The sequence below is a fragment of the Brassica napus genome, chromosome A7 (assembly GCF_020379485.1).
Source record: "Brassica napus cultivar Da-Ae chromosome A7, Da-Ae, whole genome shotgun sequence".
Taxonomy (NCBI): Eukaryota; Viridiplantae; Streptophyta; class Magnoliopsida; order Brassicales; family Brassicaceae; genus Brassica; species Brassica napus.
Genome location: NC_063440.1, coordinates 3,632,672 through 3,704,760, shown reverse-complemented (window position 1 = coordinate 3,704,760; position 72,089 = coordinate 3,632,672). Strand labels below are relative to the sequence as shown.

General features: G+C 34.5%; 6 protein-coding genes and 1 long non-coding RNA gene across 7 annotated transcripts; 3 read left to right on the top strand and 4 right to left on the bottom strand.

The window, feature by feature from the left end:
• Nucleotides 1–14,837: 14,837 nt before the first annotated feature.
• LOC106406941 (peptidyl-prolyl cis-trans isomerase CYP40) lies at nucleotides 14,838–17,324 on the bottom strand. The gene is made up of 9 exons (XM_013847695.3): nucleotides 16,985–17,324; nucleotides 16,377–16,877; nucleotides 16,185–16,272; nucleotides 16,026–16,078; nucleotides 15,658–15,762; nucleotides 15,478–15,553; nucleotides 15,313–15,350; nucleotides 15,153–15,228; nucleotides 14,838–15,052 (listed from the first exon to the last, which is right to left on the bottom strand). The coding sequence occupies exons 1-8, from the start codon at nucleotides 17,153–17,155 to the stop codon at nucleotides 15,175–15,177; spliced, it is 1,086 nt and encodes a 361-aa protein (XP_013703149.1). The 5' UTR covers nucleotides 17,156–17,324; the 3' UTR covers nucleotides 14,838–15,052; nucleotides 15,153–15,174.
• Nucleotides 17,325–22,601: 5,277 nt separating this feature from the next.
• LOC106407049 (extensin-2) lies at nucleotides 22,602–23,612 on the bottom strand (the record flags this gene model as incomplete). The annotated part of the gene is given in 1 exon segment (XM_013847827.3): nucleotides 22,602–23,612. A coding segment is annotated over 1 exon segment (810 nt), but the record flags the coding sequence as incomplete, so codon positions are not given.
• Nucleotides 23,613–23,955: 343 nt separating this feature from the next.
• On the top strand, nucleotides 23,956–25,011 carry LOC125576684. The gene is made up of 2 exons (XR_007315120.1): nucleotides 23,956–24,452; nucleotides 24,556–25,011. It is a non-coding gene; the product is annotated as an uncharacterized LOC125576684 (long non-coding RNA).
• Nucleotides 25,012–28,745: 3,734 nt separating this feature from the next.
• Nucleotides 28,746–30,743, top strand: LOC111201269 (proline-rich extensin-like protein EPR1). Its single transcript, XM_022692935.2, has 2 exons — nucleotides 28,746–29,527; nucleotides 29,623–30,743. The coding sequence occupies exons 1-2, from the start codon at nucleotides 29,449–29,451 to the stop codon at nucleotides 30,246–30,248; spliced, it is 705 nt and encodes a 234-aa protein (XP_022548656.2). The 5' UTR covers nucleotides 28,746–29,448; the 3' UTR covers nucleotides 30,249–30,743.
• A 7,108-nt stretch (nucleotides 30,744–37,851) lies between these two features.
• Nucleotides 37,852–40,075, bottom strand: LOC106410790 (probable galacturonosyltransferase 10). Its single transcript, XM_013851396.3, has 2 exons — nucleotides 39,655–40,075; nucleotides 37,852–39,558 (listed from the first exon to the last, which is right to left on the bottom strand). The coding sequence occupies exons 1-2, from the start codon at nucleotides 39,808–39,810 to the stop codon at nucleotides 38,098–38,100; spliced, it is 1,617 nt and encodes a 538-aa protein (XP_013706850.1). The 5' UTR covers nucleotides 39,811–40,075; the 3' UTR covers nucleotides 37,852–38,097.
• A 3,948-nt stretch (nucleotides 40,076–44,023) lies between these two features.
• Nucleotides 44,024–46,720, bottom strand: LOC106411539 (pentatricopeptide repeat-containing protein At2g15820, chloroplastic). The gene is made up of 2 exons (XM_013852324.3): nucleotides 46,051–46,720; nucleotides 44,024–45,951 (listed from the first exon to the last, which is right to left on the bottom strand). The coding sequence occupies exons 1-2, from the start codon at nucleotides 46,618–46,620 to the stop codon at nucleotides 44,164–44,166; spliced, it is 2,358 nt and encodes a 785-aa protein (XP_013707778.2). The 5' UTR covers nucleotides 46,621–46,720; the 3' UTR covers nucleotides 44,024–44,163.
• A 12,096-nt stretch (nucleotides 46,721–58,816) lies between these two features.
• Nucleotides 58,817–66,518, top strand: LOC106410135. Its single transcript, XM_048737250.1, has one exon. The coding sequence runs from the start codon at nucleotides 62,702–62,704 to the stop codon at nucleotides 62,894–62,896; it is 195 nt and encodes a 64-aa protein (XP_048593207.1). The 5' UTR covers nucleotides 58,817–62,701; the 3' UTR covers nucleotides 62,897–66,518.
• The last annotated feature ends 5,571 nt before the right edge of the window (nucleotides 66,519–72,089 follow it).

Below are 72,089 nucleotides of genomic sequence, written 5' to 3'. Positions count from 1 at the left end.
TACGATCTCCGAGGATTTTCGGGTGGTAATTCCGTCGTGACCGTTTTTGACCCCAACACCGTGTTCCATTTGCTCCAGTTGCAATTTCAATGCGTAATTGCTCACCTGTATTTTGTAACTTTCTATTATCATTCCACTCTTTAACCATAGGAGACCATCAAAACTAGGGAACATTCACCAATCTGACAGACTCTTTCCTAAGTACTTACTTCCACCTTAGTTTGAAAGTAATTCACATTTTAGTCAATTTCTTGCTGTAAATTAGGATGTCACCAAAGTAAACAACTACAACGTGTCTTATAATAGATCTTAAGACATGGTTGTTAATGGTGCCTGAGCTTTGGACCACAAGGGTTATGCTCTTGCATGTAACATACTCAACAAAGATTTCCATCACCATCTAAAAATGTACATGTAATTCTAGTTCGCACACACAAATCATACAGAAATTCCCACAGATCCTAATGAATCTTATCCAACAAAAAAATCTCTAATTAAGGGCAGAAAATAAGCAATAGATAGTTCTAAATATTGAAGAAACAACACACCTTCGGAGAAGAGTTGAAAAGAGTTTTGCATAACTATTTGGATTTGCATCTATAAGATAAAAAGAGATGATTTACAACGAGGGGATATTCTTCTTTATAGTGGCTTAGCCTTAGAGTATCCTTATCAACAGTCAATAAATATAGAAATATTAGTTAAATAATGTTTAGAATTATTATTGAAAAACTTTTGAATTATTTGATAAAGATGTTCTAAACTTCTAATCCTCTATACGTCTTTGCTTTTAAACCTTGTTACTTGCTTACTTAAGTAATCAGCCAACCAAAAATGACCTCTCTCCTTCGTTTTTGAAACTAGGCCATCAACACTACAATCACCGTTAACATTATTGTCTTCGACTTTGCCTTTAAAGTCAGGATTCATCTTTTGCGAAAGCTCACATTCTTCATGATTTTCCTTTACAATACATCATCTTCAACATTACTTGAGCCATAAGGCTCCATATTCAGATCAAAATTTTGTTTCGATTCCAACTATACCCGCAAACGACACAAAAGTATATGGACGAATTCTTCTTCATATATCCAATAAAACTGCTATCTTGTCGATCATTGGCAAGTTATTGATCATAGAACTTGGAAAATAACTCAAATTAGCACTAAAAGTTTTCTGGTCAATTCTGAAATCCTCCAAAACCATCATCTTCAATTACTCTAACGTAGTATTTAATTCCAAGGTGAGTAATTTGCCTCATTTTTCCTTATCAACAATGAACACCGACTCGTTATTCACATCATGTGTCCAAGCACCACATGTTACATAGATATGAACCATTTGATTTGATGAAAAAAAGAGATATGGAAAAAGGAAAAGGAAGAAGATTGTTGAATCAAAAAATTGAATTGGTGATTTAATGTAAATCAACATCAAGAACAAGATAAGTTTGAATAAAATTATTTAAGATTGATCTCTAGACTTTTTTCAGATTTAAGAACATAGAATATACGAAAAATAATAATACATATTCTAGAAAAGATAGAACATAGTGAAAATGTTGAAATTTAAACTCTATTATGTTTAAAATATTCATACATGTAAGAACTTGATGTTTTATCTATGATATATTCTGTAAAACACAAAACACAAATTAACGTTTTCTAGATTTTTCTACAATGAAGTAAGAAACTTATACAATATATTGTATTTATAAGCAACTTCAGTTAGAAGTAAGTAGGGGTGTCAATTCGGGCTGGCCCGGCCCAGCCCAAACCCGCCAAGTCCGTAAATATTTTAGCCCGGCCCAGAAATATTTTTGGCCCAGAATTCAAAGTCCGGCCCGGCCCTTATAGGGCTATAGGGCTTTTTGGGATTTTCGAAAAAATTTGTCATTGTCGCTTCCATCAATTTAATACATGTGAATTTTCATTAGAAAAAATAGCTTCATTTTTTTGTTTTAAAATATAAAATGAGTTTAAACTTTTTTGTTTTATCAAAAATATTTTAATTTTTCGTATGCTTTAAAAACATATTATAAACAAACCAAATTTCATAAAATTTAAACAATCAAATATAAATTAAAACTGAACATATAAGAAAACAAATTTATGATAAACATGGCCAAACATTTCATACTTTGTATATTGAAAAAAATATGTACATGAAAGAAGAAGGTACATTTGCAAAATTTAAAATGTGACACTTGTAATGATCAAACAATAAAATCATTAGCAACTTTTATATTAATTTATTAATGTTTGGATAAAAATATCAAAATAATATATCAATACTAATAATCGTTCGGATTGCGATAACAATAATATTTAAACTAAAGTATAAAATTCCAGGTTTTTGGACCGGCCCTAGCCCAAACGGGAATAGACCCAAAATACACAAAGCCCAAATGAGCTTAGCCTGAAAGACCCAATTTTTTTGGGCTTATAAAACTAAGCCCAAGTCCGGTAATTTTTAAGACTCGGTGGGTTCGGGCTGCGGGCTTCGGCCCTAATTGACATGTCTAGAATTAAGACATACATATTATATATTTGGATAAATCATATAGAACTTATAAGATATTTGAAGTTAGAACATTTGTTTTATCCTTGTAAGAAAAGTTAATATACATTCTAACAAATTTAGGTCAATATATCCACATTGTTTTTTGATTTATATATTAAAAGATGTAAACTATATATATATATATATAAATGTATATCATTTTAAATAATTATTTTAGTTATTACGAGATAAATTTTGTTCAAAATTGACAAATTAATACAAATGTATAAATGCACATATACATTTTTATCATTATTTTGCCAATTTCCTTTTAAATATTTGAAATAAATGATAATAAATCGTTAGGCTGTAACCAGGCGCTTCATAGAAGACTAACAGTTAAATGTATTATTCGAGACCCAAGCGTTATAAAATTATTGATTTATTATTTATATATTTTATATTTACATTATATATTTTAATTCTTCGAGTATAATAATAAAATTATTTTGATGAATTATAAAAATATATATATACAAAAAATTAAACTAGACAAATTTGTACATTAACTAATTAAACAAATTTTGACAGATTTAAAATGGTTTAGACCAACTTAAATTAATCTAACTCGATTTAAACTGATTTGAAATGCATAAATTGAATTTTAATAAAATCGTTTAGGCTATTGCCAATTTACCACAAAGTCAAACTCCTAGGCGCCGACTAGACCGATTTTTAGAATATTGTCTAGAACCATCTAGTAACCAAGAACTACATGGATAGCCAAAAATATGAAATACAATTTTGATCTAAAATATCTGTAATAAATAAATTAATAACCAAATATCTATAAATACAACTTATAAATGTATTGAAAATATGCAAAAGTATCTAAACTGAATCATATAAAATTAGAACTATTCAGATATTTTTATCAAGAAAAAACTGAATTATTTACTACTTTAATCCAAAATATCTCGACTACAATGTTTACCCAAATTACTTGATTTTTTATTCAAAATTGCGGAAAAGCAAACAAAACTAGAACCACATTGAACCCAATTTTAAGATATTACTAGATTTTTACCCGCATTAAAACGCCGATGATGTTTATTTTTATACTAATTTAATAACTGATAAATTAAATTATTGTATAATTTAAAATATTAACTTATATGTTTGGTTGTTTAGGGTTTGTGTTATTAATGTGATGATCGATCTTATCTGATTGTATCCGTGACAACAATCCAATAGGTTAATAATTGACATATAATGAAACAATTTTTTGTCTATAGATAAATGCTCATATAGCCATATATTACTTGATACAATGCAAATTTGTATTTTAAAGGTAACTAACATATATAATATATTCTATTAATTTAAGTTATAATCTTTTATAAATATGCTTCTACATAATATTTGGTACAAAATTTGTATTTTAAAAATTTAGATGAAAATCAATTGCTAAATACTTAATATTTGAAATCACTTATTAACCACCATATGTTAAACAAATTGTGGGCCAACTAATCAATTTTCTGCCTGGCCATATTTTTAAATTTGGAACAGGTCAACATAAATCACTTCATATGCTTTTTCTCTGGCGGCACCAAGGGTGACTCAAATGGCGGCTTGAACAAATCTTCTTTGAGATTTGTTCATCATCTGATCTGTTACTCTTTGGTAATAGATCACTTGATCCTTCCCTTTTCCGTTCTCTACATCTGGTGGGAGGCAATCCAAGAGGTTAGGGTCCCAAGTAGCTCATCGGTGGCTGGTTCGTGACGATCTGATAGTGGAGTGTTCGTAAGATCTGATATTGGAAGAGCGGTTTGGGCTTCTGCGATCGACACGTTCTTTGGCGTGTGGATCACCAGACTAGACGAAACCCTCATCGCACGTTGGATCTCGATCGCTCTTCTCTGGAGTATTTCACACGGCATAAAAGCTGATCTGTTCATCACCCTCTCTCAGATCTCACGATCTCTCTTAATCTCCACGTTCATTGACGTGTGGTTACTGATCGATCGACTACATTCCTGGCCTCTCCGTTCGATTCCTTTGATTCCGGTTGTCTCCGCTCTACCGTCCGTTACTCCGCTTGGCTCTGGTTAACGAGTGGTATCTACGTCAGTTTGGGGCTTCTTGTTTGGTTTTGATCTTACGTCAAGGCCTGAACCTCTCTGACACGGATTGCGTTGGTTCTACAGATCGAGCCCTCATATGGGGTCATCGTACCGTTCAAAATCAAGCCATATGGCTGATATTAAGGGTAAAGGAATCCTCTATGAGGATGATGATGAACCGATTAAGTTAACTGATCATGATGTTTCTCAAAACATTAATGAATTCAAGCTGTCTCTGATCGGAAAGATCCTTAACCCGAAAAAACAAAGTGTGGAGAAACTTCTCCAAAAAATGCCGGTTCAATGGGGCATGGAGGACCGCATCACGGCAAATGACTTGGGAAATGGAAAGTTTCTACTCAACTTTACCACCGAAGATGAGTTAAACTTTGTTCTTCGACAGGGTCCGTTTCACTTCAACTTCTGCATGTTTGTGCTGGTTCGATGGGAACCTGTCGTCCATGATGACTATCCTTGGATAATACCATTCTGGACTCGGCTGATTGGTGTTCCCTTACATCTATGGACCGAGAACAACCTGAGAGAAATTGGTTTTCGTCTGGGGCACGTTCATCAGGACTCAATAGAGCTGATTGAGGGCAGAATCCTTCTAGACATTGACTCTCGACGGCCACTAAAGTTTGCAAGGAATGCTGAATCTCACGAAGGAGATGAGGTTACGATTGAAATTAAGTACGAGATGTTGTTCAAACATTGTTCTACTTGTGGCATGCTTACCCACGAGAAGGAGTATTGTCCTTTGCTTCAGCGTCAAGGCGTCTTTGCGCTGGTTCAGATGCAGGAGAACCGCCCACAACTGTACTCGAAAGGGTTGGTTAAGAAGGAGCCCAAAGCATTGCATTCGAACGCGCCGGTTGTACCATACCATAAGCCGTCTGGCTACGTTACTGAGAGGAATGATAATGGAAGGAATGATAATGGAGGGAAGGAAAATGGAAGGTGGACCTATGACTTGGCTCATCCTCGTGAGGCTTATAAGGGCCGTGTGGACAGAGTGATAAGGCGGCGGGATGATCCGGCTTGGAAGAAGAGATATGCGGGAGCGCGAGTAGAGGCAAAACCGTACGATAGGTACAATGGAGCAAGCTGGCGCGAGAAGAAGTCCCAATCTCAATCTCGCCATGATGAGAATGCGGTACGTGATCGACTAGTGCATACTTTGATGGATCGTGATGATGGTTCCTATGACCATCAAATGCGGTGTGTTTCTCCACTGCCGAAGGAAAGTGCAAAGCGGTTGCAGGCTGATCGCGAAGCATCTCCACCGCTGTCTAAGCCGCGTCCGAGTCCAGATCAAAGAAGCTTGAGTGTGGCTGCTGTTACGAGGAGAATAGCTAGCGCTATTGTTACGCCTTCCAGGGGTGATAGCTTAGATGAGAACGTCACAAAACGTTTAAAAGGGACTCCTTGGTCTCTAGAGTTTGAAACCCTGACAGAGCAGGATCCAAAGCCTACTACGGAAGATGATCAGGTGATTGAAGCGCTCAATGATATGGATATTACGGAGCAGCTAGTTGGTGGTTTGATGGATTGTGAGATGGAGAATGATGATTTGATGGGGTTGGAGCTTGCAGAAATGGAGGATAAAAACGATCAGGATAGGGCCGATTACGTTGCTGATCAAAAATCACAGAAGCTGGCTGGGAGATCGTCGAGACATACCAAACATGGTTACAAGTCGAGTGCTTCTTTGGGCATTCAGAAAAAGAAATTTGAGATTTTTCGTCGAGGATCTCCACAGAAGAGATCATCTTTCTCTCTTGCAGCTCGTGTGTCTGGTGGAACTAGAGGTTCAAGACGCCATCACCATAGCTCGAGGAAACAGAAAACCGGCTCATCAAAGAGTGATGGTTCGATGGGTTCCAAAAACCCATCCCACCTTGATCAATGAGGACGCTCAGTTGGAACTGTATAGGGATTGGAAACGACCTCACAGTTCGACGCCTTACGGAGATGTGTCAAAAGCATCGCCCAGGACTTGTGTTTCTTTCTGAGAAGAAGAACAGAAGGCTGATGTTGCGAAATATTCAGGCCGACTTAGGATTTGATCATTTGTTTACTGTTGAGCCACTTGGACTCAGCAGAGGTTTAGCTTTATATTTTATGGATGAATTTCAAGTTAATGTTTTATTTTCAAATAATCGTATGATTGACATTGAGGCAGTCATTGATGGAATAAAAGTCTATATGACGTTTGTTTATGGGGATCATGTTTTAGAAAGAAGGGACCAAGTTTGGGAACGTCTTACGCGTTTCTCAACAACAACAAATGGACTTTGGTTCATGATAGAAGATTTTAATGAAATAATATGTCACAATGAGAAAGAAGGAGGAAGACAACGCCCTGATAGTTCTTTTCTTCCTTTCAAGCAGATGCTTAATGACTGTGGTATGCTGGAATTTCCTTTCACGGGTGATATGCTTTCTTGGGTGGAGAAGAGAGCAGGAGGATCAACTATTCGATGTCGTTTAGACAGAGCAGTAAGAAATGCGGACTGGCATGAGAAGTTTCCCCACTCGACTGTAAAATACATGAGGCTATGGGGATTGGACCATCGTCCGATTCTTGCAGACATACTCATAAAACCAACAAGAAGATCCAAAAAGTTTAAATTTGATAAAAGATGGTTGGATAACGAAGAGCTACAGCAAGTTATCCTTGAGGGATGGAAGTCTCCTGATCTTCCTCCCAATGCGACTATTATAGAACATATTTCCAGCTGCAGGAGAGCCTTGAGTGAATGGCGAAAGCAACATAATGTCAATTCGAAAAAATTAGTGGAAGAGCTGAAAGAAAAGGTTGAAGGATTGTATGCAGATGATAATGCCACAACTGAGGAAATTGCAGCAACCTTAAAGGAACTCTCAGATGCTCTTAAAGCAGAAGAGATGTTCTGGAAGCAGAAGAGTAGGGTGTTTTGGTTAAGAGAAGGAGATAGAAATACGAAATTTTTCCATGCCTTGACAAAGCAAAGAAGAGCACGAAACCAGATCACACAGCTCTTAGATGAGAATGGAAATATTGTTGAGGATGAAGAAGGACTAGTAGCCATTACCACTAGTTATTTTAGGCAGATTTTTGAATCATCAAATCCGGAGGAGATTGAGGAGGCGTTAACTCAGGTCCCAACGACGATCACTGGTGATATGAATGCTAACCTCACTGCCCCTGTCTCTGAATGGGAGGTCAAATTAGCTCTTTTTGTTATGCACCCAGAGAAGGCCCCAGGACCAGATGGGATGACTGCGCTTTTTTACCAGAAATTCTGGGATATAGTAAAAGAGGATTTAACTCTTATGGTTAATAAGTTCCTGTTTGAGGGGGTGGTGGCTAATGGACTGAATGATACAAATATATGTCTCATCCCGAAGATAACAAGGCCTAATGCAATGGCACAGTTTCGACCCATTAGCCTGTGCAACGTTAGCTACAAGATAATCTCTAAAGTCTTATGCTAGAGGTTAAAAAATGTACTACCAGGGTTGATATCGGAAACCCAGTCAGCCTTTGTTGCTGGGAGACAGATTTCAGATAATGTTATGATCGCTCAGGAGATGTTCCATGCTTTACGAACGAAGCCAAGTGGACGGAATAAAAGGATGGCCATTAAAACGGACATGAGCAAAGCATATGATAGGATGGAGTGGTCTTTTATTGAAGCTGTCCTGCGCAAGATGGGTTTATCAGAAACTTGGATCGGCTGGGTCATGCGATGCATTACATCGGTGAAATATAAGGTTCTCATGAATGGTGAGCCAAGAGGAAATATTATTCCAGGTAGAGGATTACGTCAAGGAGATCCTCTGTATCCTTTCATTTTTATTCTATGCACGGAAGCGCTCGCTAGCCTTCTTAATCATGCAGAGATACAAGGGAAGATAGCAGGGATCCGTGTTACACGCACGTGTCCGTCGGTATCTCACCTTCTCTTTGCTGATGATAGCCTTTTCTTCTGTAAGGCGGAGCCCCGTTAATGTGAAGAAGTAATGAAAGTAGTCAGGAGATATGGTAAAGCATCTGGTCAATGTATTAACTTTGACAAATCGTCCTTACTCTTTGGTAAGCGGATTAATGCAACAACTAGACAAGAGATTAAAGATGCACTTGGGATACAGAATGAAGGAGGAATGGGAACATACTTAGGCATACCCAAAGACATAAGCGGATCTAAATGCAAACTTTTTGCATTCCTGAAAGATAAGCTGATGCACAGAGTGATTGGATGGACATATAGATGGCTCTCAAAAGGTGGAAAGGAAGTGCTGATTAAATCCATTCTGCTCGCTCTTCCGACATATGTCATGTCGACGTTCCTGCTCCCTTTGGAGATTTGCGAAAATTTAGCCAGTGCCATCGCTCAGTTCTGGTGGAGCTCGAATCCACCAAAAAGAGGGATACACTGGGCAAAATGGGGAAAAGTCTGTCTACCAAGAGAGGAGGGTGAAATTGGCTTCCGAATGATCCATGAGTTTAATCTAGCTCTTCTGGCTAAACAACTATGGAGACTTGTCCAGTTCCCTGATTCTCTGGTCGCTCGAATTTTACGGGGAAGATATTATAGAATGAGCTCTCCATTGAGAGTAAACGCTGTTAGCAGCCCATCCTATGTGTGGACTAGCATTTCTGCTGCAAGGAAGTTGCTATTATTGGGCATTAGACAGAAGATACATTCAGGTTATGATGCCAAGGTATGGGAGGATCCATGGATTCCATCGAACCCCGCAAGGCCAGCTGTCCCCATAGCGCCAGTGATGCATCCTAATATGAGAGTAAGCGATCTTATTGATCAGGGATCGAAAGATTGGGATGTGGGGCTATGGGAAAGCTATGTTCATCCTGAGGATATACCTCTCATAAGGAGTTTGGCCATAAGCTCAACTCACCGTCGTGATACGTTCTGCTGGAACTTTACAAGGAATGGCCAATACACGGTCAAATCGGGATATTGGATGGCTCAGAATTTATTAAAGTCAACGGAGGAAGAGGAAGTTCTGGAGCCAAGTATCACAAAGCTCCAAGCTTTTGCGTGGAAACTGAAGGCTCCTACGAAGATATGTCATCTTATATGGCAGTTGTTAACTGGTCATGTGGCAGTTACGAGGAACTTAATTAGACGTAATATGAGGTGTGACAATTATTGTCCAAGATGTGGAGAAGTGGAAGAGACCGTCACACATGCAATCTTTGAATGTCCACCAGCTCTTCAAGTGTGGTCTTTATCAGCAACTCCGACATGCCCATATATTTTCCCGGTTTCGACCGTCTACACGAATATGGATTATCTTTTCTGGAGAAAAAATGGTACCATTGGGCCAGAGCAAGATAGGGATCCTTATCCCTGGATAATATGGTACATTTGGAAGGCCAGGAATGAAAAACTCTTCAGGGGAATAGATAGAGATCCTTTGGACCTAGTTAGACATGCAGAGAGTGAATGCCAAGCCTGGTTTGATGCTAATGAAATGGTACAAGCAGTGGCACAAGATAATATAAATGAGGAACTCCAATTCGTAAGCTTGGGAAATATCTGCTTGTTAGATGGATCTTGGACGTCTTCTGCCGTCTTTAGTGGAAGCGGATGGGTATGGATGGATAGTTCTGGGAACACTCAGCTTATGGGGACAAGAAACTTCCCACGACGCGAATCAGCCTTACACTCGGAAGTAGAAGCACTGCGGTGGGCGATGGAGAATATGCTGCAACATTCTACATGCCAGAGCTTTGGGACAGACTGTAAGGAGTTAATTGCAATGGTAAAGGATCCTCAGGCGTGGCCAAGCTTTTCGACGGAATTGGAGAGGATAGAGACGCTACAAATATGCTTCCCGGAATTCAACATCATTCACGTTCCACAGGCGCATAATCAGATTGCAGATTTCTTGGCTAAGACTGCTAGATCTTTTCATAGGGAGTTACATTTTGTTGGTTGTTCTATTCCGGTTTGGTTACCCAGGCCACTTCAAGTTTGAGTAATAGAATGACCTTTTGACGAAAAAAAAAAAAAATTCGGAACAGGTCTAAAATATAACAGTTTACTCCGTGAGAAGAAAATTGTGTTTTCGTGTACATATTTCATTCTTTTTTGAACGATTTTATTACTGTGTAACTACGTGACTTTATGACATTGTCGGTTTCAATCTCTGACTTAGAAGAATTGTGTCTGCTCTCTAGTTCCCATGGCATCCTTCACTACTCATCATCTAGAAGTTGAGTTTATAGGGTTTCTCCACATTTTTTGTTGCTTTTGTGTAATTACACTCTTAGCTATCCTATATTTATTTTTGGCTTGACTGCTGTGGCATATGTTATCTCTTGTAATAAAAATTTACTCTATTGTTAGAAAGTAACCTATTTATAAAAAACTTTAGTTGATTAAAAAGAAAATGAATACAATTACAAATGTGGTATAGCTTATACTGAATTTTAATTAGATAATTCCTTAGTAATTCCAACATGAGAAAAATATGTCTAATTTAAATAGAGACGGTCTAAGATTAAAAAAAATTGCTTAGAATTAAGAATGGTTGTGGTTGAATCAGTGTTTTGAAAACCGGACCGATCGGACAGTGACTCGGCCTTTTAATCGGTTCCGGGTTGCACTAAAACCCGGATTTCAGTTAAACCGGCAGACCTAGTTAAAACCCGGTGAAACTCGTTAATACCGGTGACCTTGGTTCAATATTAAATTCCGTTTTCCAAATTCAAGTAAAAAATATAAAATATGCAAATTTTAAAAGATTTTGTAAGAAATCATATTATTTTAAAATATATATATCTAAGTAAATTATTTTCCATTATATTTTATATTATTTTTAAAGTTTTCATTTTATTCTCATATCATTTTTAGATTCTAACAATGATATAAAATTTTATAAAAATAATTTTATAGTTATATATATAGCTACTTAATCTAAAATTAAGTTAAAATTTAAAACCCGGTTGAACCAGTTGGATCGATGCAACCATTGACCTAACTACAATGCCGAGTCAACGTTCGGTCCAGTTTTCAAAACATTGGGTTAAATTATGATGGCATCTCTGGGTTTAGTTAAATAAAGGTTGTTAAACAGGTTAGTGGATGAAAATAGTATCATTGATGGGTTTATAATGACACAATATGCAATATAAGAATTTAACCGTTTGTGGGCCAGAACTAATTCTATAGATTCTGTTTCTGTTGTTGTGTAATGAATTCACCATCTTTCGACATCTTTGAGGGTAACATATTTAAGAGGAGCTATGCGATATTGAGAATGGTGATATCCTACGTGATATGAAACTTGCGTGGGTTGATGTATATTTATAATGTTTAAATTTAGCTGAATACTAGATTTTGACCAACGCTTTGAAAGTAGGAGAGTATATTTCTTACAAATTTATTGATATAACTGTTTGTTAACTAATCTATTTCGCTATAAACATTTTTTGGTTTTCGTTCGACTCTAATTTGCTTTTATTGGTTTTCGTTTTCAGTTTGGTTGCGGTTTTGGTTTAGAAATATATGAACAATTTTGGTTATATATGAAGTTGAGTTTTGGTTAAAATGATTGAATATTTTGACATTTTGTGTGGTATGGATATATAAATTTCAAATTTTTCGGTTATGGTTACATTTCTGTTTTAAATCATTTCAAATAATTGAGGTAAAATAAAAAATCCTCATATTGAATCACCGATATAATAAAATGGGAGAAATATATAGAAAATTATTTTATTTACATATCTATTTATTTAAGTTATAAATAATATAGCAAAGAATAACAAATAATTTTAATAACATAAAGTTACTCTATTCAGAAAATATTGTTATACTTTTTATTAAAAATATAATTTGTAATGTTTCTATTATTAAAAAATTACAATGTCGATATTTTATATTTTCAAATGAAAATATTTTAATTTGCGGAAAAGAATTTAAATGAGACGCTCTATTACTCGATTTTAAAATCACATGCAAAAATGATTAAGTTGGGTCGCAAAAACCAATTCAACCAGAAAGCAAAGCAAAACAAAACAAACATATATTTTATTTTATCTTAATAGGCCCAAGCCCACTGTCCTTACAAATCTAGTTTATCGTTTTGACCGACAAAATCAGGTTTATTATTGAAAAAGTCACTGAACAAGTTAATGGAAAATTTTGTAATTAATTAGAAAAATCAGGGACATAATCCTAAGAAAGATTATGCTTTAATAGTATAGATACTTTAGAATTTATTCTATATGCGAACATGAAGCATATTTCAGTTGTTAAGATACGATTTCTAATTCTCATGATACACTTTCTTTTTTATTTTTTGTTTTTTTAATTTTGAAATTAAGTGTTAGTCTTTTTAATTTAAACTAATTAAGTATTATAATAAAATATTTCTAATGCTCAAAATATCTATTCTATTAAAAGAGAAGCAGTCTTGAAAAATCTACTTATAAAAGGTTGTTTGGACCCTTTCATTAACTAATAATATTTTGGTCTTATCTTAAATTTCTACTAATAAGTAATAATATGTTATCTTATATTTCTCTAAAAATAATTTAGTCAATACTTAACAAATTAAATGGTTTAACTATATTTGTTTCATCTAATCAATACAAGTAAAACAAGATCTTTTTTAGATTTGCTCTTATTCTACTCAGGAATATTTTTTTGTGTGTCGTTATGATTTTTTCTAACAATTAAAAATTCATCAAATATAAAATGGGTAATGCAAATTAGACCACCTACACTATCTATATATGCCGACCATCATTTGTTGATTTATTCCTAAATATTTGCATCATTTTATATTTTTGGACACTAAACAATTAACAACAATTTCATTTGATACTGAAATTTTAAATTTAAAAAGTTTGTTGTCGACTTAAAGCCTTGAGCCTAAATTATGCATTCTAATTAATATTTTCCCCACATATTCAATTTATTATTGGTTACCAACTGTAACAACACCTTATAATCAAAATATTGTGTATCATTATAAAGTGACTAAGATATAAATATAGGATAAGAAAATTTCAATTTCATTATAGCTGACTATCCATATCTTTATTAAATTTCAATAAAGAAAACGCAAGTTCTCTACTTTATAATATCAATACTAACTAAATACTCATATCATTTTTAAAATCTCTTTTATATTAGATTATCCCAAAATAACAACTCACACACTTTGAATGAAAATATGTATTTATAGTATTATACAAACAAAATCATGTATAGGCATTTAAACTAAAATGTTAAAACGGCCACCAAATTTAGAATGCTACATGAATAATATAGACCAGTCCATATTATATACGGCCACTACATTTATAGGTTTCACCGTGGATCCAAACTGGATAGAAAACATTACTTATATCTTAAATAAAACATTGTTACTATCGGTTCCAAATATATTTGATCTGATCGGTTATTTCTGGAATTTAGTTCAATTTTTTTTTCTGATCTGATTCGCGGTTTCAGATAAATGTGTTTAAATTTATATATTATTTTATATAAGTATTTATTTAATTCTAAAAACAAGCCCGCGCTTAAAAAAGCGCGGGTCATAATCTAGTTGTTATATTATTTTGTTAGACCATTTCAAATTTAAATGACAACATTTTTAAGTAGATAAAAAATAACACTCTAAATTAATAGATTAGCTGTTCATTCTTTTATTACCCGTACCAAATCAAAGACTACTTGGACAGATTAGGGGTGGATGTTCGGGGTGCCCATTCGGATTCGGTTCATATCTATTCGGATTTTGAGTTTCGAGTTTTCGGATTTAATATTTCAGCTCCGTTCGGATATTTCTAAATTTCGGTTCGGATTCGATTTGGATCTTTGCGGGTTCAGTTCGGGTTCGGATAATCCATTTCAATTATTTTTGAAATTTTAATATTCATTATATACTTAAAATTTCTCAAAATGTATAAAACAAAATAATATATTACATATAAATTTGTATAATGTATATCAAAATACCTAAAATTAATATATAAATTGGTCTAATATTTGGATGGATCCTAAATACACCTACATGAACTACCCAATACTCAAAACAATTAATTCGAACCAAATACCCAGATACCCAAGCCTAGTTCTATGTTGCTTGCAACAACAATTAAACACGATTATTTCTGTATTTGCTAACACATAATTCAAGCAAAGAGAGAAAAATTGGGGAAGGAAGCAAAAAACAAGAGCGACAGCAATAACTCAAAATTCCATAAATAGTCATCGAATAGTCTGTCTTGGGTAAGAGATTATGCATATCTTTGCTGGAAATGCAGAAGTAAACATTGTTTACCAAAATGAGGGAACCAGAAACAGTGCCCAAAGTCTATTGAATATTTCTTTCTTTTATATGCTCTTTTCACCCTTTTCTTTGTTAGTCTCTTCTCCACTATCCAACCAAACCTACAAAGACAGCAAAATAGAAGCTTAAACATCATATCATTTCCATCAAGATAACATTTTCTGGTAACTTGACAGTTAAAACTGAATAAGATAGACTTACCCCTAAAATGTATCAGACCATTCTATCCAAACATTTTGCGGTACTGCTTTTTCTCTTTATTGTCTCTAATGGCAATCTGCACACGTGTACATATATATCAACTTAATTAAGTCACTCCAAAACAATGAAACATCATTGGATTGTTTGTAGGCGTAGTTACCTTTTTCATTACAGCAGCATATTCTTTCTTGAGACCAGCTGAAAATCAACATCAGGTATCAAGCTAGTTAGAATCTTCCGTAATAATAGATTTAGGCGTCTAATCTACTCATACATCAATAACCATAAACACACAAAAAAAAAAGACTCTTGGTAAACGACTTACCATCGTTAGGTTCGAATTGAAGAGCTTTCTCCAGGCTTTCAGCAGCAGCATCGATGTTATTGAGAGCCATGTATGCCTAATATTACCACCAAGCACAGTCATACTCATACCAAGAGAAATCTCCAAGACATGTTACACTTATACATAGGCATAGATTATAGAATACACTTTTTAAAGTACCTGGCCCTGTCGAAACAATGCTTTGACATTGTTATCTTCATCACGCATAGCAAACTCAGTGTCCAACAATGCTCCCTTAGCATCTCCAAATTTCAGTTTGCAGGCCTGCCACAGGAGCCAGCAACGATACAAATAGATGAGACCAGTACAATAGAATCAGCTATAGAGGGAATCAAAAGCAAATCAAGCTTTATAAATGTATTCAAATCTATACGAGAATGAAGATGAAGAGTTTGTGTAGTAAACAATCAACCAACATGTTCTCTAACGCCTCGGACGGTACTTAAACACACAAATACATAGTTTACATACATGGATTTCACTCACAACAAAAGATTAAACAAGGAAGGTGAAAAGCATGGACTTACAGCACTGTTAGTGAAGATCTGCGACTTTGTCTTACGCAAGGCAGTGCTGGTCTCTGCAAGATCACAAGTAGATAAACTAAGTGAGAGACACACAGTAGCAATATCCCCTGAGATGCAGAAGTAAAGGGAAACATATGTAGAGAGGAAATGAAGAACAACCTTGGTCAATGCCATCTTTCTCCCAGCAAATATCCAGATAACGCAAAGCCTTGCGGTACTTTCTAAGAGCCATCTTGTAGTCTTGTTTCTATAGAGTAGATTGAGTTCATAAAACAGGATTCAAGGAAAGCATACAGACATATAACAATCCAATTATAAAAAAAAAAAGGAAAGGTTGAGAGGAAAGCAAACCTTAAAGTGCTCGTTACCACTAGCCTTGACAGAGTCAACAGTCTCCATCCACCAAGACAACTCAAGAGGGCTTTCATTAAGATCAACAGGCCAGTCAGGGAACACATCACCGTCCTTGAAGAAGTTACAGATCCCATCATCTTCGCCCTCGGGAATCACCCCACAGTCATGAATAACGACATCCAGAGAAGGACAAGCGTTTTCCTCGGTTGAAACATGCTCAATGGAACGAACCACTCCCATCCCTTTGGTAACCCTTCCAAAGACAACATGTTTCCCATCGAGATGAGAAGTGCGAGTGGTGGTGATGAAAAACTGAGAGCCGTTAGTGTTGGGGCCAGAGTTAGCCATAGAGAGCATCCCTTTCCTCTCATGTTTGAGGTCAAAGTTCTCGTCTTCAAACTTTAACCCGTAGATAGATTCACCACCAGTGCCATCATTGGCTGATATGTCCCCACCTTGAATCATAAACCCCTTGATTACACGATGGAATCGACTCCCCTGAACGAAAAAAACATAAATCATAAAAAGGAAACACCTTTCTACTTCAAAACAAAAGGCACAAGCTTTAAAGCAGAGACATTAAGCTACAAGAGAGAGAGAGAGACCTTGTAGTGGAGAGGGACGCCGGTGTTGGGGCCGATGCCTTTGTCGCCGGTGCAAAGCGATCGGAAATTCTCGGCGGTTTTGGGGACGAGGTCGTCGTAGAGCTCGATGATGATTCTGCCTTCGAGCTCGCCTCCAATGCTAATGTCCATGAAACACTTTGACTTGCCCATCGCTCGATTCACTCTGAAAATGTGGAGTCGCTTTCTCTGGCTGGCTCCGTCTGTAGAGAGGAGAGGAGACTTCGTTGGAAATCAAAACGACAGAAGAGCGAGACGCATGAGTGACCAAAACCCTAGGACCCACTTTCTTCCTATTCCTCCTCTCCAACTTATTTTATTTTATTTTATTTAAAATGGATATTATAAACTATTTTTATTAATAGATTAGTCCATTCATATACCATAAGTCCACAATAATGGATAGTAGGTGATTGCCAACTATGGCCAGCCACTAGACCAGTTATATTTGGTTTTATTTTCTATTTTGGTTTTCTCAGTTGTTGATATCTCTTTTCAACCTAATTCTTGGTTTCTTCTTCGGGACCATTGCTTTTTATTTATCTTTAAAACAATTTGAATTTTCAAAATTCTACTAAACCAAGAAAAACATCTTATACAATTTGGTTCAGTTACTGAGTACCTTTCATTTTTTTTATTAAATTTTAAAGAAAAATATACAAGTATTTTTATTGAATCAAGTATAATCAGATAAATTTGATCACAATCAAATAGATTTGGTTTAAACCAGATAAATCTAGTTAGTTCAATTACTCGGTTCAGAGAAGTTATTAAAAACATCGGTCTGCTTTGTAATTGTATTCACAGTAATGTGTGTTTGCAATGACCCAAAAATTTAATATAAATACAAATTTCTACTTTAAATTCAATCAAATAAAAAAGTAATTAAAAATATAGTAAGAATACACTTATCTTTTTATGACTAAACAAAGGGGCTCTATATTTTTACAGTTATAATCTTGAGAAGTCTTTTCGAGATAGTGAGAAATTTACTCATGTATTATTGTTACAATTATTTTATTAAATTTTGCAAAATATTTTGATGAAAAATAAACCTAAATCATGTAAATATAAACAATTCTAAATTATGTGAATTTAAATTTAATAAAATCAATGTTTCATACAAAGATGAGTGAATATAATGGTAAGTCGTGATTGTGCATATGTGTTAGGGTTTGATAACATATGTTCAAGTAATGTTGATAGTTTTAGGGTTAGATTTTAGAGTTTAAAATATTTTTTGAAATTATAATTTGACATGAAAGTGTGTAGTTTTAAATATATTAAACATTTTATAAAAACAAATGATAAGAGTAATGTCAAAGAAGTCCTGGATGGAGACATTACCATAAAATCACATGAATCCGGTAGAAAAGCAAACAACAAGTTGGAATACAAGAAGATCAAGCGCGATCCTCACGGGATGTTGATAGTACCTCACAGCTGTTCTGATGGTATATTCGAGTATGAGGTGAAATGCAAGGGAACGTCAAAGCCATTCTCGAAAGTTCGAGCTATTCTCATCTCAGAGATGAAAGAGAAAGGGGTGGAAGCTGTGAAGGGTTTTATGATCAATTTTCTGAAGCACAAAATGTTTGATGGTGGAACTTGTTTTTGAGCAAGTTTTCATGCTCACCTGAGCTAATCATGAACTCTAAAGGTCAAGCTAATGATTTAAAACAAGCGCTTGGTGGGAGGCAACTCACTGGTAAGTATTTACTTACCTCTATTATTAGGATTTATATCTTTTTCTCACCTTCTTTAGAATTATTTTCACACCGAGACGGTGTGAAGTGAGTCTGAGGGAGGACGCTACTAATGCCACTCTCTTTTGATGTTTTTGAGTCGTTTCTTTTTTAATTATTATTTTTATTTATTTTGTTTTATTGAGTCAAACTCTTTTTTGGGGACTGCCTTTCTTAGAATTACCCGTCTAACCAACGCCAAAGTGACTATTCTTTCAGCCATTGACTTTTACTACATGAAAAGGCCCAAGTGGTCTGAAAAGAATGTGAGTACGGTTTCCCTCTCCCTTCCCTTAAAAATGATAAAAATGATAAAGGTGAATTGGGAACTTAGTGGTGAATCCCATTAGTACTCGCATCTCATGGAAGCATGTGCGATAAACTCAGTCGATAGAAAAATAAAATGATACCCTAAAAAGTAGGGAGAAATCGACTGGGGAAGTGAAAAAATAGAGAGGAAAGAAACCGGAACTATGAAACATGAACGGGACAGACTCCATGTGTCCATTGATCAATACTCCCTCGATGATACTGCACATTTCAATTCCTAATAAGAAGTCACGTGATGGTGAGTTTGGGTCACTCCAGGCTGTGGGTTGAAAATGGTATGGTTACTAAGCTGATGGTTAAGAACATGACAGTATCTTCTTAGGGAGCTTTGCGAACATATCAGCACTTATTCACCAATGCGCGTTTATCCTCCTGAGTTCAACGAGAGTTAGTTCATTGGATTGTTAGCATAGTAATCAAAGCCACGAGAGTGGAAAGATTATAAAACCGTGTTTTGAGTTCTAGAGCAGTGCTTAACTGATTTTCTGAAAGTGGTTTGCATTCACTATCTGATTTCCTGTGATTCCTTTATTGCCCAACGCTTTTATTAATAGTTTCATATCTTCGGTTTACTCTTCTGTGTCTCATTTAACTTGCATCCAAAACCATCTTAGTGTCTTCTAGCTTTATCTAAACTTGAAAATTGAAATGTGTATATGGTCTATGTGGATTTGATCCCTAAATACTACCACACACATCCGTGCACTTGCAGTTTGACTTTACTGGTTAAAACTCTGAGCATATGTTATAACCCACATATCTGAAGAAAAAGACATGAATAAATAGAAAACTTAAATAAATAGAAAAAAGTTGGTGACTTACAGTCGGAGAAGTTATTACAGTCCGAGAAATCATGGTCGTTAACAACACCAGCAGTTACAGATTTACAAAAATCGATGGGAAAAAAGAAGTCAGACTACATTTTTAGGGTTTAATGGCGGCTAAACGCCTTAAGGCAAACACTGAACTCAACAGCAAACAAGAAGAACTTATAGGCAGCAGAGTCAACGAAACGCGGTTTCAGATCTGAAAAAAAAGAAGCAGGTGGTTAATTTAATACTAAAATACTCTTTGGCACGAAGGATAAACGATATTACTGGCGGTCAGAACAACAGAAATGAAAGAATCTCCGGAAATCACCTTCAAAATCGTCTCAGAGAGAAACGGCTATAGGGTTTTGTGCATTTTTCAACAAAAAGTGAAAAAAAATATTTATATGTCCAATAATTATCTTATTAAGTTTAATGTACTTTGGTAAAATACTTCCTGCAGGTCGTATGGACCCAAAATATAACTCTTAACTCAAATAACTAACTTCACTGTCAGAAGACTTACATAACCTCAGGAGACTTACAAAATCTCAGAAGACTTTTTGGGGTTATATTCGTAAAAATAAATTTTGGTATTTTGTTTGGTCATAAGTGGCTGGTTGTAGTTTCACTCGCATTTTGGGTTATTTTTGCATTTGATTCAACTTTGGGTATACGTTTGTTGTTAAAATCAAGTTTTAAGTCATATTTGACAAATTCCTCAAAGAAAAATAAGAACAAATTTTAAGAACCAACTTAAGATTAATTAAGATAGTTTATTATGTCTCAACGTTAATAAGTTACTCACTTTGTTTCAAATTAATACATGTTTTAGTTTTTTCACACATATTAATAAAATATATTAAATTGCAGTATTAATGCATAATTTTTGTGATTATCTATTTCTGATTGTTTTAAACTAATAAAAATCTAGAAAATGCAATTAATTTTTTTGAAGTTTACATTAAGCTATTATTAGTTAACAAAAAATGCATTATAAATATAAAATTATATTGTTTTGAAACAACATTTTTCTCTAAAACATGTATATTTTTGAGACTGAAGGAGTAAATAGTTGGAAAATAGCCAAAAATACAACATTCATAGTACCACTTTTCATGTTTAAAGTAACCAATTTTACCTTCACTTTAAATGAAGGGTAAAAGACATTTATACCCTAGGGTTAACTAATCTACACTTAGGGTTTAGAGTTGAGAGGTGGGATAGGGTTTTTGGAATGTGAAATTTAGAATTTTAATACATATAAATAAATATTTAAAAAATAATTTTCGATTTTCAAAAAAAAAATTTGAAGAAAAAAACAAAATTCGATTAAAAGAATTTTCATGGTACCATTATTCATGTTTACCACCACTGAAGAGACATTTTCAAAAATATATTCAAAAGACTGATATACTCTTGTTCTCTATATAATAAATAATTATTCAAATAAAAAAATTAAAAAAAAATAATGAAGAAGGTGGTAACATGAAAATTCCTATTTTTGAATTTTTTTAAAAAAATTTCTTTTTGTAAAAAAAATTATATTTTCGAATTATACTTTTTCAAATTCAAACTTTTTCAATTTTTTTTTCAAAATATCTTTTTGAAAAACGAAAATTATTTTTGAAACTATTTTTTAAAACTATTTTTATATATTTTTAAGTATTTATTTATATAAAGAATTCTAAATTTCACATTTCAAATCCTATGAGGAATTTCACTTATACCACTTTGGTGACACCATTATTCAAGTTTACCACAACAAATAAACATTTACAAAAATACTTTTTTTATTAAATATTAAAAGATTCTTATATCCTTATTCTTTATATATAAAATAAATAAATGTTTACGTAAATAAAAAATCTAAACAAATAAAAATATTTTTAAAATTTTTTTTCAAATTATACTATTTCAAAATTCAAACCCTAAACCCTAAAACTCAACTCTAAACCCTAAACCATCAATCCTAAACCCAATATTTTTTTGAAATACGAACTATAAACCCTAAAACCTCAACTCTAAACCCTAAAAAGTAACTCTTAACACTAAACCTTCAACTCTAAATCGAAAACGTTCAACTCTAAACCCTAAAACATCAACACTGAACCCTAAACCCTAAACTTCAATTCTAAACCCTAAACCATCAACACTAAACCCAAAACTATCAACCCTAAACCCTAAACCCTAAAAAGTAGACTCTAAACCCTATAAACTTAACCCTAAACCCTAAAACATCACCTCTGAACCCTAAACCCTAAACTCGAAACCCTAAACTCGAAACCCTAAACCCTAAAACCCTAGAGTTGATGTTTTAGGGTTTAGATTTGAAGGTTTAGGTTTTTAGGGTTTATGGATTACGTTTAGGGTTTAGAGTTGATGTTTTAGGGTTTAGATTTGAAGGTTTAGGGTTTAGACTTGATGTTTCGGGGTTTAGGGTTTAGATTAGTTGACCATAGGTTTTTTTTTTGTCAAAAATAATCAAAGGGTTATAAATATGTTTTCCCCTTTCATTAACAATCCTACTATATAAAAGGAACTATTTTAGAGGTTTTCAAGGTGTGCCACATAGGCAGAAAAATTCCTGGCCAACCAATTTGCCATGTCATCTTGAACTGGGCTTCAATCAATAAAATGGAAAAAAATGTCACGTACTGGTCCAGCCCGTTAAGTATTACTGTCCAATTATCTAGAAAAGAGACAGATCATCATCCCCGTAACCCTAAGCCAAACACAATCAGCCTCCCCTGTAACTCTAAGCTATGTCTCGATGCCGACATCGATTCACTTCCTCTCCCCCCATCGCCTCCCGCATAATGCCTCCATTCAAGATGGAACTTCAATCGTCTGCCATAAATCTTCTAATCAAGATGACTATTGACCCTCCACATCTCTCCTCCGACTCGATGATATCTATCTCTGTGTTCTCTTCTTCTCATACTTTTTATACACCGGAGGTGGTGGTGATGAATAGTAGTATGGAGAGTACGACTTTGGTGGTGGTGGTGGAGATGAGTAGTAATATGGTGGAGGGTAAGATTTTGGTGGTGGTGGAGATGAGTAATAGTAAGGTGGAGGTGGTGATTTCACCGGAGGAGGCGGTGAATGGTAGTAGTATGGAGGTGGAGGAGATTTGACTGGTGGTGGTGGAGAGTGATAATAGTATGGCGGCGGTGGAGATTTAACTGGGGGAGGAGGAGAGTGGTAGTAGTAGGGTGGAGGTGGAGACTTGACCGGAGGAGGAGAGTGGTAGTAGTAAGGTGGAGGTGGAGACTTAACCGGAGGAGGAGGAGAGTGATAATAGTACGGTGGTGGAGGAGACTTCACCGGAGGGGGTGGAGATTGATAGTAGTACGGTGATGGAGGAGACTTCACGGGAGGAGGTGGAGAATGATAGTAATAAGGAGGAGGAGGAGATTTCACCGGAGGCGGAGGAGAGTGGTAATAATACGGTGGTGGTGGAGATTTCACCGGGGGAGGTGGAGAGTGGTAGTATTACGGTGGTGGAGGAGACTTAACAGGAGGAGGAGGAGATTTATACTCATACGGTGGTGGAGGGGACTTAACCGGAGGAGGAGGAGATTTGTATTTATAAGGAGGTGGAGGAGATGCAACCGGAGGTGGTGGAGGAGAGCTATAAATGTAAGGTTCAGTAGCGATTGCCGAGCCAACAAGTAACGCCAAAATGGCTGACCGTTTGTATGTTTTTGTCTGGTTGGTGAATCATTTACTACTAGATTAACTAGAATCTTATGTTCATATTTCTTTGTATGTTCTTAAGTTTGGGTTGGTGAATCAATTTACCGCTACATGCGTGGTTCAGGTCGGTTTTTCTCAGAAGAACTCTTGGACTGTATAAATATAGCATCTGAGCATGAAGCTGTTCAGTTAGCAGAAATAGTATAAGCTTCGATGTACATGGAGACGCAAAGCTAATCTTATTACATGGAACATGGTTAAAGATCTTATTTCAAACGCAGAGCAAACATAGAAGAAATATGTTATGGCTGAGAGAGAGTATAGACCCTACTCTTCAGTTTGAAACAGAATTATGGTACATCTATTTTTTTCTTTCTCCAGTATTTGTGTTTAAATTTCCATCTTTTTCTTTCAGATTAGCTAAATTCTGCTTCTTTCTTTTAATTAGTAATGGGAGGCGAAATGGCCTTCAATCTTATGCGGTCATGAACCTATGAGATAAATTAGTTATCCCAAAAATTACAACCAAATGGGGAGCTCTCAATACAAACAATGAGGAAGTGGCTGATGAATTGAAAGTGCTTTTGAATTTTTTAATTGGAAGCCGATATCTATATATAGCTGGTGAAGCAAAAATATATAAAGAACTGAAAAGCCAAGAATACAATCTTTCTATTGTAAGCCTCCTAACCTGTATAGTCCAATGTGTATTAATTCCTATGGGTGTCTCTCTTTTTTTGCAGTTGTTCAAATTGAATTCTTTATGGGAACCAGATAGAGAAATCAACATTCAGATACAAACCAATGAGAAAATAGAATGCTTGAGAAGAATCAGATTGAAGATGAACATCAGCTTCGTTCTTGGTAGGAGCCACCAGATCCATTATTGGATTCTTCTGATTCCTCGTCAATTCACTACAAGATTGGTTCACACAAATTTCAAATTCGTATCTGTTTGATTTCTTAGGTAGAAGAGATGTACTCTTTGGTGGTCTAATGGAAGGTCTGCATCAGCATGAAGCACATGGAGGTTGCAAAAATGATCACGATGCATAAGATTTTCTTTACATAGCAAAATCACTTGAAGCAGAGAGCAATGGAATAGTACTCTCAATTGAAAAAAGTTAAAGGAGATATAATACTATTATACAGAATTCGTCCTTATTTTAAAAGTTCCACGTTCGTGAACATATCACCATTCACTTTTCCACTACTTTAAGACACATGCGAAACCAATATTCGTAATAAATATATTTCCTAAATCTCAAACAAACCAAACTGTAGCCCTTTTTTAACACAAACTGTAGCTAAATACAAAAATAATACAATTGTTTTACTCGGCTGATTTTCTCGGCAATGAAAAACAAAACTCCTATGCAAAAAAAAAAAATATAAACAAATGAAAGTAAATGGAACTATAAAAGCATAAAGGCCTACTATGCTGATCCATTTCACTTATGGTTAATAATATAAAAACATTGGTCCGTTGATTACATAAAGCTTGAAATATTCGTGAGATAAGAAATACTTTAAATTTTTATAGGAGCTTCCATACTTTAAAAACACCGGCAATTAAAAAGCCCTACCATTTCAAAAATAAACTGTGGGAAAAAACATGTCATAGTTAGAAATTACCTCTTATCTGGATAGCGATTCTTATGTTTCTCTAGCAATAATGAATAAAAAACCTGGTACAGAGGATAATGTAGTACTCATTAATCTCACACTTCAACGAGGAGGCAGGAGATTGTTGAATAAGAACCCGTCTCCATCCCGCATAGCTAACTGAGAACAAGGTATTTAAACATGCATGATTTTGATTCTCCTGAAATTGGACAACTTCACAACTGTGAGAAATATCGCAATGCGTACGCAGCTGGTGTTTAAAGACGGCCATGGTTACATAACACCCAAGTGACGGCATCAGCACGCCAAAGGAGACAGCCGCAAAGGTAGAGCCAAGAGAAAGCGTTTTGTAATGCCATTGTCTACTGTATTCAGCAAGTCAATCCAGCTGTTGTTATAACATAACATGTGCATGTGTAGATACTTCTGGCAAGTTAGCGCAACAATTAAGCAACTTCCACGCTTTCAAGAAGGCGAGTTGGTCTTTGACAAACACTCCGTAACCTTCTGTCAAAACGCCTAATCTTCTACACTCAGTCACATGCATTGTATTTTTTAAAACGCTACTGCAGGCCAAAATACAGCTTGCCAAATAGCAGATATGGGTTCTAAATGAAGCTACACTAAAAACATATGAAACTATTATGTATTCGTAAACATCTTTTCAATAGTAAGATAAACATAATCTATAAAAAGAATAACCAAATATGCAGAGAGAATATAAAAATCATTTTTAATTTAAAATATGCAAAAGCATCTTGAAATACTCATTAAAATTGATGAGATAAATATATGTGTAATTTTTTTTGTTAATAACCCGCCCGTAGGGCGGGCCAAACCCTAGTGAGGGTAAAAGTGGTTAGTGCAAACATGAAAAATGGTACTTTGAAAGTGTTTTTTTTGGCAATTTCCCAAAACATACATTCCTCTACCTCTCAACTCTAAATCCTAAGTCTTGATTAGTTAACCCTAGAGTTATAAATGTCTTTTACCATTCACTAAAAGTAAAAATAAAAGTGGTTAGTGTAAACCTGAAAAGTGGTACTAATTCGAAAAAAAAAATGAAATTTATTAAAAAGTTCAAATTTGAAAGTAAATAATTCGAAAACATAAAAAGGTTATGTTTCTTTTAATTTTATTTTTTATATTATTTTAAATTTCTTTTATTTAAATAGTTATTTATTATATATATAAAGTGAACAAGGGTATAAGTGTTTTTTGCCACTTAATCAATGATGTATTTTTGAAAATGTCTATTCAGTGGTTGTAAACATGAATAATGGTACCAAAAAAGTGGTAAGATCCCTAAATAGTTTATAAGTTATGTAAATAACAATTATGAACTTGTATAGTTGTGATTTTAATATGCATATATATATATATATATATATATATATATATATTGATAACTAAAATACAAGAAAAATAGGAAAACTTAATTATACTATAAACTAATTATTAAGGCTAATCCGCGCTTGCATAAGGTTTTTATAAAAATTTATTGTTTGATAATTGTTTTATATCTATGTCATTTGTTTAAAAGTTTCTGTTATATTGTTGTCTTCACACTGTCTCATTTTAATTATTACAATTCACTAGCATATATACTATTATTTGAGAAGTGAATTTGCTTGTTTGTCATGTTCTCTACAATTTAAGGTAATTTGTGTATTTGTCATGTTTTTAGGGTTTAGCTAAATCATTGATTTATTATTATTTTTTACCGGAGTCACTAATTTATTAATTTAAAAAGGCTTTTAATGAATCTTATATATAATTAAAAACAAATTTCATTTTAATAATATTAAATTTATATGTTATATTAAATATTTTAGTTAGTTTTTCTTATTTGTCATATTTTTAAAAGATTTAGACTTTTAGCTAGGTTATTGATTTATTATTAGTTTCTAACTGACTCACTAATTGATTAATTTAAACAATACCCTTAATGAATTTTATATATAATTAAAAATGAATTTTATGTTAATAATATTAAAGTTATAAGTTATATTTAATATTAAATAACTGATTATAAGACAATCTGAAAAGAAAATTGTGTTGCTATCTGAAAAGAATATTTTATTATAAAATTTAAAAAAATTAAGTTACAAATGTTTTGATGAAATATATTTGACATATATAAAATTTAAAAAAATTAAGTTACAAATGTATGTATTTTGATGAAATATATTTGACATATATAAATACTTTAATGTTTGATTTAACTATTTGAAAACATAAATAATAACTTCTTATGCTGGTTTTAGATTTAATAAGACATAAAATAATAAGAATTTAAAAGACAATTATGTCCGCATGTACGGACAAAACATCTAGTTACATTTACTAGATTAACGAAAAACACAACCTTATCGTCTTATATGGTTGATCATATTAACCTACATTGAAGTTTATACTTGAATTATGTGTGTTTTGTTTTAAGTATTTTCATTTCATCTATTTTGTACTCTTATTTTTTTTTTATCTCTGTGTGGTTTGTATTGTGTTTGCTTTTCGAGATGTTAGTACTATATCAGCTATGATTTAATATATTTTTTCTCTATTGATTGATAATAGAAATTGAGTATGTTTCTAATTTTTGATTAGAACTATAACTTTAGATTTGCGCTATATATCTTTATTTTTTCGGCTGTTATACATTTATACTGCTTTTCTAGAAAATTTTGTTGATTTATTTTTTATTTATTTTTTTCACAACTATTTTTGAAATCTTCGTTTTAGATATGTATTAATTTTTTTGTTTTGGTTTTTCAATAAGTATATATTAATTTTTGGTTGTGGTTTTCAATAATTTCTTATTAATTTTCATTATCTTGAGTTTATACCATAAAAAGAATAAAAATCTATGAGATACATGGCTTTTCTTTTTAATTTCATTCACCTTGGTTTGATGCAAGCAATATCGTAAATGGATTCTCTTTTCTTATGAGTATTTCTATTTATTTTCAAATTTATGGATTTTTGTTATATTATATATTATCATTAAAGTTTTTGGTATATCTTGTTATTTTTATTTTCTAAATATTTTTAATCATATTAATCACTGTTTGTGGGTTTATCATTTTTCTTATAAAATTTTCAAAACTTAAGTTCAGTAAGTAAAATAGAATAAAAAAGATATGCCAGATTCACTCCTTTTTATTTTTTTCTTGGATTTTGATGGAATGTGGAAAAATATCATAAAGTATTTCTTTCTTTTTGTTTTTCATTTTCCATTTTCTTGAATTCTTAAAATTTATGTACTAGATTACACTATGTATTTTTACTAAATTATTAATTTTGACGAAATTTTCACCAAAACAAAATTATATCTCTAGTTTTATTTATTTATTAAATATTTTATATATATATATATCTTATTATCTCTGTTTTCTAATGTTATTTGATATGTTTCGATTATATATTTATCTGTGGTTGTGGTTTTTATCTAATTTCTTGTTATTTTTTTATAGAATTGAGCTCAGTGAACAAACAAACAAAAAATAATTTGTGAGGTTCACTCTTTTATTTTGTTAAGGCAGATTTGATGTATAGTTAAAATATCGTCAATTAATTTTTATTCTTTTGTTCTTACAAATTTATGTACTTTGAATTATATTATTTATTTATTCTATTATTATTTACTTTCAGAAATATTTATTTTGGTCGACTTAATATTATTTTGTTAATATATTTGGTTAAACAATAGATTAATTAATAATTCTAAAAATTATGTTTAGTTTTTAGATAACTTCTTTAATGATGTGGAAGCATGAGACGAGATCATGATATACTTTTGTTTAAATAGAATTGAATTAAGAGAATTAAATTGAATTAAAAATAATTAAACTGAATTATAATAAGTTACAAGGATAAAAATTAAATTATACAACTCAAACATATCTAATCTCATATACTTAATAAGAAAATAATATCAAAATATTTCTTTAATTTAAAAATTAAAATTTATTTATTTAGATAATTATGCAACATAAATAAATTTGAACAAACATTCAAATAATTTATTGATGTGTAATTACATAGCTATACTGCCATCATACCAAATATAATTCATCCTATATAATAAGAACCAATCACACCACTAAAATCAAATATACAAACAAACAAGTAAACAAGCAAAATATTTACATAAACTACACGAAACTGAACGTAAGAGCTTGAATATAAAAAGTCCAGCAAAGAAAAAACAACACGAAATTGCTGTATAAGGAAAATGAAAACCCCAAGATCTTCATACGTTTATGAAACGTCTCTCGTGATGGTGTTAACCATATTCTTGCTCTTCATTTTAGGTGAGTCATTAGCTTTATAAAATTCAAACATAAGGACTAATTTGGCGACCACAATTTTTAATGTGTGATTAAATTTTATATTTGGGTTATTACAGGACAAGCAAGTGCAATGGGTTTTCTCAACAACATGATATGTTTTAATGGAGTACCGTACGCGTGTCCTGACAAGTGCGATGTAAAGTGTAAAGAGAATGGTTTTAATGGAGGGATATGTGTAACTGGAAGTCTCAAAGTTGCGCAATGTTGTTGCGATAAAAGGCTTACGCCATCGATATTGTCTTATCCGGTTAAGCCTCCCCCATCGATATTGTCTTATCCCGTTAAACCTCCCCCATCGATATTGTCTTATCCTGTTAAACCTCTCCCATCGATATTGTCTTATCCTGTTAAGCCTCCCCCATCGATATTGTCTTATCCCGTTAAACCTCCCCCATCGATATTGTCTTATCCCGTTAAGCCTCCCCCATCGATATTGTCTTATCCTGTTAAGCCTCCCCCATCGATATTGTCTTATCCCGTTAAACCTCCCCCATCGATATTGTCTTATCCCGTTAAACCTCCCCCATCGATATTGTCTTATCCCGTAAAGCCTCCCCCATCGATATTGTCTTCTCCCGTTAAACCTCCCCCATCGATATTGTCTTATCCTGTTAAGCCTCCCCCGTCGATATTGTCTTATCCTGTTAAACCTCCCCCCATCATGATTAATATTGAATCATAAATGTCTGAGAAAATAATAAAAAAATTATTATAATAATACGTATGATTGAATATTGGTTTTTTTTTTGCAGAAATGACTCAAAACTCAAAGTCAAACACAAATCTAATCCGTGACTTTTTTAGAATTTTTATTTGCCCTATTCACTCCAAAAGTTCGAATTATTCATGAAAATTCCACTATTTTTTTTCTTTCAAAAACGAGCATTTTACTCTACCATTCTCATGTTCCTCAAGTATTTACAATATTGATACTGCCATTAATACATCAACAACCATGAACAACCAATTTAAAGCTCTTAAGACACCTAAAAATCGATTTTCACTCTTCTTATCTCATCTCTTATGCACTAAAACCATCACTTTCACTTTCTCTCTTTATTCATCAAAAAAAAAAACCAAGATTTTGATTCTAAACTTTTTAAAGGTTCATAGAGCCATTCAAGCTCAAGATTCTTGGTCATCAACAAGTGGGTCACTTTCGGGGGACCACCATGGCTCCTCTCTTCTCGAAAATCCATACATCCCCTATCAGTGTATGGACATCTCGAAAATCCATACATCCCTTATCAGTGTATGTACATCTATCTCTCGAGCGCAGAACTTCTGTGTGCTTGAAGAAGCTAATTGAAACACTAAAACTGAACCTTTCCTACTGTCTAATTAACAGAGATAATTGTAATATTTAAGATTTAATCCAGAGGACCAGTCTACATTTTATTCTTATGAGTTTTCAACTTACCAAGTGATAGACAAGTTATGAACTTGCTCGAAATAACTAAAACGCATGAAGTACGTCTTTGTGTATCAAGCCTTGGCAACAAAGAAGCTGAATATGCTAATGAAGTTTAAGATGAAGGGAAGAAGATAATGAAGGGGGTGAAGATGATAATTTGGTTGAAGATGAAAATGATGATGGGGAGGAGGATGTTGATATGCCTGATGTTGCTGAAGCGGTTGATGATGGTGAGGATTACAGTGAGTATGGAAAAGTTAAAGATGAGGATGAGAAAGAAGAAGATGATATGTGTATGGCAGGGCATAATAGATTCACACTTGGATAACTTGTATAAAACCATCAACAGTGTAAGTCTTTGTGAAATCTTTTCTCTTCAAAGAGTTCATCAGCACCTTAAATGCCACTCTCCCCCTTGGATAATTCTCAATTTTTCCTATATCCATCACTAGCTTTGGAAGACTACCCCGTGTAGCGGTTAAGTATTTTTTCCCTTCAATGAATCTAGTGACGATGGCTAGGTATCCCAGCCGCGTGCGATCTTACTGAGGCCACTCTTCGCATCTCTCACATGCTGCTATTATATGTTCAGAAGTTGGACCAGAGTCGACATCAACACCCATCACCTCCCAGAAAGAAGCCATCTCGTCTGTAACCTCACACCTTGGATTTTCCAGGTCCTCAATGTAATTGCAGTTGAGACCATTGAGGTATTCAAACTCTTTATCAGTGAAAACCTCATCGTTTGTGGACCAACGAGACCACAAAGCTCATACTTCTTCTTGATGTTAAGCTGGAAACAAACCATATAATGAACCAGCCTTGATGTCCAACTAAAATTTAGCTCCTTGAACTTGATGAACAGTCCCAACTTTGAGTCCTTCAGCTCCTCATATTTGTCGTCATGTAGAGCTTGCCTTACAGAAAGAAGCAACTTCGAATCATCTGTATGATACACAATGCTTTTCATTGAAAAGGGATCTTCCCCTAAGGTAAATATCCTCTACGGGAGTTCTGGTAAATCCATTTTTCCACTATGAAAAACAATCAAAAACCAACATCTCAAATACAAACCAAACGTACTATTATAAATTCCTATACTGGAAGACTTACAAGTAAGTTTAGTTAGAAAACTTCTTCGACGAAGTCTTCTAGGAAGTCTCCCATTCGTCTTCTCATAGAAGGCTACCAGAAGACTTCGCATAAGACTTCATGCAAGTCTTCTCAGAAGTCTTTCAGTTGAACACTACAAAAATCGTTAGATCTGTATGCTTAGCACAATTTTCAAATCTGTAAACAGTCGATTTTAGTAGTGTCCTACTGGAAGACTTCCCAAAAGTCTTCTATGTTATATTTTAATTTTCGTTTATGTTATATATATATATATATTTTTTAAATGACTATAAATTACTAAAACTTTTAAAATTCTTACAATGAAAAATTTGTGAACAATGGTTTTACTTTTTGTTTGTTATAAAAAGATACAAATGATCATAAATTCATATGAATATAAGTATCATTTAATAACTATTCAGATTATATATATATATATATATATATATATATATTTCAATATTATATACCATATAAAATATACATAAATATGTTAATTTTGAAATTTGAATTAAATTTTTAAAAAGGATTATAAATTTTTGATTAATGGTTTAAATGTTTTTGTTACCTACTACAAATATACAAATGTTAATAAAATCATATGAGTAGAAACTATGAAACTTCAATTAAATATTCATATTAGAATATACTAAATATTTGGTGGTAAATACTTTTGACCGGATTTTGGAAATGTTTTAAAAAGGATTTAGGAAATAAAATATTAGAGATTAAGTAAATCTAATTGGTTGAGATTCTTTAGTTAGTAAAATATAGAAGTTCTTATTATTTCAAGAAAATGTGGATTTTCATGTTTACCATTTTGTTTCTACCATTACTCATGTTGCCATTACTAAATAGACATTTTCAAAAATACATTCTTCATTAAGAGGCAAAAGACTCTTATACCCTTACTTTATATATATATATATATATATAATAAATAATTATTTATATAAATAAATAATTAAAAAATAAAAAAAAATTATGTTTAAGAATTATAATTTTCAGATTCAAACTTTATATAAAACAAAATTCATTTTGAATATTTTTTAAAAATTTGTAAGTATTGATTTATATATTTATTAGAACCCTAAACTCTCCATTCCAAAAACCTTACTCCACCCATTAACTATAAACCTTATGTATACATTAGTTAATCCTAGGGTTATAAATGTTTTTTTACCTCTTTAAAAGTTAGGGTAAAAGTGGTTAAGGTAAACATGGAAAGTAATATTATGAATGTGACATTTTTGGCAATTTTCCAAAAATTTGATGATATTTGTAGCTATAGTTAGCCTATATTTAAATGTGAGTAGTTAGTAATAGTATAGGTTGAGAGAAACATATGAAGTATAGTTTTAAAAAATAATATTATACCTCTAATCAAGTTGAATCGTGATTCTGTTTTAATAGATTGTACATATTAAGATATAGGTGATGTAAATAAGATAAACCAAAACCATTTTGAACAGATAAATGGCAAATAATTTTCTTAGAAAGATAAGTGAACACACCTTCTACGTCTATATCACATTAAAAATATCACAGTATTATTAGTCTCAACATTTTTATGTAATTAAAAAAATGGACAACAGAAGGACAAAAAAAAATATGTAATTTGCCATTCAAGATTTATACATGCTTTAAGCAAGAAAAAAATTTGAGTTGATTACACTAAGAAACACTTTTTGACTTTCTATTACACCTAGAGACACAAGGAACATTCATGATTAATTTAACCAAAATAACTATTGGAATTGTATAAATTTAAGTTTTACCCTGTGCAGGATTTGGATTATCACCTAATTATTATTATTAATAGATTAGTCCATTCATATACCATAAGTCCGTAACAATGGATAGTAGGTGATTGCCAACTATGGCCACTAGACAATTTATATTTGGTTTTATTTTATTTTCCTATTTGGGTTTTCTTAGTTGATATCTTTTCAACCTAATTCTTGGTTTTTTTTTTGAGAAATGGATTTTTTTTTAATTCTTGGTTTTTTCTTCAGGACCATTGTTTTTATTTATCTTTAAAACAATTTGAATTTTCAAAATTTTACTAAAACCAAGAAAAACATCTTATACAATTTGGTTCAGTTATTGAGTACCTTTCAGTTTTGAAGTTTAGAGAAAAATAAACAAGTATTTTATTTGAATCGATATTAGATAAATTTGAGTGCAATCAAATAAATTTGGTTTACACCAGATAAATCTGGTTACTTCAACTATTCAGTTAGGAAAAGTCATTAAAACATCTTAGTCTGGTTTGTAATTGTATTCACAATAATGTATTTGCAATGACCCAAAACTTGAATATGATTACAAATCTATTCTTATTAAAAATACTAGGTCCTTGTCCGCGCGTAGCGCGGATAGTATTTTGATTTTTTTTTCATATTTTTGTACTATTATGTCAATTGTTTATATTTTATAAAATGTTATGTTTTTTACTGTAAATTTGGAATTAAAAATCTAATTTTCCCTTACTGTAAAGTAAGTTAATTTTTTTGAATCTTACCACAACACATTATACATGAAGAGAATATAGTTGGTCTTTATATTCTTATTCGGTGTAATATTAAAAATTTTGATGGTTTGTTTAAATGGTTTTTAAATTATATATTTTACGATTGATTTTCGTGACTATATTCTATAATTTTCTAAAAAAAATTGTTTGTCCCATATAGACATCCATATAAATATGGACTTCTGATAAATTTGTTCATTGGGATATTTAGTTTCACTTTCAACTTTATTCTCTTTTTTTGGCATCCTCATGCTAGCTTGTGGGGCTAGCCAACTTGGTGCAAAAAAGTTTACAAAAGCTGATTGAGATGCGCGTGATCTGACACCTTTTGCTAGGTTATTCGTACGGAATTTTAAAGATCTAAAATATGAGTAATAGAAAGTTCAGAAAATTCTTTGGATACAGCCTGTATTTCGTCAAGCTCCGATTCCAACGCAGGCCAATCTTCCTCCTTTTGAATGAGTATAACCAGTTGTTCACAGTCGATTGAAAGACCATCTCTTTGTGTCCAAACTTCAGTATCACTTGCATTGCCCATAGAAAACCTTCAGCTTCCGCTTGCAGTGGTGATTTGGTGCGTGTATATCGGCTCTTGCTACAAACCTACGACACTATTAATGATTGTTTTTTTTGTAACACCGATACGACAAACTTATGTTTTATTTAACAAAACTCTTATTTTAATTTTGTATTAAAGAATCAATCATATTTTATATTATCCATAATTTTAGTAAATTTGCTTACTTGTCATGTTTTTATTAGGTTTTAGCTAAATCATTGATTTATTATTTATTTTTAGCTAAGTCACTAATTTATTAATTTAAAAATACCCTTAATTAATATAATATATATATTAAAAATGAATTTTATTTTAGTAATATTAAATTTCTATTTTATATTAAAATTTAGTTAGTTTTTCTTATTTGTCATATTTTATTAGGTTTTAGACTTTTAGATAGGTTATTGATTTATTATTAATTTCTAACTGATTCGCTAATGTGTTAATTAAAACAATACCCTTGATGAATTTATATATAATTAAAAATGAATATTATTTTAATCATATAAAATTTATATGTTATATGAATATTAAATAATTGATTCTAAAATAATATAATAAAATTATCAAAAATTTTAAAAATAAGATAATTCTTATATATATTTTGTTGCTATCTGAAAACAATATATTTATTATAAAAGTTAAAAAGATACAAAAAATTATAATTAAATATTATTCAAGAAAAAATACATTTATATAAAGATATTTTCTAAACTATTTCTAAGATATGAGTGTTTTAAAAAATTTAACACGGGATGTTTACAACACGGGATTATGCTTATGAGAGAGTGGCTCGGGAATGGGCTTCGAGATAGGTCGAATGGGCTCTGAAAATAGCTTATTTTTTAACACAAGCCTAGTCCGGAAGACATGGCATCTTGGTTGGTTCACAATATTTTGCCCATGTGGCACGGCTTAGAAAGGAGGGATTTAGTCCCTTTTATATAGTAGGATAAGTTAAATTTTGTAAAACTATTAAGGAAAATAAATAGAAATCATGTACTTATAAACACTTATAAATCATGTAAATTTAAATTTAATAAAATTGAATTGTTTTCCACATAGATAAGTAAATATAGATTGTAAGTCATGATTGTACATGGTTTTGGGTTTGGTAACATATGTTAAGAAATATTCGTAGTTTTATTTTCTTTTTGTCATATGTTACTGGCTTACTGCACCGGTCCAATTCGCCACGGTGAGGATCCATAGAGGTTTTATCCGGACGCGTAAGCGGCAGTTCACCCGCGTTTTCGAACAGGGTCAAAAGGTCATTCTATTATAATGTTGTTAGTTTTAAAGTTATATTTTAGAATCTTAAATGTTTTTTGAATTATAATTTGACATATAAGTGTTTGTTTTTTATATATTAAACATTTTATAAATTGATCTTATGTTTAATAACGTGTCTATTTATATCTAGTTAAAATAATCAATTTTAAAGTTTAGGCTAGAAGATTATTTAAGAAATCTGCCAACAAATTATGCATTGACAGACTTATTTACAAGTATTCTGGAATGTAAGATAAATTTAGGATTACGAGTTAGAAGTCTGTTAAACTGCAACACATTAGCAGACTTCATATATGGAAGGAAAGAAGACATCAACTAACTTGTTTAGGGACAACATTGATGATACACAGTATTGATAAAACTATTTGAAATCATATCACTTCGCTCAGTTACTTTGGTACGCATAAGCTGGAGGGATTACTACGACGATGGTTGAGGTCTATCCAGCTAAAAGAACTATTTTGCTAAAGTTTTCGCAAAATCTTACTCTCTTTAGCTTGCTTAGATCATAAAATTCATAATCCAGCTTACATAGATTCTTGTAAATGTTTTCTCATTCTTTGATTAATCAATATAATATTTAATAATAGATTATATTGTTTTTAGTGTAGAATTTTGGTATTGTGGTTGGAAATAAAACTTTAAGTTTAATACAAAAATGTTAATTTTGATGTAATTTTAACATCAAATTTGGTGTCATGATTAAAATTATCCTTAAATTTCGAACAACTGCACCACCAGTTCATACTCTTTATGTTTCATAATAAGTGTTATTTTAGATTTTTTATTTTCTTTCAAAATAAGTGTGTCATTCTACAATTCTAATATAATTTTGTACATTAAATATAGTTATATCCTTTTGAATAACCAATAGTTTTTATTTAAATCATTCTTATTTAATTAATCATACATTAGATATGAATATACTAGTAAAATGTAAAAACTTCTTTAATCTCCTAGTAAAATATTAAAGTGACACTTATTTAGAAACGGAATAAGTAATAACAAACATTTTAATATATACATGAATAAAAATTTATGTTACTATTTAAACGGCTTCGCAGTTATTCCACATGTTAATACCCCCTTGCCCCCTTTGAAAATTATGAGGGTGATTTCAGAACAGTTTTTATTAGCTTTAGAGTACAACAAGTAGTCTTGTTATTAGCTTTAGAGACCATCCATTCTTTAGAGTATAACAAGTAGTCTTGTTATTAGCTTTGGCCTGATCCAGATCCAATTGAATATGGAACGAAGACTAGCGCATATTCAGCTTGAAGTTGAGACTAGGAATGTGTGCAAAGGTTAGGAGCAGCGACCTCTAGAAAAAGGCACAGGAATTGCGTAGACATTGTCAAAACTAAAACGAAAGATACTGAAAGAATGTTATGTATTTCTTCATTATACAATCTACAATAATCAAAACAAAGAGTTCATTATTGCACCACCACTAGTGTTTCAAGTTCAACAATAGAGCTCGAAGAAGGTGGATTAAAAGAGCATAGTGGTATAGTAAGTGATTGGAGTCTGAGCATACAAAACACTGCCAAGTGTCTCTGTAACCAAATGTGGAAGATATATGGCTGTCTAGAAGAAGTAGTACAAAACTCTTAAAGATATCAATGAAAATTGCATTGTTGCATAAAAGGGTGACTGTAATCAACGTACTTCTCCCACACAGGTTTGTACTTCTCCATCCCGATCTTCAACCACGGCTTTAAGTTCCCGTTGAAGTGAAGAACAGCTCCCTTGTCTATCACACGAGCATCCACATTGGCGTATCCCAATCCCAGGACATGCCACGACGGCTCTAGAGCCTCTGTTAACCCGTAGAATGTCAGAAGCCCTGGAGGCAGTGTCCCAAGTTTCCACAAGGTCCGGTCCACGTTCTTTTCTTGCCAGTAGTGGTATATTCCCGTCACGTTTCTCTTCCTCCACTCAACTAAATCAAAGACGTTCATCCCAAAGGCCCACCCGCACGCATCTGGATCAAAGTGGGAGCGAATCAGAGGATGGGAATAGTTCAAGTACTTGTGGTACCGGTGGAACGTCTCCATGCACGTCTCAACGGCCCCGTTCACGTTTCTATTCAAATCGATCGAAAAGAGAGCCGAAAGATCCTTCTGCACTACAACGTCATCATCAAGAAAGACCATCTTCTTCAGCGCAGGGAACACTTCAGGGATGTAAAACCTGAGATGGTTGAGCATTGAGAGATACTTGGGGTTTCTGAACTTGATCGGTGTGCGCCCATCGTCGTTGTGTCCAGAGAAATAGTAGCTCTGCGTATCAGAGTCTTGGAGCTGCTTGAGGACGGGGACATAAGAAGCATTGAGCCATCTGAAATCCTCAAACTTCTGAACCTCAACAGTGACTCCTCTGAGGTTGTCCATGTTCATAGCAAACCATGACTTCATGGCCGCGTAGTTGATCTCGTTAGTGACGAGATGAAAGACGACTTTCTCAGGGGCCTTGGAGTTGAGAGCAGTGGAGTTAACCACGACGGAAGTAGCGACAATGTTATCAGAGAACACACAGAAATGATACAGACTGTTATCCGTGAGCTTAGAGGCCACAGCGTAGCTTCTCTCGGCGAGGTTCCCCTGCAGCTCAGAGTTCTGAAACCAGTCAGTAGTGAGACGAACACCGAGGCAGTAAAGACTCTTGGGGACTTCCTCAGCAGCAATCTGAGCGTACTTGGCGCTCTTGTCGGTGACGGAACTCATCTGCGCTTCCAAAGACTGAATAGTAGCCTTGAGCCGCATGATCATAGTGGCGCTGTCGTAGTGAAGCTGCTGGGCTTGGTAAAGCAAGACAGCCATGTCGCGGATAGTGGGCTCGGAGTCGAGAACGGTCAAGGGGCGTCGGGAAGCAGCGGCGGTGGAGAGAAGGAGCTGAGAGTTGCGGATCTGAGCGCTGAGGTCCCAAGCGAACTGGAGGTTTTTGCTTTCTTTGGCGATGACGACAAAGGCTTTAGCGAGAGCAATCTGGTCGTTAACTTGGCGAGCGAAGGAGGTAGGGCTCAGCATCTCTTCGGTCATGTTCATGCCTTCTACGAGCTTCTCGTGACGGTAACGCCGCTGGTTGGAGGTAACAAGAAAGAAAGAAAGGTTCTAAAATTAAACAGACTAAAAAGTAAGAAGAAGGAGAGAGAGAGAGAGGGAATAAAGAAGCACCTCGGGAATGGAGGGTCTTGGTTCGATTTGAGTAGCTTTGGAGAGAATGAGGATGAAGAGGGTGATTACAATCGCGGAGAGGACCCACCACACGACGTTCGAGATCTTCCTCCGCCCTCCCGCCCTCCGGAAATCCAACCCTCTCCTCCTGTTCATTCTGAGAAGCGCGCACGAGTGATTCAAACCCTAAAACCCAGATCTGATTCACTGATTGATTGTTTAGTGGCGAGTGTTGTCGGTTCCGATCTGGGACCCGAGCGGCCAGCTTTTCTCTCTTTGTCTTCTCTTCTTCGCTGGAGGAAATTAATTATTTTTTAAAAAATAAAGAGGAAGCAAGAAGACATGTCTACCCTCGTTTCTACTTCATATCTCCTCCTCCTCTCGCGACACCAATTGTCGGTTTGCACCAAATGGTCCGTGGAGGTCACTGACATTAATTAAAATCCGATGGTATTTGAGCTTCAAAGCCACGGCTTTTCTTGGCTATTATATAAATATTTCATTAGATATTTTGAACTTATAATTTAAATGGATATCATACTAGAGAACAAGATTAAGTGAAATATTATAAGTTTAGTGATTAGAAAATATGATATGTATTGGTTAGTATGTAGAAAAGAGAAAATTGAATTAAAAACTGCAATTAATTTACAAACAATTTTAAGAAAATAGATGAAGAGAAAGATGATTTAAAAATACATTTCGTAAACAAACACTGGAGTAGTGGAGTTGAGATATGATATATATATATATATATATATATATATATATATATATATTTCCTTAATTTTAAAATTTAAAAGAATGACCGTCGATATAAACACTGAAGAACATTTACGCACCACCCGTGAACAAGTTATGGGAACTAATAGACTATAAAACACTCTAGACCGAATTAAACTAAATCATCAAGTTGAATAAAATACTGCAACATTTAATAAAATCAATTTGAAGTAAAACATGCTCCTTAAATGTTTTAGAAAAATAAAATTGTTTCAAAAAAATATTTTTTTAATTTTCTATGAAAAATTGTGATTTTCAAAAAAATTAATTGACTTTAATGATTTATTATTGGTTAAAATTTATTGAAAATTACAAAATAGTTACATTTATTATAGTGATTTAATGGGTTTTTATAAGCTAACCTATACTAAAAGGCAAATATAGAAGGAATCTACCATGTCCACGTTGACATATATGTTTGGCCAATCAAAACATTTAATTAATACACGTTAGATTTACTAAACTAAACTATTGATTTTCGTATGGACTTCCGCTGGGCTTCATTGGTTAACACTGAGCTTTGCTATCCTAGCGCTACAATTAAACAAAAGAAAGCAACCCTAGACGGTGAACACGAGGATCTCCGCCTCTAACTCTCCGTCTTCACAGTTTGTTCTCCATCGTTTCACTTCTATCGATCCACATCTCCATAATCAATACTCCACTACATCTCGATCCATCAATTTCTTCTTTATGATTTTGTTTTCGTTTATTCTTTTCCTGCTACTTTATATACTGATTTTCACTCTTGAGTGAAAATCAAACCCTAAAACTTCTCTAACCTCAATCCATGGCGATGAAACCGAATGGAAAATCTCCTATCACCTTCGATGATGAAGAAAAAGTCAAGTTCTTCCGAGATGTCTCACCGGGACCCCACGAGGCCCAGCTTCGTTTCCGCTTGATTCATTTCTGGGAGGCTTGGAACCCTCTAAAGAAGACGCTTATTAGCTTTGAGATGCTTCTAATCGACGAACAGGTACTTGATTTCACCAAACATAGTTATTTAGATTCATTGTTATTTAGATTGTTATTTAGATCCCACTTATATTTAGTACAATAGGAAGAAAACTAATCGTTTAAATGTCAAATCTTCAAATTTTATTATCTATCTATCCCACTTATATTTAGTACAAATTTTACTTCTATGGGGCTGTTCGTTTTTCCATCCAGATGAGCCTTCTGAATGAAGATGAGAGTTTTGTTCGTTTACGCATTAAAAATACAAGTCATGTGGATGGCTCATCTGGATGAGTTTTAAAATTTTAGGCTTAATTTTGAAAATCACTGGCTGAACCAAATTGGATCATCTCGATGAAGATGAGTTTGTCAAAATGGTATGATGTTTATTATACATCAATGTAATTAACAAATTACAAACTCAAACCTATTATCATTTTATCACTCATGAAAAACGAAAAAAACCTATAAAAAAAAACATTTTCCCACCAAAACTACAAAACACATTTTTCCGCCAAAACTACAAAACATAATTTTTCGCCAAATCGCAAAAATGCGGTTTTCCGCCAAAACCGCAAAAGCGTGTTTTCCTGCCAAATCCGTAAAAATACGGGTTTTCGCCAAAAACGCATTTTTCCACCAAAATCACAAAACGTGTTTTCCCGCCAAAACCGCAAAAGCGTATTTTCCTACCAAAATCATAAAAACGCGTTTTCCCGCCAAAATCGCAAAAGCACATTTTCCGCTAAAATCGTAAAAACGGTTTCCTGCCAAAACCGCAAGAACGCATTTTCCGCCAAAATCACAAAAACACGTTTTCCCGCCAAAATCGTAAAATTGCGGTTCCCGCCAAAACTGCAAAACGCGTTTTCCCACCAAAATCACAAAACACGTTTTCTCGCCAAAATCTTACCATTGCTTTCATCTTCTAAATTTTAGTTTTATAAAAGTTGAGTACATGATGCTCTTACCTAGGCCTGGAAATTCGGGTACCCCTTCTGATATGGATATTCAGGTATCGGTTTTTCAGATTTTGAAAAATGGTCCCATTCAGGTATTACAAAAAACTGGGTCGGGTTTGAGTCGGATCCGGGAGGATCCGGGTGGGTTCGGGTTTTATCCGAAGAACCAAACTACTCGATTCGATTCAGGTATTTTATATCCAAATTACTCAAACTTATCTAAAATAACTTAAAACCCGAAAATACTCAATTTATATAGCTCGAATTAATTATTATTTTTGTCTTAAAGTAACCATATACATAATGTTATTTGAGTAATTTTATCCAAAACTTCTATTTTTATCCATAAATACCTAGAATAACTAATATATTTGATTAATAATTTTAATTTTAGGTATTAATACTACTATAAATATATTTTAAAATAATATTTTATATGTATTTATATGTTTGGATACTCATTCGGTTTTCGGTAAAGGTTGGGTTTGGTTTCGGTTTTTCGGATTTTTGAAAAATGGTCCCATTCGGATATGTACGCAGGATCCGATCGGGTCGGGTACCCTATTTCTCAGGTCGGTTCGGGTAAATACTTCGGGTGTGGATATTATGCCCAACCCTACTCTTACCATTGCTTTCAACTTTAAAATTTTAGTTTTATAAAATTTGAGTTTGCACTTTGAGTTGATTAAAAGTTTATTTAAATTTGAGTTTCTATTTTGAGTTTTATGAAAAGTTATAGTAGTTAAATTTTAATACAAAGTTAAATAAAAAAATGTGAAATGCTAATTTTAAAATAATTTCAGTGTAAATATATTTTATACTAAATAATAAAAATTAGTATAGTTAAAATTAAGGGCAATTGTCAATAATAGCACCTTTTGAAGTTTATGTCTCAAAAATAGCACTAGAAGGAGAAAGTCACAAAAATGACATTCATTAAAGGGTAAAATATCCTTAATACCCTTGGTTTAAAATTAAATAAACAAACAAAAATAAATAAAATAAAAATAAATAAAATGAAAAAAAGAAATTATTTTTATAGTTTCAGATTATATGTTTTCAGATTCGAAATTTTTATAATTTTTTTTTGAAATTTTTTTTTGAAATTTTTTTTATTTTTTTTCAAACTTTTTTTTATAATTTAAAAATACTTTTTGAAACTGTTTTTAAAATTTTTATTTTTTATTTTAGTATTTATTTTTTATAAAATTTTAAACCCTAATTCCAAAACCCCACCCCTTAACTCTAAACCCTAAGGTTTAGATTAATTAACCCAAGGGGTATAAGTGTATATTTACCTCTTTAATGAAACCTATTTTTGTGACTTTGAGCCTTGAGTGCTACTTTGGGAACAAAAACTTGGTTTAGTGCTATCCTAGTCTTTTTCTCTAAAATTAATATCAAACATATGATTAAATCAAAGTAAGTGTATATTTGTAATTTGTTTAGTAAACTCATCTGGATGGAAATAGAAAAAAAAGAAACAAACATAAAATTCATTTCATTCAGATGACTCATCTGGATGGTTTATCTAGATGGAAAAACGAACAGCTCCTAAAATCAAGATGTATCACGTAGATAGAGCAGATGGATGGAGATGATAGATGGATAAACAAACACCTCCTATGTCCAAAAATCTTATAGATACCAAGTCCCCTCCTATATTTGGCGTAAAGGAGCAATTCAACTAATGTTATCAAACCAAAAGAAGTTCAAATAAACATTGCTGAATTTCATCTAACAAGTGCTTCTTCTAAATCAATCATTGTGATCAAAGCTAGTGTCAAAAGTTTATGATTTGTTCTTAGTCCCCATCGGTGTCGATTGCCTCATAAGCGGGTCTTAGATAATCTTTCATGTCATCTAAGACGTGAGGCTCTATTAGCTTCCAGAACAAAACCGAGTTTGTTCCCTGAAGCCCAATCCAGAAAACGTTTCCTTTCTTCTTAACCCGACATTCCATAGATTTAGCTCTCAGAGCCTTCACAACCTTCTCAACACCTTCTACACTTCCCTTCAACCTCAAGATAACGTCTCCTGATGATGTTCTATATCCACTGTACATATACCAATAAGCCAGTGACTCAGGCGAGAGCCACCGATGAATCAGTTTGGGAATCTCAGGTCGACCATTTGGCCAGAAATTATCAGCGTAAAACCCAAAGCATGAATGAGAAATGGAGGAGAATTCTAATGGTATATCCTCCTCCTCCGAATGAGGCAACCACTCACGGAACTGATCATGTATGTGTTGTCTCAATATCAGATGAGCTTGAGACTTCTCTCTGAATTCAAACATGATCTTGTGACTCTTCCTCTCTCTGTCTGATTCCACTCGCAAACCACCTAACAGCAAACCCACCAATACCTCGCGCTGTTCTTTGCTTAGCTTCATGCTCAACGGTTTCTTCACTTCTTTTCTCACCAAGCTAAGGATATAATCAAGCTTTTCCATAAGCGGTGTCTGGACTTCGTACTTCTTCAAACTCATCAGCTCATATATCTTCTTTGCCTTCACATGATTTCCAGAATCCAAGTATCCTTTCAAAACGGTGTTGCAGGATCTAGCATTCACATTGATTGTCCCATTGTTTTTCATTTCATCAAAAACGTCCCCTGCTCTCTCAAGGTTACCTATATTAACCAATGAATCCAAGTATATGTTATATATAGTCTGGTTAGGTTGACATTTCTCCAAGCACTCAACAAAAGCCTTCTCCAGTTTCTCATGTGAACCCAAATCAAAGTACATTTTGACTATCTCCACGTATGAAGGTAGAAGCTGCTTCTTCCCAGTTTCTACAAACTCTTCTAAGAGAGATTCCGCAAGTTCCACTTGATGTACTTTACATACAACTTCAATGATCTTGTGGTATCCAGAAACCGTTGCACCACCTAACTGCTTCTCCATCTCCCTAAATATCCCCAAAGCTCTCGCAAAATCGCCTACTTTTGCATAAGCTTCAATTTTGTACACAAACGCTTGAGAAGGTATACCGCAATCCAAACCAAGCAATTCAAGCCATGTCCTCTCAACTTCTTCCACTCCTCCTTCCTTAGCATACGCTCTGAGTAACGAAACCACTACTTCTTTACTCTCCTCAAAACCGGCCTTCCTCATCTCTTCTCTTAGATAGTTTATCCTCTCTATATCAACTTCGTCTTGACAACTATGCAGCCAGATTAGCCCGCTATAGATATCTTTCTGCACCTCAAGCCCGGTCGTCACAACGTTATGGAAGATAAACTCAGCTTGCCTAACGTCATCACTCGAAGGCCCTCCCTGTTTGCTAACCAAAGCTCTAAACAAAGAGTTATGCAGACTAAGACGCGGTCTGTAACCTCCAAGTTGAATCATTCTATTGTAAACACTACAGGCTTCTTCGAAACAACCTTCCTCTGAGCTACTTAGATAAGCAACTACAAGAATGTGAAACGTGGATTCGCTTGGAACACGTCCTTGATTCATAATATCATCGAACACCTCTCGACATTTCGTGAACTTCCTCTCTTTCCCTAAGAAATCAGCTAGCTTTGTGGCTAAACCGAAATCAAACCGGTACCAGTTCTGCTGCGTCATCCATCTATACACCTAAAAAGATAAAAAAATAGAATCAGACAAAACAAACTGCAAACTGATGTATTGTCTGAAAAAGGTTTGTTTTTTTTTTATTATTATTATTATTATTACTCTGAATCCTGTTTCGTTCTCGCGAATCCGTGTGCAATGGACACAGATGTAAGTAGCGTCTTCTTGACGAACCCATTTCTTCTGAGCATTCAAGAGCCTCACAAGCGTCACGGCTTTATGCGACGGAACTTCTTTACACAGCCAGGCGAGCTTGGAGCGGCGCCACTCTTCCGGCAAGTCTTCTATCTCTCTCACTTCCACATCAGTCTCGACTCTACGAGTCGCGACGTTCCTCAAATCGTTCCTAGCAGACTCTAAATCTCCGAAATCGTAGACTTCGATGGTTTGGTGTGGTGATTCTTTAGTGCCTGCAACGTGTTCGACGAAAGTTCTGCTACGGTGAGAAGCGGAATTAGCAGCGAATGGCAGTGGAAAGGATTGAGTTTCGTTTCGACTGAAGGAGAGACGGCGGAGTAAGCGACGCGAGGAGCTGCTGCGGTGGCGGATGATGTTGGGGTTTAGGGAGGGAGAGAAGAAGTTGAAGTTCGGGATGGTGACGGTGACGAAGGCTCCGGAAGGAGAGGCGGAGGAGAGAGGTGAAGAGAAGTCGCAAGCTCTAGTAGCTATCATTTTTGCATCGTGGGCGTTGGAACTCACAGCCTAATCTCTAGCTGGCTTTCAGTTTGGTTTTTATTTACGTGTTTTTTTCCTTTAAATTCGGTTTAAGGTTCTGATTGGTAACCTTACAGAATCCTTTTAAATGTGATTATTTTGCTAACTAATAAAAATTACGAAACGAAGAAGAAAACATAAAATCGCAAATTTGCATTTTCATTGACAAACGTATCAATTGGAAAATGTGTTTTAATAAATTATTTACAAAATTAACAATTTCACATTATTAAATTATATGATAATATCATTTCAAAATTAAAAATAAATAGCAATAAATTTTTTAAAATAGTTATGCTGTAAATAAAATTATATTATAATTTGTCTTAGAATATTATAATATGTCAATGTATTAAAAATAAGCTTAATATTTATAATAGGGCAATTGTCAATAATAGCACAATTTGAATTTTTGTCTCAAAAATGACACTAAAGGAGAAAGTCACAAAAATAACATTCATTAAAGAAAAATTCATGTTTGGAAACACAATTTGAGTTTCTTCACTAAAAGACACATTGAATCTTTAGCACACTTTTTCATTGTAAATTTACCAGGATAACCTCCATCTAAGCTAACAGAGATAATGTCTCTCGTTACCTTTTCTTCTAACTAACCAAACTGATCTCCTTTTTTACTTTTTTTTTTTTAAAATACAATATTTTTTTTCCCTAACTAATAACCAACCCTTATCTCTTCACTTTATACAAAACGTGAAAATCCTTTCTCTCCTGACATTTTCTAGATCCAGATGTTGAACTCAGACTTGAGAGGTTAGAGAGATTGAACCTAACCTTCTCCATCTGAAATTGTCACTAATACTCTTTTTCACTTTTGCCTTTTCTCGATCTTTTTATCTCGATCTTGGAATCTCAATCTCTATTTCTCAATCTCAGAATCTCGATCTTTATTCGATCTCAATCTCTCCTATGAACGAAACTTAGTCCCGTAGAAACGATGGAGGTTGTGATGGATACCGAAATGGAGGCGGTGGTGATTATGGAGGTGATGGTGGAAGGCGTGAGTGTGGATACAATGGTGGTGGTTGGTGGAGGTGGCTACTCAAGTGGAGGAGATGGTGGTGGATACAGTGGTGGTGGATACGCTGGAGGAAGCGATGGATACCGCAGTGGAGGCTGTGGTGTAAGACGTGAGGGTAGTTACAGTGGTGGTATAAGTGGCTCCACGCGTCTCCCGTCCACGCATCGCATGTCCATGCGTCTCCCGTCCACGCATCTCTCATCCACACATCTCCCGTCCATGCATCTTTTTTGTCCACAACGAACTTCCATTTACCCCCAGAACCACAGACTCATTCTCTACATATCACCAAACACATCTCAGCCATCTGCACTTAAGAAACAAAATAATCAAAATCATGAAAATTTTACCCCCTAAGACACATTCTATGTTACCAATTACCTTTAGAGGCACATTGTGTTGGGAGAACATTTTTCCATATCAATTTGTCCAATATTTTGTACATGATACTTAGGCTCGTAAATCCAATATACGATGTCCACGATAATGTATCCACAATAAATCTAAACTCTAACATAATTTGCCTATCCACAACAATTTGTCCACCATAAACACATCCACATGATTTTTGTCTACAAAAACATATATCCACCAATAGATTGTCTGTGAAGTTAATGTTCATTTATTGCAAACAACCATAAACCAAGTTATGTTTGGTTTTTTTTTTAAAACAAATAGATATCTCGTTAGATTCAAGAAAGGGTATTTTTGTCTCAAAATGGGAGGACCCTATATATAAAGTGTGTTAAAGATACAATGTGTCTTTGTGAGTAAAGAAAAGACAGAACGTGTCTTCCAATGTAACTCTCTCTTTATTAAATGATAAAATATCTCTAATACCCTTGGTTTAAAATTAAATAAACAAACAAAAATAAATAAAAACAAATAAAAAAAGAATAAAAAAAATAAAAAAAAATTTTTATTATATGTTTTCAGATTCGAAATTTTTCAGATTATATGTTTTCAGATTCGAAATTTTTTATAATTTTTTTTTTGAATTTTTTTTGAATTTTTTATTTATTTATTTTTTTCATATTTTGTTTTTATAATTCAAAAATACTTTTTGAAAATGTTTTTTAAATTTTTATTTTTATTTTTAATTTTTTATTTTATAAAATTTTAAACCCTACTTCCAAAACCCCACCCCTTAACTCTAAACCCTAAGGTTTGGATTAATTAACCCAAGGGGTATAAGTGTATATTTACCTCTTTAATGAAATCTATTTTTGTGACTTTGAGCCTTGAGTGCTAGTTTGGGAACAGAAACTTGGTTTGGTGTTATCCTAGTCTTTTTCTCTTTATAATAAGAAGTAAAGTGTTTTTAATAATTAGTTTAATTTTTTGTGTTTAATTTTTTTTATAATAAAGTGAATTTCATACAAAATATTTTAACTAACATAATATGTATTACGGCATTTCTAATTTTTTAAATTTTCCACATTTTAGTTATTCTTTTCTACAGCTTAATTATTTTTTTGTTATCTTTGGTAAATTTTACAAACATAATTATGTTTAATTATTAAAAAGTTTGATAAAAAAAATATAAAAGAAAATTTAAAGTGAAAACCCAATAAAAATTAAATATAAAATACATATCTTGATTTTAAATATTTATCAACAGGAGTTATGGAAAACCAAAACAAAATTGAATATATTAAAAAGATAAAAAAAAACATTATTTGTAATAGTTATAATGGTTTAAAAGACAAAAACTAATTAACAAAACTAACGTTGATAGAAATTAAAAATAAATCTTGTTTTTGTCCGACCACATTGATTAGTTTGATTGTTGTTACGTTGATAGATCATAATGGTGTTTCTAAATTGTTAGATGCATTATCCATGTTGCAAGAAACGCTCATATAGTTAAAAGACAATGAGCTGTCCTTGTGTTAATAAAAGAGATTGATTATATCTTTTGATTGATTGTTTGATATGATTGTGATAATGAATTTCATTTTTAGGTTGCTAGATAAATAGATTGAATTGGAAAATTGTGATTGATTGATTTTGAACTGAATTTGTGATGTTTGCGTATGAACCAAGAACGGGTGGCATCTGAGAATGTGTTCAAGGAATAAGAATGAGAATTGAACAAAATTTTTGTGTGAAACACCAAAAATGGGTGGTGAATGAGAAGGGTGAGATGAACGATGTTGTGGAAGACGTGATATTAAAGGTGGAAAGAAGGTGCCAGTAGGATAGTCATGCTAAGTCTATAGGCATAAGTGACTATGGGACCACAGTGTGAACAATGATGGGTATGTGCCAACGGGCCACATGGCGGGCTGTCACATAGGAGCTGTGGAATGGAGCTCGGTTTGGTCCCTCTACAGAAAACTCGTTGGTGCAGACAAATTAGGTCCTAGAGTTCTAGGTTTCTTGGTGTCAATTCTATGCGTGATAATGAATGTGCTCATTATATTGATTGATTCATGATGTTATTGTGAGTGATTGAATGTCTGCAGCTAGCCAGTTCTCGATCTACACTGAATCGTATAGAGGCTCATGCGAGGGAGACTTGTATAGAGCTGATTCACCGAGTAACTCATTTATTCACACCTTCCTTTCCATTCCAATGTATGCATTATGATTTAGAGAATATAGTAGGTATTGAGAGATTAAAAGTAGATTAGAGAAGGTTAGTGGGAGATTTGTAGAGAGATTATGTAGTAATCATGTTTAAGAGTATTTAAGAATCATCATGAACAAGAGAGAGAGTCTAGAGAGATAATCTCATACTTCTTTATTATTAACCTGATTAGAGTTTACAATATATATGAGGAGGTAACACTAGGATGAGGGTTTCATAAAGTGGTACTATTACAAGAGATAATGTTTGCATTAATTTAAACTATCCAATGAGCTTCTTCCTTATGCATAAAGCTCCTTTTGCTTTATCCAGCTCTTCTCCAACCTGTCACACAAGCCTCCTCTTCCCTTGCAACGGACGGATGCCTTAGCTAAGAGAATAGGGCTTTTCTTCTTCTTCCAAAGTTACCCGGGTAACTAGTATAACTAGTATACTAGTATTACTAGGGTAACTTTGGTTTACCCTTTGTAAGTTACTCATATAACTAGTATTACTACGACCTCTTTATCATACTCAACTCCTCATGTCTTTCTCTTCCTATATATTGATCTCTTCTCAACACTTCCCCTCAAGCTTAGCTTTGTGAAAGTCTAAGCTTGGATAGCCATGAGATCTTCCTCATTAAAAACTTCACCAAGAAAAACCCATTGGGACAAAACCTTGATGAGGAAAAAAGAGTAAAGACCTCATGACTTAAGGGATCAGCTCCTTCTTTTCCCAAGATCTATCAGTCCTAATCTGATGTGAATGGACTCCATAGTCTTTTGTCTTGCTGCCTTGGTGAACACATCTGCCAACTAATCTTCACTTCTTGTATAATATGGCAAGATCACTCCCAAGACTATCATCTGCCTCACCTTGTGGCAATCTACTTCAATGTGCTTCGTCCTCTCATGAAACACTGAGTTTGTAGCAATGTGAATAGCTGCCTGATTGTCACAATGCATAGTCATTGGTGTTGCTTGCTCAATCTCCAAGTGCCTAAGAATCCCTTTGATCCATACCAACTCGTTGGTAAGCTTTAGCATAGCTCTATACTCAGCTTCAGCACTAGATCATGATACAACCTTCTGCTTCTTACTCTTCCAAGTAACCATGTTTCCTCCAATGAAAGTGCAGTAGCCTGTTGTAGACCTTCTGTCTGCTCTATCACCATCCCAATCAACATCACAATAACCCACAACTTCAGTTCTTTGATTGCAGCCCATCCATATTTCAAGCCCTTGAATTCCATTCAGGTACATGAGAACCCTCTCCATCATTCGCAAGTGATGCTCTTTTGGAGCTTGCATATGCTGACTCACTTGATTCACAGCAAAACAAATGTCTGGCCTAGTGATGGTCAAGTATATCAGCTTCCCCACAAGCTTCCTATACAGCTTTAGATCATGGAACATCTTACTGTCTTCAATCTACCCCTCACGGGGAACCTTGTACCCATCCTCCATGGGCATCTTGGCTGTTCTTCCTCCATACGCACCAGCATCCTTCAAAAGATCCAATGCATACTTCCTTTGAGTGATAAACAACCCTTCCTTGGATCTGCACAGCTCAATCCCAAGAAAGTACTTCATCTCTCCCATATTCTTTATATCAAATACTGATTTCAGAAACTCCTTGGTGGCTCGGATTCCTTCCTTATCACTGCCTGTTATGATGAGGTCATCCACATACACAAGCAAAACAATGATACCTGATGAAGTATTGAGAGTAAAGAGAGTGTGATCAAGCTCAGATTTTCTGAAGCCTCTACCATTCAGTGTTATGCTTAGCTTATTGTACCATGCTCCATGTGATTGTTTCAATCTATAGATGGCTTTCTTCAGTCTAAGAACATTTCCTGGCTTCACCGTTCCTTCAAGACCCGGAGGTGGTAGCATATAGACTTCATCTTCTAGCTCTTCTTGGAGGAAAGCATTCTTCACATCTATTTGCCAAAGATGACACCCAAAGTTGGTTGCAACTGATAGCACAATCCTAATGGTATATAGCTTTGCAACAGGTGCAAAAGTATCAATGTAATCCTCTCCATAGGTTTGTGTGAAACCTCTTCCTACCAGCCTTGTCTTACGCCTATCAATCTTCCCATTAGGTAAATATTTGATGGTGAAGATCCACTTGCATGACATAGCTCTCTTCCCCTTAGGCAACTCACTCTCATACCATGTATCATTTCTAATCATGGCATCAGCCTCATCATTGACTGAATCCCTCCACTCTTGAAGCAGCATTGCTTCTTCATTGCTTCTTGGCACATAGCTTTCATCTAAGCTTACCACAAAGGAGTAGTGTTCTTCCAGAAACTCAGCAAAGGAGCACACAGCTTGGGAAAGATGTTCCACAGCCTGGGCATTGTATAACACTCTCGTGTTTATCCAGTTTCTTGTGTTTGCCCACTCGGAAGCATCCCTCCTTACCCGTGTGCTTCTTCTCAAAGGAACTTCTACTTGTTCCTCAACAGCTTCCTCTTGTATCTGGATTTCTTCTCCAGCTTTCTGACCTTCATTCTGAACTTCTCTTCCTGATTCATCTCCACTTTGGACAGGAGAATCTGAGCCTTGATCTTCTAGACCTCCAGCTTCTTCTGAACCTTGATCTTTTAACCCTTCAGCTTCAGATTCAGTTCCCCCCTCATGTTCAAAGTGGGTTGGTTCTTCAGCAGCCACATGAGTAGACTCTTCACGCCTGCTCTGATCCTGGGACACGCCAATACCGAGTTCTTCTAGTATGTTTCTCAAACTAGAAGCTCTATCTGATTGTTGAGAAAGTCCTTCAAGCTCCTCCCAATTCTTACCCTTTATCTTCCATGAACTTCACATCCCTAGATACCAAGACTCTTCTAGTAGTGGGATCAAAACACTTGTATCCCTTTTAAGATGCGGAATAGCCAATAAGCATAGCCTTGGTGCTCTTTGCTTCAAGTTTGTTTCTCATCTCTCCTGGCACAAGTACATAGCTCACACACCCAAATGTCCTCAAGTGATCTAGAACTGGTCGACTCTTGTTGAGTACCTCAAATGGAGACTGATCCTCTAGGATTCTGGTTGGTATCCTGTTGATTAGATAGCAAGCAGTCATCACAGCATCACTCCAAAATCTCTTAGGGACATTCTTGTGGAACATCATTGAACGGACCACTTCCATGAGGTGTATGTTCTTCCTTTCAGCAACTCCATTTTGTTGTGGAGTGTAAGGGAAGCTAGTCTGATGTAGAATCTCGTTGAGCTAGGTGATCTTTGAATGCGTGGCCTATGTACTCCCCACCATTATCTGACCTGAAAATCTTAATCTTGGCATGGTAATGGTTAGTAACATAGCTTTGGAAATTTTTAAATGCATCAAGAACCATATCTTTTGTTTTGATGAGTGTTAACCAGGTGTATTTGGATTTTTCATCAATGAATGTGACATAATACTTATAATCATCCCTAGATAAACAAGACGCAGTCCAAACATCAGAGTGAATCAAATCAAAGCAATTCTCATACATAGTGGATGATCTTTGAAACACTGTCCTACAATGTTTGCCCAAAATACATGCCTTACAATCATTATTTTTAAACATGACACCTGGTAACATAATGCTTAAAGCCCTAACATGTGGATGTCCAAGACTAGCATGCCACAATGCATCTTTACTTAAGGTAGAAATAGAACTAAAAGAGAAACAAGAACTAGAGATGGGAGTAAGATCTTCAAGCATATAAAGGTCTCCTTTGGTTGCTCCTTGCCCAATCAACTTGCTGCTTTTAATATCCTGAAACTTAACATCATCAGGACTAAAGATAACATTGCATTGAAGATCAGTGGTGCATCTTTTGAGAGAAAAAAGATTAGAAGTAAACTCAGGCATGAAAAATGCTTTTGAATCCTTATCAAACAATTTTAGTTTACCAATTCCTCTAATAGGAATTCTATCTCCATTAGCAATCATAACATGTCCATGAGCCGGTTCTATGTCTTTAATCAGGTTATTATCACTTATCATATGATGAGATGCACCAGAATCAATGATCAAAGGTTTATGCATGTTTCTAGTAATCTAAGTCTTTGATGGTTCATTTTGTTTTATCAGGTTTCCTAGTAATCCTAACATATTACTAGTTATACTAGGCTCACTAGCAGTAGTGTAGGCGCTTTTAAAAATGTCTAGTAACTTATCAGTATTACTAAGATTACTAGCAGCAGTGTAAGAGCTTTTAAAAATGTCTAGTAATTTATCAGTATTACTAGGCAATGTATGAGCAGCATATGAGTATCCAAAGGTGTTTCTGAGGGTGTTACCAGACACCTTAAGAGCTTTGAAGAAGGCTTCAAGGTCAGCTCTCTTGAACACCTCCTGATCCATACCCTTTTCAATCAGTTGATGAGACGCCAAGGCTCTACCTTCACTTTCACCCACCTTAGCGCCTGAGCTAGCTCCGGATGAACCAGCACCATTTGCTTCAGCAGAAAGATGAGCCTTTGCTTCCCTATCCCTGTTGACCCCACGTGGCCTGAGGTGAGGATGTAGGATCCAACACTCACTCTTCTTGTGACCGGTCCTCTTGCAATGCTCACAGCTTCCCTCATACTTTTCATACTTCCTCCCTGAACCTCTGTATACAGTCTTGTTTGCATGCATTCCTTCAGTTTGATGAGCCATAGTAAGCTCAATCTTGCCTCCAAACAGGCCAAGAGATCCCTCCTCCTTCTGAAGTTGCACGCATACTTCCTCCATGGATGGTAGGTTAGGCGATCTCAAGATGTGTTTGATGACATCCTTGTAGCAAGGATCCAATGTCATCAACAACCCAAACACTTGATCTTGTTCTCTTCTTTCCATAAGAGCTGCTTGATCAGTGGTGTTAGGTTTTAGACTTTCAAGTTCAGACCATAATGATTCAAACTTTCCCATGTGTCTGGTGAGCTCTCCTCCATCTTGCTTCATGGAGTTAATGACTCTCTTCAGCTCAAACACACGGCTGATGTTGGAGACGTTTCCAAATGTCTTTGAGAGGGTCTTCCACAAATGTTTGGGAGTCTCACAGTAGCTGTAAGCTTCAAGGAGAGGAACATCAAGAGATCCTTGCAGCACGGAGAGCACCATCAAGTATTTTTGTACCCACTTCTTGGCTTCAGCTTTGGTGAGAGTCTTTTCCTCTTCACCTTCTTCAGTTTCTTTGGCCAATGGCTTCGGACCATCATCAGTGATGTGGCTCCACAGCCCTAGCCTTCCAATGGAAGTCTTCACCAATCTAGACCACAATAGGTAGTTTGAACCACCCTTCAACGCAACCGGGACAGTAACTAGCTTGCTGAAGTTGTTTCATTCCATCTTCTCTTGCTTGAACCAGAAGTGACCAAAAAGCTTCAAACTTGCAACTCAGCTGAAGAACACACAGTACGAGACGTCAAGAACACACGAACTCAAAGCACAACACCACATGACTCAACTTTATCACACAGCTTCACGGAACCCTCAAGAACACAAGAGCAAGAACACAAGGACACAAGAGCTAGAGAAAGGAAGAAATGGAACGAGGTTTCTCAATACCAATTAAGCTAACCTGGCTCTGATACCATATGATTTTAGAGAATAGAGTAGGTATTGAGAGATTAAAGGTATATTAGAGAAGGTTAATAGGAGATTTGTAGAGAGATTAGGTAGTAATCATGTTTAAGAATATTTAAGAATCATCATGAACAAGAGAGAGAGTCTAGAGAGATAATCTCATACTTCTTTATTATTAATCTGATTAGAGTTTACAATATATATGAGAAGGCAACATTAAGATGAGGGTTTCATAAAGTGGCACTATTACAAGAGATAAGGTTTGCTTTAATTCAAACCATCCAATGAGCTTCTTCCTTGTGCATAAAGCTCTTTTTGCTTTATCCAGCTCTTCTCCAGCCTGTCACACGTGCCTCCTCTTCCCTTGCAACAGACTGATGCCTTAGCTAAGAGAATAGAGTTTTTCTTCTTCTTCCAAAGTTACCCGGGTAACTAGTATAACTAGTATACTAGTAATACTAGGGTAACTTTGGTTTACCCTTTGTAAGTTACTCGGATAACTAGTATTACTACGGCCTCTTTATCATACTCAACTTCTCATGTCTTTCTCTTCCTATATATTGATCTTTTCTCAACATGCATGACTGTAAGTAGAAGTGGTGGATATGATTGGGTTGGTGGATTTAAATAGAAAAAAACACGTTTGAGATTCTTGGGACCATTAGCGGGACACATTGGCTTGTCTTGTGGTGTCCCTAACTTCGTCCTCTGGTTTTTTTGTGAGAAACTGGTGTTACAAATTGCTTCATGTATACATGGATTATAACTTGTTTAGGAAAGTGGTATTTACAGTTTTAAGAATCATCTTATATAGCCAGCCATACTATGTAATACATGTTCTTTAGTCAGTATGCCTAGAGTGATGGCAGATCAGCTGAGTCTGGAGACAAGAATTTTACGGTGATTCATTCACCTTTGTGGAATGCTCTAAGGTGGATTCAGGAGGAATTGTCAAAAACCTCCAGGTACAAGTCGGCAACGCCCTAGTTTAAGTGGACTTTCTTCTCTACTACGTGGGAGAGCTTTCATGGCTAATGTAGGAGCTGTTTGTAACATACACACAAATAAGATGTGTCTGACTGTGGGAATCAAAATTCGCACTGTCGATTTCCGTTTAAATTAGAAAAGTATGAGAACCTTAGTTTCCCAGAGGTCTCTGATATCTGCTAATACCACACGCCAAGCAATCAGAACACGAAACGAGAACAGTAATAAAATAAGAAATCGAAAAAGAGAGCAAGATAGTTCTTATTCTGAATCTGCGTTTGAGCGTTTACAACAAGGTAAGTGCCTGGACTACGAGAGCTGTCGGCAAGATTCCTAGTTATAAAAACCCTAAGACGGCAAAAACCTGATTGAGTCGCAGCTCGAATAACAAAAACGGAAAATTGCCTAAAATCGCTCTAAGTGCTAAGTTTGATGTGTAAAAAGTTCTCCCCCATGCCTCTCGCCTAGGACTCCTTATATACTCGCTCCTAGGCCGGTTTACGCTTTTCCCCTTCTGCCCTTAAGCCGTCATAGCCTAAAAATGGAGATATTCCATTTTTCCCGATCTTCGTAATTATCTTCAAAATTTCATATTTATCCGCGGAAACTTGACATTTATCTTTCCTTGCGAACCAAACATAAACCGTCCTACGGTTTACGGGCTGTTGGTTAAGAAATCGTAAAGTGGGTTTCGAGTCATGTCTTAGGTCCCTTTGGGCCGTCTTTTGGCTCGAGGCATTTATTACGGGTTTTTTCGATAAAAACAAACTTTCCGCGATTTTTATCGTAAAGTTCGATTGATGACTTGAAATATCGAGAAACATGAAATGGGTTTGCTACGGTCTTCTGGAGATAGCATCAAAGAGTAGACAAGAATGCATGGATTCGTGTCGTATTCGACGTTTCAGAAAAGCTCGGTCACTACGTAGCGACTGAGCGGGACATGCGCTCGGTTGCTATGTAGCAACCGAGCTTGGTCGCTACGTAGCGACCAGGCAGTGTGCATATTCGGTCGTTGCGTAGTGATGGAGCTTGGCTTGTCCGTGTTCCGATCGTCACACTCGAACCTATCCGTGGCTGGTTTAGATACGTTTCCGTTACCTTGGGACAGCTTGTGTTTGATCCAACCGAGACTTGAACAAGGTTTTATCTCGATATCATGTGTCATGACATTCTTTTTACCAAGCATAATTGTCGTAGAAAGACACTCACACTTGTTTTTGCAGAGGTTTGGATATCAACTTCGTCATAACCGTTTTCGACCCCAACACTGACACTCATAGACAAGAACATTTTCTATGATCCAGTTAAGAGTTGTCAAGGGGCAGATGCCCTACATTGAGATAAGAGGTGATCCATGATTTCTGCCAGTATGTTATTCTGATTATGGTGCAGAGCGTGAAGATGACAACGACGTATCAGTAGACACCCACCTGCAGCAGCGGTCGTCACCCCTGCGAGTCCTGAATTTCAAGATATTTTCTTGGTTGAAGCCGCCAATCCACCTAGAAGGAAGATCCGTAGAGTGTCACCAGATGATTATGGTGTTTACATAGATGAAGAAGGCAATGCACATGCTATGGATGGGAGGATTTTTAATGATTCTAAGGAAGATATTTAAGCAATACTTAAGTTGGCAGATAGTTTGGGAGGTTGTTATCTGAGTTTACCACAATATGAGGGATGTTTTCAGATGCCTGGAGTTCATCCTACACCGTCTTATCGCCATAACCTGCATCATACATCATAGATCACATCAGATGTTGAGGAAAAATAATCCAGGAAGAGATTACTCCAGCTTCCAAACAGAACGCCGACCTTCAAATTCCTGCCTGGAGAAATTAGGACTCAAGTCCTTGCTTCCATCCCGGACTCCAGGTAAAATGAAAGTTTTTTCCTAAAGGAGATTCTTACATATTTCAGAATATGTTAGTTTAACATAACGACCAACTACGACTAAGTTATAAAGGGGGATCCCAAACCCTAGAACAAAGGATCGATATTCAGAGACTAAGAGATTAGAGCTAGGCAGGTAGAACTAGGGTTTATACACCAAACGTTGTAGTTCTAACTCAAACGATTAATAAAATCTCTATTTCAGTCTCTATTGTCTTTCTTGTTTGCTGCTCCGTACTGTCTACAAAGATACTAACACCTTCTGATCCTGGGTACAAATTTGACCTTAGAGATAAGGTCGGTTCGAATCATAGATAGGATGGAAAAAACAACAAGGAAGAAAACAATACAAATGGTTAAGGTCATTTGAAATTGTAATGGACAAGAAAAAACAAATTGGGAAAATGTTGTAAGGATGAAGGCCGAATTTCCAAAGTGGTTTGAGCAGTTTGTGATGGATGAAGCACTTGGTTTGGATTTGAGGACAAATCCATTGCAAATGCAAGATACTTGTCATGTCTCCGATCTTAGATAGAATCGTTGGGATGGGCCATGGTTCGAGGGAACGTACCATCCGGTGTATGATATAAAGGCAAACATTCCATGGCCTAATAAAATGGTTAAGTGCATCAGAAGGCTGAGACTTAGCCAAATAAGGAAGGAAATAAGGATAAGGAGCTGGATGAGTGGTACAGGAGCTGGGGGATGCGAATGGAATGCTTGACCAGCTAGGTGAAGCTCGGTCTTGAGCTCAAGAAAATTGGTTCAGCTCGATCAGCTGGATGGACTAGCTCACTCTGCTGGGTCAGCTGAGAGTCAGCTCAACTCAGTTGGACGAAGTGTTCGGGTCTTAGGCAGTTGGACCAGGTCCGGCCGCGGTCTAGCTTTCTGGTTGACCCAAGGTGGCAATGGGCCAAGGGGTCCTTGGATCAGTCCACGGGCTTGTGTAAAGGGTCTAAGCCCAAGTTAGGCCTGCTATGGGGCGGTTATAGGCGATGGGATGTCAATGGAACATGCTGCACCCATTCACCCAAAAAGTTATACCCGTTCGGCCTAGGCGGTTGGCGAACCTCTCTTCTATAAATAAAAGGCCTTCTGGTTGAAAATGGGCATCAATTCCTTAGGAAAAAATACTCAAAGTCCGAGAGAGAGAAAGGAAAGAGAGAAGGTTTGGTCGGCCAAAGGAAGGCCATTTGTGGTGGTTATTTTTTTTTGACGAGAGAGATCGTTTGTGGGAAGGAAGTCCGATTGGAAATGGATACTAGAGGCGAGGAGAAAGGCTTGGAGAAGGGCTGTAACACACCAGAGCACACGTCCAAAGTTAGTGGAGTAACCAGCAAACCATCGCCTAAGACCATCGGTTGGTCCGATCAAGTCTAAGGCCATTTCTCCCTCTATTCTTCATTACTTCTTCTTCTCCTTTCTTCTGTATATGTCGAATAGGTGTGATGGTTGGAGTATGGTGTTGCGAACCATGGCATAGGCCAGTTCAAAACAAACTGCAATCCATGGCTATAGGCCGGATGTGTGTATGGTCCAGTTAGCCTCGAGATGGGTCAGTTGGACTAAACGGTTGATAGACAATCCTATTGGGATATGTCTCCAAACGGTTTCATTGACCACAGCCATGTCCGGTCCAAGCAAGGTAGTCCTTGGCCTATTTGCCGTACTTGGTAAGGCTGATCGATCTCGTTCCTTTGAAAAGATTCAAAAAGATTTGGATTCTTATTTAGTGGTGCATGTAAGAGGTTTAAAAGAGTTGTTTTAGCTTCTTATGTCGCTAAAGTGCACTTATATTTATTTCCAAATATAACTCTACAACTAAGTAAACCTGGACTGAAATAATTGAAAGATGGATACCTAGCAAAAAGTGATTTGCAGTATTACGATGGCAGACTCAAAGAGGCTATATTCCCTATGGAGACATGCATCCATCAAGATTTTAGCGGGTTTATCAACACAAAAACACATTCATAAGCCCGTAGTTGACTTATTTGCCACTAAGGTACCTTCCTTTAAGAACAGAGCCGTCTCTCCCATAAACTTCAGATGGATTTTTTTCATTCGAAAAGAATCTAAACTATTTGCATACTTTGGTACCATCCTGATATATGTTATATAGTTGGTGTATGTAGAAGAGGTTAAAAAGAGTTTCTTTTGCTTCTTATGTCGCTAAACTGCACTTATAATTATGTCCAACAGAACTCTAAAGTTAAGCACGCTTGAGCTAAAATAATTGAAAGATGGGTGACCTATCGAAAAGTGATTTATGGTACCATATGAGTGAGAACAAAACAAAGAAAAAGATCATGTGGTGAGTGCATGTTTAGTAAACAAGTGTTTTGAGCCAAAAAAAAAAAAAGCAAACCGACTGTTAAACATGGTGTAGCCCACATGCAGTTAAATGAGTTCTCTTCGTTACAAATGATATCAGAGCCAAACCTAGATGAATGTGGAGTTAAATGAGCTCTTTTCATCGGAGGTGAATCTCTTGGTACGCAACAAGGATGTTGCACTCTGTGAATGGAAAATTTTTGATGTATATTGGTGCATGTGAAAAGGTTTAAAAGAATTGAGTTGGTTTTCTATGTCACCAAATTATCATTGTTTTTTATTACTTGTTCATCGAGAACTTACAGTTAATCATGTTTGAGCTAGAGTAATGGGAGGATTAGTTACCTATCACAAGTGATACACGATACCACTTGCGTGTAGAAAAAAATAGCAAATAGATCGTTAGATTAGATGGGAGCCACATATAAGAGCGGATGTAGCGACCAACTTACGAGGGCATGTACGGGTATTTAAGCGCTTTTGGGATACAAATTTCACACTTCATATTAATAAACAAAATTTACAATGGAAGCACTAAAATATCTGTAAAATTTGATTCGGTTTATTATTTGTTTTGATTCGAACCGAAAATTTTGGATATCCGTAACTCTACGAATCAAAGCAAATAATAATATTTAATATCTGTGAAAACGAAACAAATTTCTAATACTAATATTTTTTAAAAAGATATCATACACACACATAGCTAATTATTTAAATAAAAGGAATCATATTCCAAATATTTCTAAAAACTCGGATATTGGATTTGTGTCCACACTAATAAGCACAACTTGAAGACGGTCCATGTAATTTGGGGGTCAAGGATAGCACCTCCAATAAACCTCATGCTTTCCACTTGCTTGTACACGCATACTGTAAAAAATACAAGTCATCCTCGTATTAACACCTCGTACACTGACAAATATTTTCCCATTCTCAAAGTACCCCTTCATTTCTTTCATCACCCAAATACTAATCTTTTTGATACTTTTTCGAACCAAAGAGATACCTTCAATTAAAAAAACTTTCTTTTGTTTCCTTTTTCTTTGGTCAGTTATGTGTCTGTACTGATTTGAGTTTAATAGATCAAACAAAAATACTTTTTTTTTTTGTAAGCAATTTATCTCATTCATGCTCGATCATCACTTCAGTGTTTGAGCGAGCTCAGTCACATGATCCATATAACATAAAGTTTGTTCTATGTAAATACCCATAAATTACTCCCACGCACTTATATAAGCTTATGATTCTTTTAGTTTACCAATAAAAGTTTGAATAAATTTGGTATATGAAAATGAAATAGACTCAAAACTAGTTTTTATTTCTAGGAAAATATCTTTTGAAAATATCAATTGGATAACTAAATTGTTTTGGAAAAACTAAACCAATTCAATAATTTAGTTCTTTAACAAAGTCAATGCTTTACAATTTTCTCTAAAAAACAAAAAACGCGCAGGACGCCATCGTTTCTTTGATTATTTAAGTAATAGTGTTATTTTAAGTAGTTAAACAACAATTTTGTGTTTATACACACGCATATACTTCACATGGCATGCATGTGTTGAGATATAAAGACGAAGGCAAAGAGGAGTAAGAATTTGAAGGTCTAGAGAAAGAGAGAGAAGAGAGAGGATCAATGCTGATAAAGAGAATAGAGCTTTGTATAGAAATTGTGAAGAGAACAATGGATTGCATGGTGGTGGTAGCTGAAGCCGCGAGAGACTTCTTTAGCCAAGCTCCTCAGGCTCCGCCGGCTCTCCTCCGCCATGGCCCCTATTATCACTCAATCTCCTTTCAGCCTTCCGCTTACATGATTGGCTATCTTCCCTGAGATTGTAGTTCTCTGTAATATTTTTGTAAATAGCAAATTAATGTAAATTACTTATTTTCCAAGATGTTTTTTTTTTGATAAAGGATTTATCCAAGATGTATTTTTTTTCCCAAGATGTATTATACGGACCTAAACCTGGTCGGTGGTGTTGCAGCAGCTTTAACACAAACCACAAAGCTACTTATCCAAGTTATCTTGTATACTACGTTGTAATTAATCACGTCTTTTATTTCACCTCAGTTTCCGAATTGTTTTTGTATGTGGGTTTAATTTGCTTTGTGTTGTGGTTTTCCTCTTTGACTTTGTTTTCTGGTTTCTAATATTAGAATTCGATGTGGAACTAAAAATAAACGTAAGAATTAAATGTAAATATTGATATGAAATGGGATGATTATCCATCATATGCCATTTCATGAAACTACATTGGCCTCTCCAAAGGAGTTATCTTCATCATTATAACACATTTCTTTGGATTTTGAAGTTGTGTGATTCGTCTTCATATTTTTCAGTTGTAAATAACTATAATCAAGACCCAGTTAAAAAAATAGTTATAATCAAGAGAGTTATATAAACATATGCTAGTACATAAAAAATACAATACAAGAAACTTAACATAAAGTCTTGGATTTTTTCTCTTTCTCTTATTGCTTTATTTAGAATTCATACATATTTTACTACCTCCAGTATTTATAATACGTTGTCAGAGGGGAGAAAATTACTGTAAAATACATGAAAGTGTTCAAAAGAAATCACATAATAATTTCGTTCAGAAAACAAATTGATATATATATATATATATGTATATACATATTTTAATATTATATTTTAAAAATATTACTTTTAAAATTTATTTCTGTTTTCGTATACCACATGAATTGTTTCTATAGATTAACATATAAATTCTGAAAAATTACTTATACTGAACAGTTCAAGTCATTGGGAGGTAAGATGAACTATACCTCCAAAATAATAAACCTACCAAAAAAAAGAAAAGTCCAACAGAGCCAGTGCTAGAATTACATATATACTTTTATAATGTAAAAAATATAAAAGAAAAGACCAACAGAGCCGGAGCTCATTCATGTACTACAGACACCAAATTTAAGGACGGACAGCCTTGCACGTAGTGCAAGAAAGCAATCGTATGTTGTTGTCCATATGGATGCGGAGCTACTAGTTTGGTTTACATAGTCTACATGATTCTGTTTATTTTGCTAACAAAAAAAAATAAAAAAATATACTTAGTACGCATTTAACCTCATGCCTTGCATTCATAAGTAGAAGCACTGTGATAGGCGATGTAGAATATACTCCAACATTCGACATGGCAGAGCTTTGGAACAGATTGTAAAGAGCTGATCACCATGAATAGATTGTAAGGAGAAGCGCTTTTGCTACTGAGAAAGCGAACAGTCAGCGCGAAGGTTCAAGACTTTTCTGAGCGTTAGCGAAGCTAGATTCTCATAGCGAGGCGCGTAAGACCGATTGCTCATGCTATTTGGGATCCTCATTTTGGTCAACCGGCTGTGGAAGCATTTACTCGAGGAGGTGTTTTTGGCCCGGTGTATATAGCTTATTCCGGTGTTTATCAGTGGTGGTATACAATCGGTTTACGTACTAATGAAGATCTTTATACTGGAGCTATTTTTCTATTAAAGCTTTGCAACGGAATTAGAGAGGATAGAGTCTCTGAAGATATGTTTCCCAGATTTCAAGATCACTCATATTCCACGAGCGCAAAATCAGACTTCCGACTCTTTAGCTAGAGGACTGCGATGTATTTCCATAGAGAACTTTGTTTTGTTGATTATTCTATAACCAGACCACCTCAAGTTTGAGTAATAAAATAGCCGTTTGTTGCCAAAAAAAAAACCTCATGCCCTGAGGTTGAACAACAAATTTTGTGTGATATAAAGTCTAATGATGATAGTTTGTGAGGATCTTTGGTTACCTAATGGGATCGTTGAAAATTACATGTTCTAGTCGTATTGAAATAATATATATTCTTATAAATATAAGTTATACGTACAGTCTATATCTCGGTTTAGAACATTTACAAGTTCATAATTTCAAAATCTTCTAATCAATAAAAAAATATGATATAGTTTGGTAATTGTAAACAATGGTCCCATACATCATAATTATATTAAAGGCTTTATGTAAATTTTATTTTAAAGGCTTAATTTGCATTCTAATGATGATAGTTTGGTAATTATATAGTTTTTTTGGTGAAATGTTAAAAATGTATATAATAGTTTTCTTGACTAAAAGTGAAATGCAACAATAAAGAGGATAAAAAGTCATCGTACCAATTTCTATAAGAACTGGATTAGACTATAAGGTTGAACAGATCCAAATGCAAATCCAGTCTGGCTTACCATGAACCCACATTAAAAAATCATTATGCAAATTGTCTAAAATTTAGTAAAAACTGTGAACCATATCAAGTCATTATATTTTTTATTGTTTCCTTTCGCCTGCCTATGCAATTGAACAAAATGATCTATGTTACCTTCTTGCTCAATCAATCACTATTTTTAACCTACCTGCTCAACTTGGATAGTTATACTGAGCTGTATGTCGTAATGGGTTTAATGTTGAGTGTTCCCAAGATCTGCTCTTCCTTGCCCGGCCAGGTGCAATATGTGATTGAGCTCTTGGTCGATAGCACATTACTCACATTTTTAGGTTTTTAACTTTCAAAATATCTTTTTAATAAATGGTTTTTACCCATGCTCTGTTATTTGCATAACAGGACAGGACGAAACATTCTTCGCTGTCTTTACATTTTTGAACATGTATTTATATATTAGGCTTCGATGGTGAATCACTAGATGAATGCAAAATTGAACAAAATAAAAAATAAAATTTAAATTGAAAAAATAAAAAGATATGATTTTTTGTTCATTTTGTTCCTCATCAAAATTGCAGACGGAAACTTTTTTTCGCCTACCACTAGACTATCCATGTGTGGTGCACTTTTTATCAAGCCAAACAAGTCTAAATTTATTAAGAACATGTTATTTGCCATAAATCTCCTCCTTGCAGGTTAAAATTATTTAGATCCATTATCCATCGTACCAAAAAGAAATTGAGATCCAAGAACATCCATCATACTAGAATTACATGCATCCGTATTTGTTTTACTAAAACATGCATCAGTTTTTAGCAAGACGCTTTAAGTAGACAAGAGAAAATTAAAACTTTTTAGGTCATGATTAATCCCGGTTTCTTAACAAGTATTTTTAGCTTTGGCTAAGAGATGGTTCCTAGTTTTTAATTAAGAAAAGCTAAGAACTGTTTCTTAAATAAGAGATATAAGAGACGTCTGTTAGCCAAAAAATGTAAAAACAAAATGTCAAATCATGAGTTAAGAACCTCAAATAAGAGACCGGGGTTAATCATACTCTTATATACATCGGTTTCTAGCACAAGGCTTTTAAGTTCTGGGCAAATCTCCCATCGTTTTTTTTTCTTTCAAAAAATGCTTTTTTGACCAAAAACCAAAGAAGAAAATAAATGATTAAAACCTCTTTCATTAAATAATAAATTATGTTAATTAGAAAAAGAGATAGATAATAATTATACTCATATTTTATAGATATATAAATATAAAATTTAAATTAAAATAAAATAAAGTATTTTTATTTTTAAAAATAAACTTTATTCAATTTGAATTTTTTCGACATTTTCCATTTTTTTGACATTTTCAATTTTTGAATTTCTTTTTTGACATTCGAAATTCTTTTTGAATTTTTTTTTTATTATTTTAAATCTTACTATATATATATATATTATATATATATATATATTTTAATCATAAACCTCCAAACTTTATCCTCTCAAATTTAAACCTTAAGTTTATATTAGTTAGTTCTAAAGATATAATTGTCCTTTTCAATTTAATGAAATTTATTGGGGAATTGCCACTAATACCACTTTCCTAATACCACTTTTCAACTTTACACTTTTCAAATTTACCTTTAAAATTTATAAAAAAAAGCTCTCTAGGTGGGCTCTTTCGTGTGACGTTGTCAACCTCTTCGTTTCAACTATAATCAAGCCGAGGACTCTTGATGTTTTTGTTGTCTCGTCTGATGGTTTGAGGCTCACCAGAGCCGGGTCTAGCGCCATCTCTCTTCCCTGTTCCATCCTTTCCATCATCCATGTCTCGCCTCCCCCACCCTCCACAGGTTTAAGCTCGGCTTAAAACGATATCTTGAAGATCCATGCCATCAACCACCGCAAACATACTTTCCCTCACAACAAGTTGTAAATTTGGTGTCCGATGTAGGTGGGAATCCACTCCGGCATCCATCTTTGAACTATGGGTTTATAAATCTGGCGTCCGATGTAGGTGGGAATCCACTCCGGCGTTCAGCTTTGAGTGATTTGTTTGTGAATCTGGTGTCCGATGTAGGTGGGAATCCACTCCGGCGTCCAGCTATGAGCCATCAAAAGCTAGTAAGGTCATGTTGTCGGCGCACAACTTTCACTTCCTCATCTATTGTGGAGAGTACTTCAATACCATGTCTCCTTTCTATGAATGGAGAAAATTTCTCGGATTCTTTTTCGAGTTTTAGTTTCAGTTTATTCACCGGTTTGTTACCTTGTGGAGCGGTCTGTACGGGGCCTGAAGGTGCAATCGAGATTACTCCGGTTTTTCTTGTTGGTGAAGACTGTCTCTCAACGTCACTTGTGACTATCTCTCAGCTGTCCGACTTTGTCGTGGAAGCTTTATCGACGCATTCAAACCTGGTGTTGAATCTGCTGTCAACTTCATATGAAGATTTATCATGCTTGTTTCTTTTGGCTATTGTAGTTTACAAATTGTTTTCAAGAGGATGTTTAATTCCCTCATGGCTATGTAGTCCTTGAATTTGAAGTTAATGGAAGTTTGTGTTTCAAAAAAAAAAAAAAAGGAATTTAGAGAAAAAAAGTGAGATCTACTTCTTAATAATTTGACTAAAAATTTAACTTAACTGGTATAAATTTTGAAGAACAAATAATTTAACATAATTTTTTCTTTCGACATGGTCACCAATTAGAGTCATTATAGTTTTAAATTGATGAAAATATATGTATAAATCATTTAATCTAATTCAGAATTGTTTAAAGATCCATGAATCTCAGAACCATTAATAAGCTTTTTAGAAAGTATTTGTAAAAGTCACTGCCTTTATATATCTATTAAATTTTGGTTATACACAGTCAAATAACTAAAGAACAACAAAAACCACGTTACAACCCAACAATGATCTAATTTATAGGTAGAATAAAATGTGATATAAGATGATATCCAAAAAAATCGTCTAAAAGTCATATTCCCGTGCGAGCTCAAAGTCCTACACAATGATCAAAGGGCAAGTTTCTGCACTTTTTTATTGATAACTCGGAAGTATCCGACGGGTCAAATTCGAACCTACTAGTTCCACGAAGCATGTCTACCAGCGTTAAATAGACTTGGTTGTTCGTAATAGGAGTTAGAGATACATGTTACTAGCCATATATATTTAGTGTCGTTTTACTAGAATTCGCCTACCACTAGACTATCCATGTGTGGTGCACTTTTTATCAAGCCAAACAAGTCTAAATTTATTAAGAACATGTTATTTGCCATAAATCTCCTCCTTGCAGGTTAAAATTATTTAGATCCATTATCCATCGTACCAAAAAGAAATTGAGATCCAAGAACATCCATCATACTAGAATTACATGCATCCGTATTTGTTTTACTAAAACATGCATCAGTTTTTAGCAAGACGCTTTAAGTAGACAAGAGAAAATTAAAACTTTTTAGGTCATGATTAATCCCGGTTTCTTAACAAGTATTTTTAGCTTTGGCTAAGAGATGGTTCCTAGTTTTTAATTAAGAAAAGCTAAGAACTGTTTCTTAAATAAGAGATATAAGAGACGTCTGTTAGCCAAAAAATGTAAAAACAAAATGTCAAATCATGAGTTAAGAACCTCAAATAAGAGACCGGGGTTAATCATACTCTTATATACATCGGTTTCTAGCACAAGGCTTTTAAGTTCTGGGCAAATCTCCCATCGTTTTTTTTTCTTTCAAAAAATGCTTTTTTGACCAAAAACCAAAGAAGAAAATAAATGATTAAAACCTCTTTCATTAAATAATAAATTATGTTAATTAGAAAAAGAGATAGATAATAATTATACTCATATTTTATAGATATATAAATATAAAATTTAAATTAAAATAAAATAAAGTATTTTTATTTTTAAAAATAAACTTTATTCAATTTGAATTTTTTCGACATTTTCCATTTTTTTGACATTTTCAATTTTTGAATTTCTTTTTTGACATTCGAAATTCTTTTTGAATTTTTTTTTTATTATTTTAAATCTTACTATATATATATATATTATATATATATATATTTTAATCATAAACCTCCAAACTTTATCCTCTCAAATTTAAACCTTAAGTTTATATTAGTTAGTTCTAAAGATATAATTGTCCTTTTCAATTTAATGAAATTTATTGGGGAATTGCCACTAATACCACTTTCCTAATACCACTTTTCAACTTTACACTTTTCAAATTTACCTTTAAAATTTATAAAAAAAAGCTCTCTAGGTGGGCTCTTTCGTGTGACGTTGTCAACCTCTTCGTTTCAACTATAATCAAGCCGAGGACTCTTGATGTTTTTGTTGTCTCGTCTGATGGTTTGAGGCTCACCAGAGCCGGGTCTAGCGCCATCTCTCTTCCCTGTTCCATCCTTTCCATCATCCATGTCTCGCCTCCCCCACCCTCCACAGGTTTAAGCTCGGCTTAAAACGATATCTTGAAGATCCATGCCATCAACCACCGCAAACATACTTTCCCTCACAACAAGTTGTAAATTTGGTGTCCGATGTAGGTGGGAATCCACTCCGGCATCCATCTTTGAACTATGGGTTTATAAATCTGGCGTCCGATGTAGGTGGGAATCCACTCCGGCGTTCAGCTTTGAGTGATTTGTTTGTGAATCTGGTGTCCGATGTAGGTGGGAATCCACTCCGGCGTCCAGCTATGAGCCATCAAAAGCTAGTAAGGTCATGTTGTCGGCGCACAACTTTCACTTCCTCATCTATTGTGGAGAGTACTTCAATACCATGTCTCCTTTCTATGAATGGAGAAAATTTCTCGGATTCTTTTTCGAGTTTTAGTTTCAGTTTATTCACCGGTTTGTTACCTTGTGGAGCGGTCTGTACGGGGCCTGAAGGTGCAATCGAGATTACTCCGGTTTTTCTTGTTGGTGAAGACTGTCTCTCAACGTCACTTGTGACTATCTCTCAGCTGTCCGACTTTGTCGTGGAAGCTTTATCGACGCATTCAAACCTGGTGTTGAATCTGCTGTCAACTTCATATGAAGATTTATCATGCTTGTTTCTTTTGGCTATTGTAGTTTACAAATTGTTTTCAAGAGGATGTTTAATTCCCTCATGGCTATGTAGTCCTTGAATTTGAAGTTAATGGAAGTTTGTGTTTCAAAAAAAAAAAAAAAGGAATTTAGAGAAAAAAAGTGAGATCTACTTCTTAATAATTTGACTAAAAATTTAACTTAACTGGTATAAATTTTGAAGAACAAATAATTTAACATAATTTTTTCTTTCGACATGGTCACCAATTAGAGTCATTATAGTTTTAAATTGATGAAAATATATGTATAAATCATTTAATCTAATTCAGAATTGTTTAAAGATCCATGAATCTCAGAACCATTAATAAGCTTTTTAGAAAGTATTTGTAAAAGTCACTGCCTTTATATATCTATTAAATTTTGGTTATACACAGTCAAATAACTAAAGAACAACAAAAACCACGTTACAACCCAACAATGATCTAATTTATAGGTAGAATAAAATGTGATATAAGATGATATCCAAAAAAATCGTCTAAAAGTCATATTCCCGTGCGAGCTCAAAGTCCTACACAATGATCAAAGGGCAAGTTTCTGCACTTTTTTATTGATAACTCGGAAGTATCCGACGGGTCAAATTCGAACCTACTAGTTCCACGAAGCATGTCTACCAGCGTTAAATAGACTTGGTTGTTCGTAATAGGAGTTAGAGATACATGTTACTAGCCATATATATTTAGTGTCGTTTTACTAGAATTCGCCTACCACTAGACTATCCATGTGTGGTGCACTTTTTATCAAGCCAAACAAGTCTAAATTTATTAAGAACATGTTATTTGCCATAAATCTCCTCCTTGCAGGTTAAAATTATTTAGATCCATTATCCATCGTACCAAAAAGAAATTGAGATCCAAGAACATCCATCATACTAGAATTACATGCATCCGTATTTGTTTTACTAAAACATGCATCAGTTTTTAGCAAGACGCTTTAAGTAGACAAGAGAAAATTAAAGCTTTTTAGGTCATGATTAATCCCGGTTTCTTAACAGGTATTTTTAGCTTTGGTTAAGAGATGGTTCCTAGCTTTTAATTAAGAAAAGCTAAGAACTGTTTCTTAAATAAGAGATATAAGAGACGTCTGTTAGCCAAAAAATGTAAAAACAAAATGTCAAATCATGAGTTAAGAACCTCAAATAAGAGACCGGGGTTAATCATACTCTTATGTACATCGGTTTCTAGCACAAGGCTTTTAAGTTCTGGGCAAATCTCCCATCTTTTTTTTTCTTTCAAAAAATACTTTTTTGACCAAAAACCAAAGAAGAAAAAAAAATGATTAAAACCTCTTTCATTAAATAATAAATTATGTTAATTAGAAAAAGAGATAGATAATAATTATACTCATATTTTATAGATATATAAATATAAAATTTAAATTAAAATAAAATAAAGTATTTTTATTTTAAAAAATAAACTTTATTCAATTTGAATTTTTTCGACATTTTCCATTTTTTTGACATTTTCAATTTTTGAATTTCTTTTTTGACATTCGAAATTCTTTTTGAATTTTTTTTATTATTTTAAATCTTACTATATATATATATTTTTTTTTAATCATAAACCTCCAAACTTCATCCTCTCAAATTTAAACCTTAAGTTTATATTAGTTAGTTCTAAAGATATAATTGTCCTTTCCAATTTAATGAAATTTATTGGGGAATTGCCACTAATACCACTTTCCTAATATCACTTTTCAACTTTACACTTTTCAAATTTACCTTTAAAATTTTAATGGATAAAGTACCATTATATCCTTATTTAATCAAACAT

What these genes read in the sequence shown, in the direction of transcription:
- LOC106406941 (XM_013847695.3), bottom strand. Translation starts at nt 17,155, where the DNA reads ATGGGCAAGTCAAAGTGTTTCATGGACATTAGCATTGGAGGCGAGCTC. An exon ending in GTGGTAACGAGCACTTTAAG is followed by an intron (nt 16,273 to 16,376) that starts GTTTGCTTTCCT and finishes TCTACTCTATAG; the next exon opens with AAACAAGACTACAAGATGGC. An exon ending in ATGCTGCTGTAATGAAAAAG is followed by an intron (nt 15,229 to 15,312) that starts GTAACTACGCCT and finishes ACACGTGTGCAG; the next exon opens with ATTGCCATTAGAGACAATAA.
- LOC111201269 (XM_022692935.2), top strand. Translation starts at nt 29,449, where the DNA reads ATGAAAACCCCAAGATCTTCATACGTTTATGAAACGTCTCTCGTGATG. An exon ending in ATTCTTGCTCTTCATTTTAG is followed by an intron (nt 29,528 to 29,622) that starts GTGAGTCATTAG and finishes GGGTTATTACAG; the next exon opens with GACAAGCAAGTGCAATGGGT.
- LOC106410790 (XM_013851396.3), bottom strand. Translation starts at nt 39,810, where the DNA reads ATGAACAGGAGGAGAGGGTTGGATTTCCGGAGGGCGGGAGGGCGGAGG. An exon ending in CAAGACCCTCCATTCCCGAG is followed by an intron (nt 39,559 to 39,654) that starts GTGCTTCTTTAT and finishes ACCTCCAACCAG; the next exon opens with CGGCGTTACCGTCACGAGAA.
- LOC106411539 (XM_013852324.3), bottom strand. Translation starts at nt 46,620, where the DNA reads ATGATAGCTACTAGAGCTTGCGACTTCTCTTCACCTCTCTCCTCCGCC. An exon ending in AGAACGAAACAGGATTCAGA is followed by an intron (nt 45,952 to 46,050) that starts GTAATAATAATA and finishes TTATCTTTTTAG; the next exon opens with GTGTATAGATGGATGACGCA.
- LOC106410135 (XM_048737250.1), top strand. Translation starts at nt 62,702, where the DNA reads ATGCTGATAAAGAGAATAGAGCTTTGTATAGAAATTGTGAAGAGAACA.